The 72089-nt window shown below is 39.6% G+C and overlaps 2 protein-coding genes across 2 annotated transcripts in view; one reads left to right on the forward strand and one right to left on the reverse strand.

Annotated features, from left to right (window-relative positions):
* LOC121381600 (neuronal acetylcholine receptor subunit alpha-10-like) overlaps nt 1–20456 on the forward strand; it is a 193454-nt gene extending 172998 nt beyond the window's left edge. Inside the window, exons 5-7 of the mRNA XM_041510939.1 lie at nt 1407–1516; nt 13812–14347; nt 16538–20456. Of these exons, the coding sequence (XP_041366873.1) occupies nt 1407–1516; nt 13812–14347; nt 16538–17049 (1158 nt within the window). The 3' untranslated portion in view covers nt 17050–20456. The remainder of the gene's footprint in view (nt 1–1406; nt 1517–13811; nt 14348–16537) is intronic.
* Nucleotides 20457–30636: 10180 nt separating this feature from the next.
* LOC121381610 (alpha-(1,3)-fucosyltransferase 10-like) lies at nt 30637–45630 on the reverse strand. Its single transcript, XM_041510949.1, has 6 exons — nt 45489–45630; nt 42629–42738; nt 38080–38426; nt 35875–36284; nt 33849–34029; nt 30637–33265 (listed from the first exon to the last, which is right to left on the reverse strand). Exons 1-6 carry the CDS (start codon nt 45518–45520, stop codon nt 32753–32755), a joined length of 1593 nt encoding a protein of 530 aa, XP_041366883.1. The 5' UTR covers nt 45521–45630; the 3' UTR covers nt 30637–32752.
* Between the last annotated feature and the right edge of the window lie 26459 nt (nt 45631–72089).

A 72089-nucleotide genomic window follows, 5' to 3' on the forward strand; every position in this document is an offset into this window, starting at 1 on the left:
GACCCAGTGGTTTTCTGTTTTAAAAAAAGCTATTTTCCGTTTCATGTTTTTGCTAATTCCTTTTCATTTCCGTTTCAGAATACAATACGTAGGCCTAGTTAACAATTTAAATAAAACAAGTTGTGACAAATTAACATAACAGGCAGACAACGCTGTTTATTTATTTTTTTAAATCATAATTCTTGACAAAATATCAATTTTTAAAGTTTTAAATGATGAAAAAAATAAAAGTTGTTAAATCAAAGTAGGCCTTCATATTAGTAGCGAAAATTATAACAACTACATAAAGCATAATTGTCAACAATTAAGTGCACTGTTTTATTCAACGGGGCTTAGTGTTAACAAAACGTAAACATTTATTTTTATCACCGCTTTGACAGTCTAACGTCGTCTGCAATGTGAAGTATGCGCATGACACAGCGGAAATAAAGTAACATTGCAACGATCAGCCAGCCGTTTTTTGCTAAACGTTTGCAAACATATATTGACTGGTTCCCGAAGTGGTCATTCGGCGTAAAAATCAGTCTTCCATGACGAGCGTTAGCTGAACTTACTCCTAAAACAAAAAAACCTGTCCCGTCTGCGCAGGCGCAACGGACTAAGCAGTAACCCAGTCCCAAGTTCAGCCAGCAAACATTTTGCTAACGTTCGCGAAGTATTTGGTTCCCAAATTGGCCATTTGGTTTACCTTGAAGGGTATAATCCAGTCTAGTGGATGTTTTTCCGCTCGGTCTGGCTGAAAGTAGCCCCGGTAAATACGACACTACGCGTTTGCCAATAGTACTGCACACGGGCACGTAACGTGGAGTGGGCCTGTATGTTCAGTAACATCTGATTGCATTGAGATAGCCAATGTATGTACTATTTCATTGTCAGCAAACTTCCCAGATTTGCAGTAACAACAAGGTTATGTTGCTACTGCTGTTGATGATGATGACGAAGATGAAGAGTTTAAGGGGCGGGATTTAGCTCAGTCGATTGAGTTGTCGCTTGAGGTGCTTGCGTCGCAGGATCGAACTACCTCGGTGGATGCATTCAACTGATTGGGGTTTTTTCTCGTTCCAACCATAACTGGTCAAAGGCCGTGGTACGTGCTTTCCTGTTTGTGGGGAAATGCATGTAAAAGATCCTTGGTACATTAGGAAAATGTAGCGGGTTTCCTCTGATGACTAGGTGTCAGAATTACCAAATGTTTGACATCCAATAGCCGATGATTAATTAATCAATGTGCTCTAGTGGTGTCATTACACAAAACAAACTTTAATATCTAGGCTGGAACTGGACGAATCCATAAAAATACACACCCACACAACTTGTTGAAAAAAACCATATAGTTTATGATATGAATGGTGTGATGACTTTCAACATGATTACAACTAGCAATGTATTTTCTCTTCTTTTTTCAGGAATGGGAGGATGAACGGTTGATTTGGGATCCAAAAGACTTCAATGGTTTAGAAATACTTCGAATTCCTTGCGAGAAAATATGGCTGCCGGATATAGTTTTATACAACAGGCAAGTGTAATAGTAAATATCAATACAGCTGGGGAGTGTCAGTCCTATAGATGAATCATTTCACAGTTATTCGGGGCAGCAGTGACGTCTCTGCTAAATTATAATAAAATACACTTTGGACTACCTTGCACAGAGATACGATTTTGAAATTGTTAATGGTTTTGACGTTCAGGGTCCCGTTTTACGAAGCTATCTTGGCGCTAAGATCACCTTAAGTGCATTACTACGCTATGCACTTAAGGTTAAAGTTAAAGTTAGTTTTGTTTAACGACATCACTAGAGCACATTGATTTTATTCATCGGCTATTGGATGTCAAAGCACTTAAGGTGAACTTAGAGTTAAGATCGCTCTGTAAAACCAGATGACATTCGTTTCACACCTCTGCTGACTTCCGGAGATAGATATTTTTTATCGGTAGGACGCCAGACTGAAGTGAGAAATCTGAATGAAGAAGCTGTATTTCTGCGCAAGCCAGAGCAGAACAGAAGAGAATAGAACTGTATTCACTCAGAACACCAAACGGTGTTACATTGAGGTGTTTACAAGCATATATATACAATATAAGCCAGTGAACAATGTGTTTTTGACATTTGTGGTTGCATGCATTTGTGTATCATTGTCAAAACAGTGATGATATTAGCTGTTCGCGAAAGGTCAGTATATCCTGCCCTACCGACGGCACCCATGATGGATACAATCTGCAGCGGTGAATTCCGGGGTTGTTTTTCTTTCCAATATCGATTTTTAAAAATGTATTCGCTTTTCATCACTAAGGTCAACGTAAGATGTCGAGTCATATAAAATGGTTAGCGATGCATCCCATCAGAAAATAGCCTCTAAAAGTCTACCACAAACCTTTTGAAAACCTTCAGGAGTCGATGGATGTCGTAACGTTTCTGAAACAAGTTCTGTAACAGGACAATATTGCGTTGTTTGAAATCGGGTTAATAAGGACCAACCAGCCTCGGTGGCGTGGTGGTTAAGCCATCAGACATAAGCTTGGTAGGTACAGGGTTCGCAATCCGGTACCGGCTTCCACCGAGAACGAGTTTCAACGACTCAATGGGTAGGTGTATGGTCACTACACCCTCTTCTCTCTCACTAACCAACTAACAACCTGTTCTGGACAGACAGCCCAGATAGCTGAGGTGTGTGCCCAGGACAGCGTGCTTGAACCTTAATTGGACATAAACATGAAAATAAGTTGAAATGAAATAAATAAGGACCACGCCCTAAAATAGATTTGAATCTGCGATATATAAACACCGAGGGGGGGTGGGGGCAGTGGTAAAGCGCTCACTTGATGCGCAGTCGATCTGGGATCGATCCCTGTCGATGGGTCAATTGGGCTAGTTCTCGTTCCAGCCAGTGCACCACGACGGGTATATCAAAGGTCGTGGGTATGTACTACCCTGTCTGTGGGATGGTGCATATAAAAGATCCCTTGCTACTAATCGAAAAGAGTAGCCCATGAAGTGGCGACAGCAGGTTTCCTCTCTCAATATCTGTGTGGTCCTTAGTCATATGTCTGACGCCATATAACCGTAAATAAAATGTGTTGAGTGCGTCGTTAAATAAAACATTTCTTTCTTGGTTTCAGAAGGAATATTAGTCAATATAAAATATAAAGGCAAATTTGACTTGTGGGATGCTGTCCAGAGTCATCCGTTTTATCATACAGTTTAGACCAGGGACCAATTTACAAGTGTTCGGCATCTATTTCATGAAGAAAATTACATCATTACGGAAAACGGAGCATTTAAAGGGACATACTCTAGCTTTTAAACACTACGGCATATTTTTACTATCATAGTCGGGTTTGGTTTTTTTTTTTAACTGAAATCATACTTTACTTAGATTTTATGGTTTAGTGGATCAATTTCATTATATTATAAGTGGTTTTGGTCATCCTGGTATTTCTAATATCACAAAATACATTTCTCATATTTTTAAAAAATGCACTCGCGTCTGAGAAGTAAAAGTTATGAAGTCCAGTTTTAGTCTATTTTTAGAGGGTATTTCACCATTTCAAAGTCACACTCATGTTTCACTCAGTTGTAACTTTATCTAAATGCGTTACAGGTTTGTAGATTAACTAAACTTAGTGTTAATTTTCACGGGTTGAAACTAGCGTCTGTTCCTTTAAGGACGAAATGAAATGAAATATGTGTTCTTCTAACTATATTTGTTGTACGGTAGTAAGAAACAATAATAAGAATTGTGGTTTAGTCGTAGATTTACGTTTACGTGCAAAACTAAGCTTATGACGTAACTAGGCTTACGACGTAACTAGGCTTATGACGTCACTAGGCTTATGACGTAACTAGGCTTACGATGTTTAGTGAAGTTGGGCCCAGTACTGATTTGAATGTCCTTGTAGAAATGGAGATACCAACCTTATACCGTACCTTCAGTTGCTTCTTTTGATTCCAACTGTGGTGGGTAAATCAATGGAATATGATCTGTGACCCTGTTGTTGAGCGATATACCGTCTGCGGCTAATGAAAGGCATACTGTCACAGATTTAAGGACCTTTTTTCTCTAAAAATGGATAATAAATAAAAAAAATTACATTAATTGTTGGAAACCAAATCTAACTATCGCATTACCTTAACTGAACCATGATGGAGTGAAATCCATGTCATCCCTCTCAGCAATTTTAGTTTTTGAATTATGAACCATTGCCATAATTCAATTATTTTTACAAAATGTCATTAATAAATGGAGAATAGCGGTTGTGAAGATGGTTGAATAAAGTACATTTAGGGACAAATCAAATTATTTTTGTTCAGGTAATACTTTGTAAGACCATTAAATTGGTCAGTGGTCTGTGACAATATGCCTTTAAAAATAATATCTTTTAGATCGAATCACAAGTACCCTAAGTTTAACCCGTAAGCACCGCTAAGAAACATGGTGGTACCAGAGATCTATAGTCCTTCCCACAGGGATCGCCTTTTGTCATATTATGGAATTTACAAGTTATATATTTCTAAACCGACTGTTTTCTAAATTGCACACACAAAAAAAAGTAGTTATTTGATATTTCTAAAACACTTTTACATTTCTTCTTACGTTAAAACAAACTAAACTTATTAAAAAACAAAACGAAAGAAACAACAACAAAAAACACCAAAAACACCACACATTTTTGTAGGAGGATGGGACGGACTATAGAGGGACATTCAGATAGTTGTAGAGAGCGGTTATAACTGTCCGAATGTCCGTCCAGGGCCGCGTTCCACGAAGCGACCTTAGCCCTAAGATTACCTTAAGCACATAGCTACCCTATGCACTTAAGTTGATCTTAGGGCAAAGATCGCTTCGTGGAAAGGGGCCCAGGTATTTATTGAGAGAGAACTACAGCCATCTGTTCCGTTGCCGATATTTAATGTTACTGCAAATGTCGTAATGTTTGTGCTTGACTCCAAGGGAAGGGGTAGGGGACATCTTTCAATGTACCTCTTCACCCATCAACATGGAAACGCTACTTACGAATCTCAACACCTACCACAGTAATCCTGGTGGGAAAACCGTTATGCTAACGAGGCCAATGGCGGTCTTTTCTCTGCATGTATTTATGATATACATTTATTATTTTTTGCCCTTTTGCCCGTGACCTGGAATATTCTGCGTTCACCGCAGACAGGTAGAGGTGACTGGGATAACGAGAAGAGCCATGCTACCTGCAGTCAGTACCCGGACTTCTCGGTTAGACTGGCTAATTGAATTGGCGCCACGCAGGCAGGCGGAGCGTCGAATCGGTTGTTTCACGCTACAGTTCATAACAACTCCGCAACCTGCTCTCTGCGGTATTGGATATTCTTGGCAAGAACGGAGAGCACCAGCTAATATCTGACTGCATTAGCAATCGTTTTGAGAATGATCCTAATTAAGTGCAAATGTACTACATCTTAGTCTTATCGGCCGCCTGATAAACTGCAGTTTGCTCACACTGACTTCGCCAGACAGGAACGTTCCACATGCTTATGTCAATAATGTTTTGCACGCGTGTTGAAACAAACTTTCTCTGTGCTTCTATCAATAATGTTTTCTAAAAAAAAAAAAAAAAAACCTCTCGGTCTTTAACGTGTACCAGACCAGTTTGTTCCGATTAATTTGACATTGGTGTGTGTGTGTGTGTGTGTGTGTGTGTGTGTGTGTGTGTGTGTGTGTGTGTGTGTGTGTGTGTATTATGTATGCATGTATATATATATATATATATATATATATATATATATATATATATATATATATATATATGTATGTATGTATGTATGTGTGTGTGTGTGTGTATGTATGTATGTGTGTGTGTATATATATGTATGTATGTGTGTGTGTGTGTGTGTGTGTATATATATATGTATGTATATATATATGCAGTGTTGCGCTTAACCTTTTTTTTGAGTTGCCATCCGGTCTATTTTCACTTGCCCGAATAATATTTCCAAAAAACAAAAACAATAGTGCTAAAGATTATAAGAGAAAAAAAAAAATATCGGTCGCCAGGCGGGCAACCTTACTGTGGGTTTTCAGTTGCCCATCGTCTTTTTCAGTCGCCAGGAGCGATCGGGCGACCGTTCAGTTCGAACCCTGTATATGTATATGTGTGTGTATATATATATATATATATATATATATATATATATATATATATATATATATACAGTCAAACCTGTATATAATGGCCACCCAAGGGACCTGACAAAAGTGGCCGTTATAGAGAGGTGACCCTTATATACATGTTCAAAATTATAACCCATATATTAAAGAATATCACAACTGTCATGAAAAAAAGATGTCGCATTTTTAAACCATTCCCACACTAGCTTGTTTATGTCATCATTGCCTGTTGCTTTCTTCTGCCTTTTTCTTTCGGCTGAAACATTAACCAGTAACTGCGTGTCTCGGAAGTTACACTTCCAAGCTAACTCTCGATGAAGCTGGACGCTGTCACCTGTGCTCTCGACTTGCCGTCCCCCCCCCCCCCCCCCCCCCCCCCCCAATCTGGGGGGCTTGATTGCAAGCTTTGGATCGCTGCCGGCGGTCCGGGCAGGAGCCGTTGCGAAGAGGATGGCCGTCGCTCAGCCGAGCGACCAGCCTGTTAAGGCAAGGCCTCCGCCTTCACAGGCACCGTCCCCCTCCGACTCGGAAGCCGTCTGGGAAGTTCAGATCGGGAAAATCAGGTCCGGCCTCCTGAAGTTCGTGCAGTGGGACACCTCGGATCCGGCATTACTGATGGGCGGACTAGTGGAACCAGAGCTGAAACAACTGCCTGATGGAAGCGCTTACGAGCTACACACCATCAAGTCTACAGCCGGCAAGACGGGGTTGGTACTAACTCAGCGCCGAGAAGGAGTCTACCAACAAGCGGTCCTAGTTAGAGAGATGGATAGCCATACCATCCACAGGATCGTCAAGACCCTTTTCGGCAACGACTACCGGAGTGTTATAACCATCCTCGCCGACCAGAGATGGAAGCACTTCATCCCCGCCTTTGCCGGTTCTCCGCTCATCAGTTCGCCGTAGGCCAACCTCCACACCCTAACGGCCTTAACGAGGTCACTCACGTGGACATATAGATTGGACTTTAAACATTACCTTCGTTCAAAATTTTATGTCAAAATTACTTTTTTTTAAATATTATTAAATAGTCCGATCCTCTCTTCTTTCTCTTATTTATTTTTGGACTGTCCTTCTAAAATGCTCCAAATTATATAAATATTCGGCCGAGCAGTCAATTCTTTTCTTTTTTTGGCTTGTAATTCTTTTCTTATTTTTTTAAAATTATTCTATTAACCTTTTTACTAATTGCTATTTTAAAAATTCTGCCCATTTTCAATACTACTCATCTCCCCCCCCCCCCCCCCCCCCCAACATCCCGAGTCAGGCCACCGATCTTATCGGAGGTCGGACTCGGGATGGACGTGTTCGAAACCCTAGTGGTATATGGGCACGTTAAACTAGTTATCATCGTCATCATCATCGGAAGTTACTGAGTGTCCGTTTGTTTTTCAGTTACGATCAGAGAATTACAATGGAACTTTACTTTGACAGGAAATAAACCCAAAGCTTTTACATGACATGGCCATATAAACACATTTAATTTATAATTTTTAAGATGATTGAAAAAGTAAAGACAATCAGGGTCAAAACATAAACCAAAAAACGTCTTTACGACGATCACCTTATGACCGTTATAGCAAGTTCAACCTGTGATTTGGGGTGGAAAATAGTGACCGATGGCCGTTATGGACAGGTGACCGTTATGTACAGGTCAAATAAAGAAGGAAATGCATTGGGGGATTTATAGTGGCCGTTATAGGCAGGTGACCGCTATGTACAGGTGACCGTTAGACCAGGTTCGACTGTATATATGTGTGTGTGTGTGTGTGTGTGTGTGTGCTTAACATGGAAGTATGTATATTATATTATACTGTATTGATCGAATTTTATTAAACAAATTGTTTACAATTCAGCATCATGTATTATTATTTAACCTATTATTAACAGAAATATACAGTGAAACCTCTCAAAACAGAAAGGTTTTTTAACCGTTCTGTGATGCACACTTCGTTTAATACTAAAATGTAGCCTTCTAAATCGAGAAATGGTCTAAAGCCCAAAACACACCGGATCTGGGTATGGTGGGTCTGAGTCTGGCGAGTATGGTACCAATCAAAAATAAAGCGCACTAAATTGAATGTAACAACACACACCGCGTCTGTCCTGGCGCGAACTACACATTTGGCAGCAGACGACATAAAACATGTTCTGAGTTTTCACAGAGCCAGACTGACAGTTACACAATACTCGAACCTCACTCTCTCATTTTTCTAATAAACCTCAGAAAAGGTATATATTAATTAATGTGGATTTTTTATACTTATTGTTGATGTTTATAGAAGTATATTTATCGCGTGAACGCGTTAATATATATATATATATATATATATATATATATATATATATATATATATATATATATATATATATATATATATATATATATCGATAACATGTTACAGTTACAGACCCAGATGTCAAAATACACCAGACACTTTGCCACACTCGCCAGACCCAGACCCAGCTTTAGTGTGTTTTGGGCCTTAATAAGCAGTTTCGTTCCGTAATATTTTAACATACTCATATACCACAGAGGGTTCGAGCATGTCCGCCAGGGGCCCAACCCGGGGCAGATAATAAGCGGTAATGGTTTATCACGAAAAGAATGTCCTTGAAAGTCTATTCCTCGGTGGCGCCCCCTGACCACGTATCCAAACACTGTTATTATCGTCTGCTTTGTTTTTCTGTTTTTCTTCATTTAACTCCAGTTGTCACGAATGAAACCACCTTGCACATTTAGATGGTGTCATTAACTCACTGACCCAGGTTATTAGTGTAATTATGAATTCGACCCAGCTATAACGTTTTAATCATTAAATTGTACATCACTTAAACGTTTTTCTTAGATTACATTTTATTTTTAAATACGTGTACATGTGTTTGTTGTAGTCCTGTTGTATATAGTAACATTAATTGCATTATAAGCGAAGTAAACAAATGTACAGATCTTGAGAACAGAAAAAGGATTTTTATCTGAAGTACATTTCCTGTAGCAATTGTTAAACCGCTCTTCAACTGTTCATTAAAGGGACATTCCTGGGTTTGCAGCAATTTTTAAGATGTTATCGACTAACAGAGAGTATTGTAATTACATATCAAATATATTTTTCTGCATAAAAAAATAGTGGCTGTATATTAAACGTGTTTTTGATCGTTCTAATATTTGTACTAGGTTAAATTTCATCTTATTTCCTAAACTATTGTTTTTTCGTACGTACGAAATTATTTGAAGACAAAATCCAGATTGGGCTTCTTACAAATATTAAGACGATCAGAAACACATGGAATATACAGACACTGATATTCTAAACAAGAAACTATATTTAATATGCAAGTTTAATCGTAGAAATATTTTATTAGTCGGAAACATCTTACAATGCAGCAAACTCATGAATGTCCCTTTAATACTGTATTTTACATACTCTTTTAAACAATATAGTATATCTCAAATCATTTGGTTAAACATGAGCTTTCAATCCAATATGTATCATTAATGACTTTCTTTACTTCGAGACAACTTCCATATTTAAAATCGTACCTCCGTACCATGCAGATTCAAGACCCGATTTACGTGATGCGACCTACATAAAAATCATTAGGAAAATGTTCATCTCTTCCCATCGTCTGTATCTATCTAATTAAAGTGTTAATTAGAGCGGCTACCACATTGTCATGCTGAGAGACGTGATCGGGTTTCGTATCGGCTTGACAATCGTGTTAGGCATGTTTCCGCAAATAGTTTGTGGGATAATAAACTTGCAGTACCATGATTCCTGGCGTGGTTCTAATGGATCTGGTTACTGAAACAAAGAAAGACGATTCCAACAGCTCCTGCTGGTTTCTCGAGATAACGAAATTATAGACTAAGAGATGAATAATAAAATAGCGTGTTTGCATTAGTCATGGATTTTGAGAGAGAGAGAGAAAAATTTATAATAAGTGCAAATGAAATCTGGGTAGCTGTTAATGCAATCGTCTTTTTTTTTTTTTTTTTTTTTTTCTCTTTTCTTTTTAAGTATTAAAGAGACAGACCCTACTTTTTAAACACTACGACATATTTTTCACTTTTAAAGCTGTTTATGATCACTGAAATCAAACATTACTTATAGTGTAACTGTTTGTTGTTTAGACTATCCATTTCGAAGTGTTTCTGGTCATCCTGGTGTTTCTAATACCACAAACTGTATTTTTCATAGTTTTAAAAACGCACGTGCATCTGAAAAGTAATGGTTATGGAGTCGCGTTTTCGTTTATTATTAAGGGTATTTCAACGTCACAGACTCTTCTTTCACTCTGTTTTATCCAGATTTGTTACAGGTTTGCAAATTAACCAAACTTACTGTCCATTTTTTACGGGTTAAACTAGGGTCTAGGTGAAAAATATGCCTTAGTGTTTAAAAACTAGGGTATGTGCCTTTAACGCGCCTTTTGTTATAAATATTAGTGGTATTATTTTTAGGGGTCGATATGAAACGAGCGGTTGTATTCTGAAATTTTGTCATACCTTTAATTTATTTTGAGAAAATCCAACCACTACAATTTCTTTTGGAGAAACTGGATTCGCCCTACTCCGCAACATACGGGGCGGGAGGTAGCCCAGTGGTAAAGCGCTCGCTTGATACCCGGTCGGTTTAGAATCGATCCCAGTCGGTAGCATATAAAACATCCCTTGCTGCTAATCGAAAAGAGTAGCCCATGAAGTGGCGACAATGGGTTTCCTCTCTGTATATATCTGCGTGCTCCTTAACCATATGTCTGACGTCATATAACAGTAAATTAAATGTGCTAAGTGCGTCGTTAAATAAAACATTTCCTTCCGTAACATACGGTCCTGTCTAAACATAACGGGTAATAATTGATCTGAAAACCAGTCGAGCATTTAATGTCTGGATTCCGGACGTTGTTTGAAAATTAGTTAAAGTGTGTAGTATTAAAGCGGATCGGTCGTTTATTTGTGTAATTTATTTACATTTCTATACATAGAAAACAAAAATGCTTCTCATAACGGTTCATTTGTTTAATGGTCGATACTTTTAAATTAGCATAGTCTATTTGACTTCCCTTTAAGAAATGCGTTATGGATTTAAGGTAATCGCTTCCACTGAATAACAGTTAAATTGCAGTGGGCGTAATGATGGTGACTATATTAGAATCAAAGATATTTCATTCCTTAACAGCTTATCTGGCCCCGTGCTTACAAACCTTCAAGTCTAGACTTTAATAAAGTCCAGACTTTAACGTCATGGCAACGCCATTCAAATAGCATTACGTTAAAGTTTGGACTTTATTAAAGTCTAGACTTTAAGTTTTATAAGCACGGGCCCAGTAGTGAAGGATTTACCACAGAATAAATGGAATGTATTTTTTTTATTTCCAAGTGTAGCCTCGCTGGATCATTCCACAATATCATTGGGTCATTTGGGTATTTTAAGTTTGCATTTACTATTTGAGACTAGCCTTATGGATAGCGTCAGTTTATCCAATTTACGATGTTTTCGATTTAATTCAAACACAGCTTTTGTGGGCGAGACATATCCCAGTGGTACAGTGCTCGCTCGATGCGCGGTCGGTGTGGGATCGATCCCCGTCGGTGGGCCCATCGGGCTATTTCTCGTTCCATCAAGTGCACCACGACTGGTACATCAAAGGCCGTGGTATGTACTACCCTGTCTGTGGGATGGTGCATATAAAAGATCCCTTGCTGCTAATTGAAAAGAGTAGCCCATGAAGTGGTGACAGCGGGTTTCCTCTCTCGATATCTGTGTGGTCCTTAATCATATGTCTGACGCCATATAACCGTAAATGCAATGTGTTGAGTGCGTCGTTAAATAAATTTAAAAACAATTTCTTTGGATAACTGTGTGGTCCTTAACCATATGTCTGACGCCGTATAACCGTAAATACAATGTGTTGAGTGCGTCATTAAATAAAACCTTTTTTTTATTGAATATCTGTGTGATCCTTAACCATATGTCTGACGCCATATAACCGTAAATACAATGTGTTGATGCGTCGTTAAATAAAACTTCTTCTTTTTTTTCATTGGCAAGCTAATGCATTGTTGAAGCAGATAGAAGGAAATTTATCGATTTTAATTTCAAACCAGACTGATCTTGAGAGTGGCGGACATCCTAAGAACGGATAAGGAATTACTAGCCTCGGTGGTGGTGTCATGGTTAAGCCATCGGACATAAGGCTGGTAGGTACAGGGTTCGCAGCCCGGTACCGGCTCCCAGCCACTGCGAGTTTTAACGACTCAGTGTAAGACCACCACACGCTCTTCTCTCTCACTAACAACTAACCCACTGTCCTAGACAGATAGCTGAGGTGTGTGCCTAGGAAAGCGTGCTTGAACATTAATTGGATATAAGCACAAACATAAGTTAAATGAATGAATGAATGAATGATAAAGAATGACGTATTGTCATGGGGCATTCGTTAACAGACCAAGCCCCATAAATTGTTTAATGTCGACCATGTCACAACATCCTTTGGGCTGCATTGGGCAGAGATACAATTCTTAATACGTCCATGGTTTTGTCGTTCCGATTTGCTATTGACATTAATATCAATCTGATGTCAGAGTTATGTTTGTCGGAGCTATTACACTTAAAGATTCTCATGTCAGAGTAGAAGTCTTGAAAGATGTTTTTGGTCAGCGAGAATTTACAGTCTGAGGTATGACATTCTCACCATTCGCAGACAAGTGTTCGCGAAATTTTAGTTTGAGGAAAACTATTTGTTTTCAAACTGTAATTATCTCGTGTGCGTACCACTGGTTTACATCATATAACACGAATTTCCTCTATTCTGGGATAAACAATGTATATATAACCCAGCACAATATATCAAACTAGCAATATTTGTGGTTATTTGCGTTTTCCTTCGCGTGTTTTGTATAACGTTGAACGATAAAACCGTATCCCCATATCAAAGTCGTATATATATCTGCACAAGGCAGAGTTGTAAGGACGTTAGGCAAAGTTGTGATGGCTTCCATGATTCACTATCAAGTGCTTGTCCTTAGGAGGACCGCCACTACCCTGGGAGATTCGTAATTCTTCATTTGTGAACGGCCTCCTACACCAAAACAGGTAAGGAAATGGAAGGAAATGTTTTATTTAACGACGCACTCAACACATTTTATTTACAATTATAAGTTTCCTTATATGATATGTATGTTGTCACCAAAATCAACGTTATCGGTTGATTGTTTAGGTTGTTACCGTCATATCTTGGTTGTTTTTATTGTTTACGTCATCGCCAGATGGAGTTGCTTGTTGACGTCATCGCCTGATTGTGTTGGGTTGTTGACGTCACCGCCTGATTGTTTTGTGTTGTTGATGTCATCGCTTGATTGTTTTGATTGTTGACAACATTGCCTAATTACCTGATTGTTTTCGGTTGTTGACGTCATCTCCTGATTGTTTTGGTTGTTACTGTCATTGTCCGATTACCTGGTTGTTTTCGGTTGTTGACGTCATTGCCCGATTGTGTTGGTTGTTGACGTTATCGCCTGATTGTTTTGGTTGTTGACGTCATATCCTGATTATTTTGGATTGTTGACGCCATCGCTTTTATTGTGTTTCTTATTGACGTCACCGCCTGTAATGTTTTGCTTACTGACGTCATCGCTTGATTGTGTTTCTTGTTCTTTGCCTATTTCAGCGCCGATGACTTCACCAAGGGGTACATGAACAGCAAGGCCATGGTCAACAACAACGGCAACGTCTTCTGGCCGCCGCCCGCCAAGTTCAGGAGCTCGTGTAAGATCGACATCACGTACTTCCCCTTCGACGACCAGATCTGCGAACTCAAGTTCGGCTCGTGGACGTACGACGGCTTCCAGGTGGACGTCACCAACAGGTCGCACCAGGTCGACCTCCAGAACTACGTCTTCAGCGGCGAGTGGGAGCTACTCGACGTCCTCGTCAAGAGAACGGAAGTCTACTACGCGTGCTGCAAGGAGCCCTACCCGGACGTCCGGTTTACGATCATCATCCGGCGGAAGACGCTGTACTATCTGTTCAACATCATATTCCCATGTCTGTGGCTCACCATTCTCAGTCTCCTCGGGTTCTGGTTGCCGCCCGATTCCGGGGAGAAAATTACTCTTGGGATTACAGTGCTTTTAGCGTTTTCTGTGTTCATGCTGTTGATAGCGGAAAACATGCCGGCCACCTCAGAGTTTGTACCGTTGATCGGTAAGTAAGTTACTCCCCTTAGCATAAGAATTGTTTCCCCTTTTTTTCAATAGGTCTCACTATACAGTTCACTTCCGGGTGAGAGTTCATTCATCAATTCGTGAAAAGGGCAATCCCATGGGGGAAATACCAAGACACTTGAATATATTTAAGAGAGGACGGGGCCCCTGGCAGCTCCCCTTAAAAAAGCCTCTGTATTTCAGTTACAATAATAGCTAATCAATGAATCAATGAATCGATGAATGTTTAACAACATGTTACAAAACTAAAGATAGGCTATTAGGTGTCAAACAAAGGTAAGGTTTCACAGTTCACTTCCGCGTGAGAGTTCATTCATAATGGTCCACTATAGGTCCTAATTGTGACATATGTTGTGGTTTACATATTTACTTTTAGGAATTGGAGGAGGAAATAAAACAATTTGTGTATTTATTGGTAAGCCTTCTGGCTGAATTTTGCCTATGTTATTTTGTGATATTGTCCATTGACCTTCTGGGACATGGGTGTATTGCGGAAGAGACAGCCGGCGTGAATCTGTTCAGCCCGGTACTACAGCCAGATGTGGTTGTATAGCAAAAAACAAAACAAATTTCTCAATTTTGGAGTGAAAATAAATGCTTAGATAATGTATGTTCGCAATGGTGTATGTTGGCAATTTCCATTTGAAGTTGGGCAATTTAACATAGATTTCAATGGCAGATGACATCTGTATAGATTCAATAGATTAAAATGATTAAATAGCACTGATTAATATGTTAATATCCCAAATGGCTCCATATAATTTAAAGCAATTAAATTACTCCCGTCAATGTTTTTCACGACGAGGGCCTTTATGATAGTAGTAACAAACATGTTTTATTGCATCAAAATATATTCACGCATTTGCCGTAGGAGACACAAATGCCTTTTAGTATTCTAGAACTGAGCACTTCTCTACCGCTTCCTTGGAGTGTATCGCCCACCTACCACCTACCTCCTCTCTCTCTCTCTCTCTCTCTCGCTCTCTCCTCTCTCTCTCTCTCTCTCTCTCTCCTCTCTCTCTCTCTCTCTCTCTCTCTCTCTCTCTCTCTCTCGCTTGTTATGGACTCATATCAAATAATATGGTACTTTATTTTTGTATTAATCCCGTGATAATAAACCGATTCATTTCTGAAAATATTCACATCTATTCAAATCATAATTTATTACTACTTAAAAGAAAGTGTTCGTTGTCAATATTAATTTTACCGGCCTCGGTGGCGTCGTGGCAGGCCATCGGTCTACAGGCTGGTAGGTACTGGGTTCGGATCCCAGTCGAGGCATGGGATTTTTAATCCAGAGACCGACTCCAAACCCTGAGTGAGTGCTCCGCAAGGCTCAATGGGTAGGTGTAAACCACTTGCACCGACCAGTGATCCATAACTGGTTCAACAAAGGCCATGGTTTGTGCTATCCTGCCTGTGGGAAGCGCAAATAAAAGATCCCTTGCTGCTAATTGGAAGAGTAGCCCATGTAGTGGCGACAGCGGGTTTCCTCTCAAAATCTGTGTGGTCCTTAACCATATGTCTGACGCCATATAACCGTAAATAAAATGTGTTGAGTGCGTCGTTAAATAAAACATTTCTTTTTTTTTTTTTTCAATATTAATTTTTGACATGAGTGCGTGCACGTTTCATAAGTCTCAAAATTGTCTATTTAATTTTATGTAAGTAAACCTTTATTAGTCATATTGTTCATATGTACCGTTGACAAAATATGCCAGTGGTGGATCCAGATAATCCATTTAGCAGAAGGGGGGAGGGGGGGGCAGTGGCATGTGGCCAAAGGCCACAAACGTTCTCGAAGTGATTTCTCGGATTCTCCTACGTAAAAAATGAAAAAAAAAATCAAATAAAAATATATATGTCGCAAAATTTAGGGGTGGGGGCTTAGATCCGCCACTGTATACAGTATGTATCCCCCCTCCCCCACCTTGAGAAGCAGGTGACACCTGCCCCAAGTCATACTAAAATTATGTTTCAATGGCCATCACTGGCAATAATAAATAGCAATATCGTAGTTCTTTATGTTTATTATTATTATTATTGCTCTGTTTACCTTTACTGTTATTTCCGTCTGTCCTTTTCGGTGAATGATAGCTGTTTCGGTACTTACCAACACAATCGATGGACCTCGCTTGTTAATAAATCCAAATGTGTATTTTTATTGCAGGCATCTACCTGACGGTTACCATGGCAATGACGTCACTCTCCATCATCCTGACGGTGTTTGTGTTGCAGCTGCACCACGTAGGGCCCCACCAGAAGCCGGTGCCGAGGTGGCTGCGGGCCCTCATATTCGACGTGTTCGCCAGACTAGTGTGTATGGGCCGTGCGTCCACGTTTATGAACCGCACGTATGGCAAGTGCGACAACTTGTACTTGTCGACTTTCATGGAAAACGTGGAAGGAGGTAACTGTAACGGCTCCGTTCCGCACAGCGGAGTCACCATCTCCCACGAACGCATTGACCACACAGGGGAGGTAATAACGAAACACATCCGGGGCCTGGTGTCCCGCCAGGACAATGAGGAGAGCCACCAGGATCTCGTTCAGGAGTGGCAGTTCGTAGCTCACGTTGTCGACAGACTACTTTTCTGGATTTTTCTATTTTTCGCCGTTGTGTCTTCGCTGACGATTCTCGTTATAAAACCGTTATTAAAACCCGACCCCATTGTTACCTGACGTGACGGCATCGTGATTGATTCGTCGTGACGTCAGCATGTGGCGTAAAAAAAAAAAATGTTATAATTACCTGTTGCGAGGATGAGTGTTTACTGCAACTACAGCATTGTCAGTCAACAGTTATTCTAAGATGGAAAGTTTCTACTAGAAGAAAGTCGAAGTTTAAAAAAAAAAATGCACTTAGACAGAGGAATAGACGCCATTGAGAATTTCTCTTCGTTAATTTGGATTCATACTTCTTGATAGGATTAATTTATTCCTCTTTAAAAATGACTGGAAATCTTATTCTGAATGTTTCACCATGTAAATAAAATATGTATGAGATTATCCATCTTCAAATGAGACATGCTTCCAGACACCCTAATTAGGTCTCTGCCTTCCATTGTCAGTTACCATTCGTCATGTTTATTGTATAACTCTCTTCCCCCATATGCCCAAGTATTTTCAACGGGCTTAAATTTTTTTTTTTTTTTTTTTTTTTTTTTTTTTTTTTTCATAGACTCATTAAGAGTATAACAAATAGGAAAGGTAAATTTTAAAGGTACAATGTGATTTTTTTTTATTATTATTTTTAGTTTTAGTTTTCTTCGCGTGAAGAATATTTTCAATCTAACAAAATTGGATCTTACTGGTAACGCCGACTAATCGTCGTCAGTACTAACGAAAGCCAGTGTTACCAAATGACCGGATGATCTTTCATTTGGCCAATCAAAACACCACGGTGATAATAGTGTTGGCATATAGCTAAACAAAAAACAGAAATACTTTTTCCGATGACAGATCATCTGAGCCCTGGTTTACGAAGTGTTCTTTGCGTTAAAATCACTTTAAATCACTAAGTATTATTATCGAACTTTGTAAAATGGGGCTCAGGACACGTGTCACCATGTATATTTTTTTTCATATCTGAATATTCGTTAGTAAAATATTTTAATTTGTTTAGCAGATTTCTTTTCACGCCTTGAAGGGATTAATTTGTTGGCTCCTTATATTACGCAAATAGAATTATATAGTTTTTTTGTTCATCAGTGTATGCTCCATTTAACCGAAAAATAGAAAACGTAGCTTTGGTGAGAAATAAATTTCGTTCTTCCACATAAATCTGCACTTAGGTCTGAAAGACTTTCACCATGTTATTATGTTAGAAGAACATTAAGTTGCTAGCTGATGAAGATGCCAAACATTTTTTTAATTCTGTGTTATGCATTTTATTTGTTGTATTCTTTGTAGTTTGTTTGTTATATTCCTTGTTAAATCTTTTTCTGTTTCCTTTTCTTCTCTCTTCTGTTTCCAAGGTCAAAAGTTATCATTTGGCTAGAACGAAATACAATAACGGCTATAAAAAAATTAAAAATAATAGACTGCAGTGAAACTAATGTAAGGAGCACTTTTTGCAGTGCTAGAGCGGGATTTAGCTTAGTCGGTTGAGTGCTCGCTTGAGGTGCTTCCGTCGCAGGATCGAACCACTTCAGGGGATTCATTCAACTAAATGGGCTTTTTCTCGTTCCAAGCAGTGCACACAACTGGTCAAAGGCCGTGGTATGTGCTTACCTGACTGTGGGAAAGGACATATAAAAGATCCCTTTTTGTATTAGGAAAAAATGTAGTGGGTTTCTTTTGATGACTACGTGTTAGAATTACAAATGTTTGACATACATCCGATAGCCGATGATTAATTATTCATCGTGTTCTAGTGATGTCGTTAAACAAAGCAAACTTTGTGCATTGATAAAGTCTGGGATGCGATGGGACGTAGGATCAATCGTCCTCGGTAAACTCGGTGTTTTTCCCCGTCCCAATGCGTTCACCACGTCTGGTGGATTAAAGTGCGTATAAACGGTTCATTGCTGAATTTTGGCACAAATGCTTACTCTCTCTCTCTCTCTCTTTCACTCTCTCTCTCTCTCTCTCTCTCTCTCTCTCTCTCTCTCTCTCTCTCTCTCTCTCTCTCTCTCTCTCTCTCTCTCTCTCTCACTGTTTTTCTTATTTCACTCATTCAATCTACAGTTTCCTTGGTTTGTCTTTTCATTATTTTTGAGTATCTACTGTGATAGTGATAGCGATATTATACTCTATCTATATATTTATTGAACGTGTGACAGATATTGGCATTGAATGAAGTTATTTCATTAATATGAACGCACATTGTAAATTCGAATTAGATCTAAACTGTTCAGCTTTAGATCTGACTAATTTGGGCACAACAGAGAGAGAGAGAGAGAGAGAGAGAGAGAGAGAGAGAGAGAGAGAGAGAGAGAGAGAGAGAGAGAGAGAGAGAGAGAGAGAGAGAGAGAGACAGAGAGAAATTACATTATTGTTTTTACTTTTAATAATTATGTTTGGTAGCCGTGACCTGTTTTCAAACAGCTGTATTTTTAATTATTTACTTTTTTTAAAGGTACTTGGCCATCTCACAACATATTTCTGTCTTTTAAAAAAAGTGATTTTGCTTGAAATAGCCATTTATGTTTACATATAGTCATTTGACATCGGTTTCTGAGTGTATAATCATCGGCAAGTTGATTCGACACAATACACTCAACATGTTCAAATCTAGAGGTGAGGATATGCCTACGTTGATGATCTTTCAGGATAAGGTGTTCTGAATTGTCATCCTGGCGACTCAGTTTACTTGACTGTTCTCATACCAATCCTGCCGACTTCCAAACGGCCACACCACAATGTTGGAACAACTAAGAACGATGGATGTACAGAAATGGATATTCTAAGCAAGGATGTCTAATTTTAAGCAGCAGTACTTTTGGTTATAGGAATCAACGTATATCATATCAAATGATATGGAACTCTGATTACATTGTTTAATAAATATTATGTATCTAGGGCGTATATGTATGTAATAAAATATTTTGGAGATGCTTTTTTTTTAAATATAATTGCGATTAAAACTTTGTCTCGACAAAATATATGTCAAAAGGTGTTGGGTTTTTTTTTCCGTTAAATAGTTGTTAAAGTAATATTTCCAAAATTTATACAATTATATTTTCTTGTCTTTTTTATCCTTTTCAAAACCTTTTATTCCTACCTGAAAAAAGAAGAAGTAATGTTTGTGTACCACAGGATATTGAAATGTTTAAAATTACACTGATGAATGAAAATGATTTATTTAAACTGTATTGCAAGGAATATGATAATGATGTTATGTGCGATGTAACTATTCACTGATGTACGATGTAATTATCATAATTTATTCACCATGTCATCTGCCTTCATCGCTGATTTTTCTTTCTTGCTTGTGTTTTCATACAGATGTGTTTGAGAAGTGAGCCGGCCTCATGCCGTTTAAGTCATTGTTTCCACTCTTTGTTGCTCTTCATTACTGCAGATGAGGAATATCATTAATATTGTCACAGCTGAATAAATTATATCTATTTAAATTGAAAACAAAAGTCACGTTTGTTTGTCTTTCTTTCTTTGGCATGTACTACTGTTAAAGGCACATTGTCACAGACCACTGACCTATTTAATGGTCTAACAAAGTATTACCTGAACAAAAATAATTTGATTTGTCCTATGTCTTTAATACTTACTTTCAAAGAGCTGCATGATAACAAAATTAGCTGCCAAATAATGCTATACCATTGAAAAGCTTCTCTCTGTCTTTGTATCTTTGTTTCTATATCTGTCGGGCGGGGGTAGCCCAGTTTTAAAGCGCTCGCTCGATACACGGTCTGTCCGGGATCGATCCCCGTCGGTGCACACATTGGGTTATTTCTCGTTCCAGCCAGTGGACCACGAGTGATATATCAAAGGCTGTAGTATGTACTACCTTTTTGTGGTGGTGTATAAAAGATCCCTTGCTGCTAATCGAAAAGAGTAGCCCATGAAGTGGCGACAGCGGGTTTCCTCTCTCAATATCTATGTGGTCCTTAACCATATGTCTGATGCCATATAACAGTAAATAGATCGAGAGATAGAGAGAGACCGACAGATACAGAAAGAAAGGAAGGTTTTATTTAACGACGCACTAAACACATATTATTTACGGTTATATCAGAGATTAAGTCTACAGCGGTCGTATGGTAGAATAACATAAAAATTAAATCTCGAAAACATTGGAGCGATTCATCTATCGAATATATTATGAAGTGTATTTCTTACTGGCAAAGAGACGACCACAAATATGTTGGGTGAATTGATCGTTGTTTTTAGTAAGTATAAAGAATTTGGTTAGTTTTTTAATGGTATAGGGGCGGGACCTAGCCCAGTGGTAAAGCGCTCACCTGATGCGCGATCGGTCTCGGATCGATCCCCGTCGGTGGGCTCATTGGGATATTTCTCGTTTCAGACAGTGCACCACGACTGTGGTATTTGTTATCGTGTCTGTGGAATAGTGCATATTAACGATCCGTTCCTACTAATGGAAAAATTTAGCGGGTTTTCTCTCTAGGACTATATGTCAAAATTAACAATTGTTTGACATCTAATACCTGATGATTAATAATTCAATATTCTCTAGTGGTGTTGTTAAACAAAACAAACAAACAATTGTGTAGGTTTTTTTACTTTAAATTGTGTATCGTGCCCCTTTCAAAATCAAGCAATGTGTTAGAGTAACACTAACAGCGGAAACAAGTAGACTGACTGAAAGTAAAGAGTTATGGCCCTTGAACTTAGTAAATTTGTTGGGTCCGGTAGGGGATATATATTGCTGTAGGTATGATTATACCAAATAAAATTCAATAGGTGACCATGTTAACGTTTGTGTTTAAAAACACTATAAGCAATATATCAACCAAACTATGACCCATAAATATCAGTTCTACAACACCTACCTAAAAGTATTAACTGAAGAAAATGGTACCTTTCATGGCTCATTTTCGGTATAACCAGGGCCCATATTTTCGAAGCTATCTTAGCCTACGAAATAGTAAAATCATCGTAAGCTATGATGTCACTATGGCGTGTGTTGTAGTGACGTCACCACCTACGACAGTTTTGCGATTTCGTAGCGCTAAGATGGCTTCGAAAATATGGGCCCAGATGTTTTTACAACACCACTATTTTCGCACAATTTTTTTCTTACAGGTACCCCATACATGTTGCAAGCACAAGGCTACTCGACACAGTGGTACTAGATGAAATAAAATTGCATACATCTTTAGCCCAGATGAAACTTTTTTTTTTACAACCAACACACTCGCGTTTATAACCAATCACAGGACTTGTGTCAACTTCTCTATCAAAAGTTCGGTGCATCTCGAACTTTGACCCAGTCAGACGTTATTTGGTTTAGTGCTACCTTTAGCAGTACTCTCAGAAGGCTTGTTCAATTATCTACTACATGTCTAACGTGCGGTATTTGCGACATTTGGTATTGATAATGAGAGAAGAAACCCGCTCAAGTCAAATGGTTATTAAATATATCTTCCTTATTTACGTACTTAGTACGAGTGGCAAGATTAAAGTCGGGTCCGTATCTAGTGCTCGCTTGTGGTGCTTGATTCGGAAGGATTAAACCTCATCTGTGAACCCTTTATCTGATTGGGCGTTTTCCCATTCCAACCAATACTCCCATGAATGGTATATCAAAGTCTGTGGTATGTGCCATCCTGTCTGGAAGGAAATGTTTTTATTTAACGACGCACTCAACACATTTTAATTACGGTTATATGGCGTCAGACATATGGCTAAGTACCACACAGATATTGAGATAGGAATCCCGCTGTCGCCACTTCATGGGCTACTCTTTCCGATTAGCAGCGAGGGATCTTTTATATGCACCATCCCACAGACAGGATAGCACATACCACGGCCTTTGATATACCAGTCGTGATGAAATAGCCCAATGGGCCCACCGACGAGGATCGATCCCAGACCGACCGCGCATTGAGCGAGTGCTTGTTCTGTCTGGAGAAAAGTGCATATAAAAGATCCTTTCTTGTTAATGGAATAAGGTTGCGGGTGTACTTTAAAAGCTGCGTACACAAATTACCAAATATTTGACATCTATTAAAAGAAAGAAGTTTGTTGTGTTTAACGACACCACTGGAGCACATTGATTAATTAATCATCGGCTATTGGATTGACATATATTAGCTGATGATTTAAGTCTAGTGGTGTTGTTAGACAACACAGTCTTTTAAAGGGACATTCCCGAGTTTGCTGCATTGTAAGATGTTTCCGACTAATAAAATATTTTTACGATTAAACTTACACATTAAAAATATTTTCTTGTTTACAATATCAGTGTCTGTATATTCAATGTGTTTCTGGTTTTCTTAATATTTGTAAGAAGCCCAAAACTGGATTTTGTCTTCAAATAATTTCGTACCTACGAATCTTTTTTAGGAAATAAAATGAAATGTAACCTAGTGCAAATACTAGAACGATCCAAAACACGTTTACTATACAGCCACTAATATTTTATGCAGAAAAATATACTTACAGTCGTCAAAATGTCTCTTATTAGTCGATAACATCATACAAATTGTAGCAAACTCAGGAAGGTCCCTTTAACTGATTTTCTTAATTGGGTACATACGTACTTTCTTAATTTATTTACCTTCCTATTTCCTTGCTTACCAATTTACCCACCTACTAGCTTGGTCGCTTGTTTGATTACTTATATCACCGGTTTCTTTTGCGCAGTGATTTCAGCTCTCTCTGGTAAACGTGTACTAGTATTGTTGCCTCTAATCAGGGCTAATGCTAGTACCAGAGGAACCGATGCTGATAAAATCAGATCACACGACGCCACACGACCTAGTCCCTATGACTGAAGTCTGGAAGACGCATGCAGTCTCGAGTAATTTATCAATTCTCTGGCTTTAGAGCGATGTTCATTCCACTCCTTCCCAATTGAAGATGCCGTTGCTACAGCGGTCCTACTCTTTCTTGTCAGACGATAAAAGGATTTGTATGTCGTCTGCTCGCCAGACGTATAAATCGAGATGGTGCGCTTCGCTCAATTTGCGGAAATACCACAGATTTGGCGAACATGACCTCTACAAAGGTATACAGTAAAGTGGACAATGTGGTAGAGATCCTTTTTTTTCTTATCCAAGCACACAGATCCCTTTAATTTGATCACTGATGCAATCGTCTTTGTAGCAGGTGTGTGTGACAGGAATACAAATTACGTTGTTTTGAAGTGAGATTCGCAGACCTCAAGACTTGCAATGGTTGGTGGGATTTGAGAGAAAAAAAAGAAGTACATTTTCATTTCAAGTTATTTTCGTGCTTATATCCAATTAAGGTTCAAGTACGCTGTCCTGGGCACACACCTCGGCTATCTAGTACGTGTCAGCCTTATGTTCGATGGCTTAACCACGAGACCACCGAGGTCGGTAAAAGCATAAATATCTTCACTGACCTCGATGGCTTTCAGGGACGGATTATGGAGGGTTTGCACGTTGCACGGACACCCCCCCCCCCCCCCCCCCCCGGCTAAAAAAAACAACCCACCACGTAGATCTAAACTGATGTCCACGTAAAATTTATAATTTCAAATTATAAATTATAAACACTTACAAATTGTTTCGGACCCCCCCCCCTCCCCTTACATAAAGCATAATCCGCCCCTGGCGTAGTACCGGGTTTGGTGGTATAGTGGTTAAGCCATCGGACTAAAGGCTGGAAGTTACTAGGTTCGCATCCCGGTACCGACTCCCGCCCAGAGCAAGTTTTAACAACTCAATGGGTAGGTGTACATGTAAGGTCACTACACTGACTTCTCTCTTCCTGTTTTGGACGAAGGAACCGGCGCAAGTTGACACCTGTGCCCATGACGGGCGTGCGCTACAACAGCTTGCTCTGGATCAGAATGTGCATTTTAAGCCCTATGACCTGACCTGACCTGACCTGACCTGACTTCTCTTACGCTAATAACTAACCACTAACCCACTTTCTTGAACAAACTGCCCAGATAGTCGAGGTTAGCCCGAGTACTCTGACTGTAAGAGAGCTAGGCGGACATTTGAACAGTTCTATGCACTCATTATAGTCAGAGACCAAGCTATGTAATTTTCTTCCAATCGCTGCCCACCAAAGAGAAGTAAAAGATTCCCGCTCTAACAGCACAACAACACCAGGGCTCACGCGACCGGGCGAAGTGAGCCCAAACTTCGCTCCGACTAGCCTGACTTCGCCGTGCCAGTCACCGTAAAGCGAAATCTGTGTCGCTTTTTAAAAATAGTCATCACTTGCAAAGTACACAATCACGGATGAATGGTGAAGAACGTGATGAACACCTATTCCTAGATAATAATTAAGTGTGAAGTGTCTGAGGGTTTGAAGAGAGTCTGGCGCCACAAACTCAAGCGACATGCTCACAGACGGTCTAGCTCAGACAACTGATAGTAGGCCTAAACGTGCTACTGACTGTTGGAACGTGTTGTGAGGCGAATGTGCTGGAAATCGTACAAGGGTGGGGATCTAGACTATGTTGTGTTTTTTACAGAGTTTAGGACATGTTCCACCAGAAAATACATTGAAAAAAAAATATTCGTTTGGAGCAGCAGATATCGACGTGAAGAAAACTGCGGGGAGTAATTAACTAGTTTACGTAGACTGTCATAATGAATAAATTCAACATACAAAACAGATGTCGAAATTATAAAGTAATACAGGCAAACCTGCCGTAGCGGATTTTTAATTTACGTGCACTCATAATAAGCGGTGAACTGTCCTATACACCCAGCGGCCACTTAAACTGGATCCCCAAGTCGCTAAAGTGCCCGTGTTAAGTGGGCACTGTACATAAATTATATATAAAAAAAGTCTTTATTTTAAACAACAGTGACAAGATGCAGCAGATAAGCAATTTTCACACCTTCATGGATACTAGTACCCATTCAGTCTGACAACTACACAGTATATCAGTTAACAAATGGTGACTGTGGAACGCATTTCATTGGCTTTTGGTAATCTACGGACCGTGGTAGATTAATCTTGTTTACAATATCAGTGTCTGTATATTCAATGTGTTTCTGGTTTCCTTAATATTTGTAAGAATCCCAAACTGGATTTTGTCTTCAAATAATTTCGTACCTACGAATCTTTTTTAGGAAATAAAATGAAATGTAACCTAGTGCAAATACTAGAACGATCAAAAACACGTTTAATATACAGCCACTAATATTGTATGCAGAAAAATATATTTGATATGTACTTACAGTCGTCAAAATGTCTCTTATTAGTCGATAACATCATAAAAATTGTATCAAACTCAGGAAGGTCCCTTTAACTGATTTTCTTAATTGGGTACATACGTACTTTCTTAATTTATTTACCTTCCTATTTCCCTGCTTACCAATTTACCCACCTACTAGCTTGGTCGCTTGTTTGATTACTTACTTCACCGGTTTCTTTTGCGCAGTGATTTCAGCTCTCTCTGGTAAATGTGTACTAGTATTGTTGCCTCTAATCAGGGCTAATGCTAGTAGATGGTCTAAAAAAATCCCCAGAGGAACCGATGCTGATAAAATCAGATCACATGACGCCACACGACCTAGTCCCTATGACTGAAGTCTGGAAGACGCATGCAGTCTCGAGTAATTTATCAATTCTCTGGCTTTAGAGCGATGTTCATTCCACTCCTTCCCAATTGAAGATGCCGTTGCTACAGCGGTCCTACTGTTTCTTGTCAGACGATAAAAGGATTTGTATGTCGTCTGCTCGCCAGACGTATAAATCGAGATGGTGCGCTTCGCTCAATTTGCGGAAATACCACAGATCTGGCGAACATGACCTCTACAAAGGTATACAGTAAAGTGGACAATGTGGTAGAGATCCTTTTTTTTCTTATCCAAGCACACAGATCCCTTTAATTTAATCGCTGATGCAATCGTCTTTGTAGCAGGTGTGTGTGACAGGAATACAAATTACGTTGTTTTGAAGTGAGATTCGCAGACCTCAAGACTTGCAATGGTTGGTGGGATTTGAGAGAAAAAAAAGAAGTACATTTTCATTTCAAGTTATTTTCGTGCTTATATCCAATTAAGGTTCAAGTCCGCTGTCCTGGGCACACACCTCGGCTATCTAGTACGTGCCAGCTTTATGTTCGATGGCTTAACCACGAGACCACCGAGGTCGGTAAAAGCATAAATATCTTCACCGACTCGATGGCGTACAGGAACGGATTATGGAGGGTTTCCAAGTTGCACGGACCCCCCCCCCCCCCCCGCTAAAAAAACAACCCACCACGTAGATCTAAATTGATGTCCATGTAAAATTTGTAATTTCAAATTATAAATTATAAACATTTACATATTGTTTCGGAATCATCCCCCTCCCACCCTACCCCCCACCCAACCACCCCGCCCCCTTACCTAAGGCAGAATCCGCCCCTGGCGTAGTACGGGGTTCGGTGGTGTAGTGGTTAAGCCATCGGACTAAAGGCTGGAAGTTACTAGGTTCGCATCCCGGTACCGACTCTCGCCTAGAGCGAGTTTTAATAACTCAATGGTATGTGTACATTAAGGCCACTACACTGACTTCTCTCTTCCTGTTTTGGACGAAGGAACCGGCGAAAGTCGACACCTGCGCTCATGACAGGCGTGCGCTACAACAGCTTGCTCAGAATGTGCATTTTAAGCCCTATGACCTGACCTGATCTGACCTGACTTCTATTACGCTAACAACTAACCACTAACCCACTTTCTTCCACAAACCGCCCAGATAGTTGAGGTTATCCCGGGTACTCTGACTGTAAGAGAGCTAGGCGGACATTTGAACAGTTATGCGCACTCATTACAGTCAGAGACCAAGCTATGTAATTTTCTTGCAAACGCTGCCCACCAAAGAGAAAGAAAGAAATGTTTTATTTAACGACGCACTCAACACATTTTATTTACGGTTATATGGCGTCAGACATATGGTTAAGGACCACACAGATTTGGAGAGGAAACCCGCTGTCGCCACTACATGGGCTACTCTTTCCAATTAGCAGCAAGGGATCTTTTATTTGCGCTTCCCACAGGCAGGATAGCACAAACCATGGCCTTTGTTGAACAAGTTATGGATCACTGGTCGGTGCAAGTGGTTTACACCTACCCATTGAGCATTGCGGAGCACTCACTTAGGGTTTGGAGTTGGTATCTGGATTAAAAATCCCATGCCTCGACTGGGATCCGAACCCAGTACCTACCAGCCTGTAGACCGATGGCCTAACCACGACGCCAACCAAAGAGAAGTCCAAGATTCCCGCTCTAATACCACAACAAAACTATACCACAATAATCACTATGTTTGACGTCAAATATATTTACATCGATCATTTTCGAGTTCCTTGATTAAAAAAAAAAAAAATCACTAAAATTAATCAGTAATACACACACTATAGAAAGAAACCCGACAGCACCCACATTCAGCTAAGTTTCGGCAAACTTCGGACAGCAGAATTCTAAGTTCGCCGACCTATATCACACTGTCGCCCACTCAGCCATTCCGTCTTTCAGAGGCCGTCTCATACGATAATACGACAGGTAGTAGGATTTGTGGATTTGTGGGTTGTAGGGTTGATGGATGAATGAATGAATTATTTAATTAATTGATGGATGCATGGATGCATGGATGAATGAATGAATGAATGAGTGAACCGTCTACATAAGATCTTGATTTTGACATACCGGCCTCCATACCCAATCCCCAATGAAAGTTACTTCTGCTGGTGTACTAAATGGATAACATCAGATAGGAGAGATGGAAGAGGAGAATGACATCAGATGGGAGAGATGGAAGAGGAGGACAGCAGGAAGGATAGAGGAACGGAAGGAAGGAGGACACCAACGGGAATTGCCGGTCTTGTCTCTATGTGTACAATTGATACGAGTCTCCCCTGGGTTGTCATGCCACGAACTGAACAGTTCAGTCCCTTAAAAGGGCCCCTATGGACAACCTAGGGAGATATTTCAACGCCATCGAGGTCCCCTTAACGAGCTACTCTAGGCTTACTAATCTTCCAAAACCATACGTAGCACCCTCCATTTTTTGGCGGTCCGTTCAAAATTGCGCCTAATTTCCTTCTCAAAAATGCGCACCATTTCTCTTTGGCTTGATCCTCCGGGACTCAAAATTCCATAGCGCCATATCACCCTCCGCATGCTACCGCTCCCGGTCGGACTGCTGGTGCTCCCTTGCACCTGCCAGTGCAGGCGATCTGCCTTTCATCCCACCTCTTTCCTGTCCTGGACGGAGGAGCCGGCTGAGGCCGACACCTGTGCCCACGACAGGCGTGCGCTACAACAGCTTGTTCTGAATGTGCACGTTAAACTCTCTGGTCTGACCTGACCTGACATACCATGATGAAATAGAAGACAAAAGGACAGTGGTGTCTATGTAAATTTTAATGAAATTAACGCATGACTAAATTTAACCAAAGTGACATCAAACAAGCCAACATAACTAAACATTGCAAACATTAATAAACATTGCGAACGTCAACAAACATTGTGAACATACATAAAATAAGCATACTTAAACAGGCAGGGCGGAAGCAAGTAGACATTGGGGAGAGGACTGATTGAGATCGAGGGTGCAAAGCAAAATTTCTAGTGGGTTCGGGGGTATGCTCACCCGTTAAATTTTAAAAGGCAATTTCATGCATTCTACTAGTAAAATTCATGTCTGCCTTAAGATTTATTACCAATAATGTTTTGATTCAGAATGTTTGGGGGTAGAGCTCCCACCCCTAGCCACCCTGCTCCGCCGTGCCTGTTAAATTACTTGGATTTGATTGTGACATTCTTCGTAATCAGGGCCTTTAAAAAGAAGGAAGGAAGGAACTGTTTTATTTAACGACACACGCACTCAACACATTTTATTTACGGTTATATGGCGTCGGACATATGGTTAAGGACCACACAGATATTGAGAGAGGAAACCCGCTGTCGCCACTTCATGGACTACTCTTTTCAATTAGCAGCAAGGTATCTTTTATATGCACCATCCCACAGACAGGGTAGTACATACCACGGCCTTTGATATGCCAGTCATGGTGCACTGGCTGCCTTTAAAAAAGAGTACACCGTGGCCTGTTTGCCCACGATTAATGGTGGCAAGTCATTTGCATAAACAATATACGTTTATTCTGGCCACAGACCACAACTATTTTCGCTATATGTTTCTATATGGCATTGGTGGCTATTATAGCACTTTTAGTAATATTAATAGGCCCAAGGACATTTGTATGCATATTTGCCTGGAGCCAATATATCCTGAAAAGGACGACCCCCGCTGTCCCGTTATTTCTCCCAGGATATTGATTTAACGAAACACACCCACTAAACCTGGCCGAAGTACACCCATTTTACACTCAAAATACAACATTTGCATATTCATGAATTACCACAAACAAGTCTTCAATGTTAATAAGTTGCACATGTTTGTAAACTATATGCCGTCCCCTATCAACTTCAGTCTAATAATTGCCATTGCCAAACTGTCTGCCAGAATATAATCATAGTCAAATAGCGGACTACTTGTGCGGATATATTTCCGGATGTCGGTCAACCAAGTGGGACAATAACTGTGATCTGTGGCCTTCTTGGCAACAATGCCGCTGGCGCATTATTCGTACAGATTGTATCCAATGTAATAATTACCGTGAGCAAAGAATTCTATAAGAAATAAATTTTAAAATGGTTTATTGCAATAAACAATGCAACAAAAACAAATGTAATGTAACGTTCGAAACTACTCATCGAAATACACCCACCTCTAAATAAGTACTGTAAATTTTTAAGTAAAGGCCGATGTTTTAAATAGTGGTCAAGTTTTGGGTAACGGTAAACGTGTTTTTTATTATTTATTTTTTTATTTATTTACTCTTTTTTTTTTGGGGGGGGGGAGGGGGATTGTGTTTTTTTTTGGGGGGTTGGGGGTTGGGGAGGTTTAGATACAGAGGCTGGGGTGTGGGATAGCTTTATAAAAACGCTTTGAATTTGTCAGAGTTTGAGCTATGAAACACACGACCCCTAACAACTAAGATATCATTGCATTTATATTTATGTTCGTACTGATATCCAATTAAGGTTCAAGCACGCTGTTCTTGAGGCACACCTCAGCTATCTGGACTGTCTGTCCAGGACAGTGGGTTAGTTGTTAGAGAGAAGTCGGTGTAGTGATCTTACACAGAGTCGTTAAACTCGCTCTGGGTAGGAGCCGGTACCGGGATGCGAACCCAGTACCTCCCAGCCTTAAGATACCAAACTACAATGGTGCTATTATAATATTTGTAACTTAGCACCAAGGATTGTTACACGTGACAAATTAACAGACTGTTACACGTGACAAATTAACAGACTGTTACACGTGACAAATTAACAGACTGTTACACGTGACAAATTAACAGACTGTTACACGTGACAAATTAACAGACTGTTACACGTGACAAATTAACAGACAGCAGCATAGAGGGTAAAAAAAAAAAATTTAATATTCCTAAAGCCTACTCGAAATAAGAGGCAGGGTATTTACTGGAAACAGGAACAATAACAGACATTGGAATACAAGGGGCCGAATTTACGAAGACTGTTTTTCTTAAACGCGGACAAATATGTGTTTACACGAGTAAGGTAAAACCAGGCTTTGTAAGTTTGGTCCAAGTTGTCTGAGAGTCAAAAAACAGAGGCCTATGAATTGAGGTTTTAAACATGTTTGGGCCATCCCTTTCAAAATAATCGTGGTTTTGTGCTGCGGGTTTTTTTTCAGTATTAATGAGCTTTGTTTCAATAGTGCCCAAATATCTATCAAACAATATATTGGCTATATGATTTTAATATAGCTTAACACATGTTCATCAAATTCTGAACATATAGCACTGTATTATGGCTTTAATTAACGTCAAAGACGTCAAACTAACAATCATAGATGTGGTTTGTTAAAATCTGAAAATAGAAACCTTACAACGACTATACGATCGAATTAACAATCATAAAAGTAAGATTAGATTATAGATGTTGTTTGTTAATACAATTTGTTTATTAATAATAATTTTTTAAATAATAATTTTTAAAAACCCAGTCGGATTAACAATGATTACAGATGTTGATTTTGTTTTCTAATCTAAAGATTGATAACCTCACGACTGTAAGGTTATTATCATCTAAAAAAAATTAGTACAAATCTAAAAATAGATCGCCTTATCTTGATCGGGTGTCTTGTACAAATCTAAAAATAGATCGCCTTATCTTGAATGGGCATCTTGTATAAATCTAAAAATAGATCACCTTATCTTGAATGGGCATCGTGTACAAATCTAAAAATAGATCACCTTATCTTGATTGGGTATCTTGTACAAATCTAAAAATAGATCACCTTACCAAACCAAATAATTATGACTGGGTTTCGCTCATTCGAATCAAAAATAGATCACCTTATCGTAACTGGATACTCTCCAAATCTGAAAAGTAGGTCATTTGATTATGCCTAAGTGGTGTTCAATTTCTTTTTCTTTAAACATCACCTTGTCTATAGTCCTTCCCACAGGGAGCGTATCTTTTCGTAGCTATTGAATTTACTACAGTGGGGGACACAAGCCCCTCACCCCCACCAACCACCCTCCGCTTCCTACGCCAGTGTTTTTATTTTTTTTGGTTTTTTAATAATAACATCACCTTATCATGTCTTAGTGATGTTTGTTCAAATAAAAAAAAATGTAATTATTTCTATTATGGATGTAAGGTGGAACTAACGACAGACGTCTCATATATAAAAACCAAAATAAACTATTCTACTCTTTGGTTTACAATTCGTCTTTTGGCTGTCTGTTTGTCTCTAACTCTCGGGCGTAGTTGTGCAGGTCTTGCCGCGTCGCGTTCACTCCCTTCTCTAGAAAATGCACGATGCCCTTGGCGTAGTAGTCGGCGAAATCCCAGTCTCCGCTGTAGAACTTGCTCTCCAGCACGTACTGTCCCTCCGAATCGAAATCCTTCACTTTGGGACAACTGAAATGGTCGAATTTCGTCCTCCAAACTGGCAGCGGTTTCCCTTGCTCGGCCAGCCTGTGCAGCTTGTGGAGTTTTTCGCACAGACGACACTGAATAGCGTCGAACATGCCGTACTGTTTGCCCTGACCCCACTCGCGCCCCTCCAGCTCCTTGAGGAGCACTTTGTTGGTGATGCCGTCTGCCTTGTACTGGAGGTACTGCTCGTACTCGGCGTCGTTGCCGTCCAGATGCCTGATGCGGCTGGCCAGGTCCTTCAGGGACTTGAAGTCGTTGACGACGATAGCAGATTTGTTAGCTGGCAGAAAATCCTGAAAGAGTTTGAAAATTGATGTTTCTTTATTGTTGTATGTCGGGGGTCGGGGGATGTCTCTCCCGTCTTTGTTTTTGGGAGGTGGTGTTTGTCGGGGAGGGAGGGGAGGTGGAGTCGGGAACTGTCTCTCTCCCTTCTATTGTTTTTGGTTGTGAGTCGGGGGGTTGGGGCTCTCCCGCCCTTCTTTGTTTTTGGGAGAAGGGGTTGTGTGTCAGGGGGGTTGGGGGATCTCCTTCTTTGTTTTTAGGAGATGGGGTTGCGTGTCGGGGGGACGGGGGTTCTTTCTCCCTTGTTCGTTTTTTGGGAGAAGGGTTTGTGTGTCGGGGGATCGAGATGGGCACTCTGGGCACTTTGTATGTCTTGGTCTCTCTGTCTCTATCTACTTCTCTGCTGTAGTTTGACCTTCACAATTTCTCTCTCTCTCTCTCTCTCTCTCTCTCTCTCTCTCTCTCTCTCTCTCTCTCTCTCTCTCTCTCTCTCTCTCTCTCTCTCTCTCTCTCTCTGTATTTTGACCTTTTTTTTTTTTTTTCAAAAACTTTTTTTTTTTTAATTACAGCATCAATAACACTGGTTTTACTTACTTTTATTTTTGGTGATCCGAACACGATTGGAATGTTTCCGAGCTGAATGGACCTCCAGAATTTCTCTGTTATGTAATCGTCACAAACAGCATTCTCTATGGCAATGGCAAACTTGTACTGGGCTAGAAGTTTGTAAAATTCGGGTGAGTCCATTGGCGCCATCGATGTAGCAAATGACAAACTGTAAGGAGATTTAAACTTGTATATTAAAGCTACCTTGTCATCACTTAATGCAAACACAAAAAAAGAGAGAAAAAATCGTGATATCGTGTCAAACTTTTGAAAAAAAGAAAAGAAAAAAGAAATGTTTTATTTAATGACACACTCAACACATTTTATTTACGGTTATATGGCGTCAGACATATGGTTAAGGACCACACAGATTTTGAGAGGAAACCCGCTGTCGCCACTTCATGGGCTACTCTTTCCGATTAGCAGCAAGGGATATTTTATTTGCGCTTCCCACAGGCAGGATAGCACAAACCATGGCCTTTGTTGAACCAGTTATGGATCACTGGTCGGTACAAGTGGTTTACACCTACCCATTGAGCCTTGCGGAACACTCACTCAGGGTTTGGAGTCGGTATCTGGGTTAAAAATCCCATGCCTCGACTGGGATCCGAACCCAGTACCTACCAGCCTGTAGACTGATGGCCTACCACGATGCCACCGAGGCCGGTTTGTTCAATGGAGACAATATTGATTTACAACGGATCATCTCTCACACAAATGTAAGAAATAGTAAACAACTCGTTGTAAGATAAATGGTATCTAACGGCCACTCGTGTAGTATTTTCGGCTTTTCTTGTTAGACAACTTGTAGTAAGATAAATGGTATCCAACGACCACTGGGTTTTATTCTCTATATTTATTACCAACTTTCCACTTGTGCTTTGGACCGTGTCTAAAGATACAATTCTAGAATATGCTGTTATCTGATAAACATGGATAAGCACGGTTAATGTTCAGTTAGTGTGGTTAACATTTGGTTAAAATTTCCTCTATATTGCCTTTTAAAAAGAAAGAAAGAAGTGTTTTATTTAACGACGCACTCAACACATTTTATTTACGGTTATATGGCGTCAGACATATGGTTAAGGACAAGTGGTTTACACCTACCCATTGAGCCTTACGGAGCACTCACTCAGGGTTTGGAGTTGGTATCTACATTAAAAATCACATGCCTCGACTGGGATCCGAACCCAGTACCTACCAGCCGGTAGACCGATGGCCTAACCACGACGCCACCGAGGCCGGTTTTTTAAATAAAATGTACGGGTTAGAGACATCCCGCCCTCAGAGCGTTGATATAGCAAAAACGTAATTTACTCATGACCTTGATTACACATAAACGGAAGAAGAAGAAGTCTGTTTTGTTTAGCGACACCACTAGAACATATTGACTTATTAATCATCAGCTATTGGATATGGACATATGGTCGTTCTGACAAAGTTATAGAGAGGAAACCTGCTACATGTTTTCCATTAGTAGCAAGGGATATTTTATATGCACAGTCCCACAGACAGGGTAGCAAATACCACGGCATTTGATATACCAGTCGTGGTGCACTGGCTGGAACGAGAAATAGCCTAATGGGCCCACCGACGAGGATTGATCTTAGATCGACTGCACATCAGGCGTGCGCTTTACCACTGGGCTATGTCACGTCCCACAAAGAGAAGACATCCGATTGGTCGCTAGAATACATTTTCACAACATATTGCGAAAACGTTTCTGCTAACAACTTATAATTAACATCCGAGACCATAATCAGCTGGGAGGCAGAGGTCTGAAACCCGATTCCTCAGTTAGTGGCTAATAATTCTTCCCTTCTATTATTGTGTGTTGTTGTTGTTGTTGTTGTTGTTGTTTTGGAGGTTTGGGGGTTGTTGTTTTGTTTTTGGGGTTCTTTTTTCTCTTCTTTTTTTGGAGGGGGGTGTCAAAACAAGTCAAAATCTTACACATATCTACACGATAAATCAAAAGAAGCAACACCAAAATAATAATAATAATATCGCCACTAACTTCTCCGGTAACTTTTTGTTGTTGACGCATGCGCCGTAAGAGTCGACGTCCACGTGTTTCATCAACATCTCGACGAAGTGCGACCTATCGGAGGGCGTGTTGCAGTCGCTCTGCACGAACACGATTGGTGCCAGGCCCTCTTTCCGCAGGCGGTTCTTCTCGGCCAGCGGAACAACGTACGTGGTGTCGGTGACGTGGTCCGGGTTCTCGAGCCACATGGTGGGGACCGGGTAGTGGGACTGCCTCTTGTAGGTGGAGGAGAAGTTGAACAGCTCAGCGACGTACTTCATCTGGAAAATGTACTGGTTGTTCTTCGGGGACTCCTCGTGGATCACCGCCCATATGTGACCTGGCTTCCGGGTCATTGGGAGGCCTTCTTCCGCAAACCGGGAGCCGTAAAACATAACCCCCTTAAAGGTCAACAAAGAGAGAAAAACTGATGAAGTAACAGAAAATAATTATTTAAAGGCATACTGTCACGGATGTAAAGACCTTATTTCTCTAAACATGGATAATAACTAAAAATTACATTAATTGTTGGAAACCAAATTTAGCTATTGCATCACTGTAACTGAACCATGATGGAGTGAAATCCATGTCAACCTTCTCGGCAATTTTAGTTTTTGAATTATAGACCATTGCCATAATTGAATTATTTTTACAAAATGTCATTAATAAATGGAGTATGGTGGTTATGAAGATAGTTGAATAAAGTACATTTAGGGACAAATCAGATTATTTTTGTTCAGGTAATACTTTGTTAGACCATTAAATAGGTCAGTGGTCTGTGACAATATGCCTTTAACGATACCACTAAAGACCATTTATTGGACAGTGAGTTGTTACAAAATGTACCTAACGAGTGTGATGGGTTTTTTTAAATAACGAGTCCATGGCATACGTATTCGAAAATTAACGAGCTCTGTAGGACCTAGTGCACGGGGCCCGTTAAGTCATATCATTTTATTTCAACATATTTCCGTGCTTATATCCAATTAAGGTTCAAGCACGCTGTCCTGGGCACACTCCTCAGCTATCTGGACTGGCTGTCCAGGACGTGCGGTTAGTTGTTAGTTGGTTAGTGGTTAGTGAGAAAGAAGAGGGTGTAGTGGCCTTACACCTACCCATTGAGCCTTAGGAACTCGCTCTGGGTTGGAGCCGGTACCGGGCTGCGAACCCTGTACCTACCAGCCTGTAGTCCGATAGCTTAACCATGACGCCATGGAGGCCGGTGTTAAGTCAATACTTTTCTTAACGTGCACGGCGAGTTGTTTCCCTCTGCTTAGCAAATTTAAAATGGCGGGGATATCTTTTAAGAAAGTGGTTGAAGATTAATTTTATTAATAATGATGCAAGTACTTCAAACGGGATTTTGTGAGTACGGTAGGTTATACATTTCGGATGAAAAAATGGTTGAAACAAGATGCCACAAGTTTTGAATACAGGCTCTATATATAGGGTATGTAACAAGATCAGGACGTAGTAAGAACTACACTTACTACGTCCCTCAAGTCTATAACGACACGACTAAAGACCATTTATTTGACAATGAGTTGTTACAAAATATTTTTTATATATATCTAACGAGTTCAGTGCGTTTTTAAATAATGAGTCAATGTCGCACGTAGTCAAAAATTAATGAGTTCTGCAGAACCGTATCTGAAAAGGGGGGAATGGGGTTAGTTGCGCATTCATGATTTTTTTTAATGCCCTTTCAAGTTCCAAAGTGTCCTTTTTGTGTACCAGGAAAAGACACTATTATTTTGCCTTGATTTCCTTTTTAGTTCTGTACTGTCACCACACTGGTAAGTACCTTATGGCCATGATAACATTGGCATGGCTCTTGCAACTATGATGAAGTTGAAACGTTAGTTTTGTTTAACGATATAATCAGTGAAGCAAATTGATTAATTCATCACCGGCCATTGGATGTCAAACAGTTGGTAACGCTGACATAGTCTTAGAGGAAATGAGCTACATTTTTTCATTAGTAGCAAGGGATCTTTAATATGCACTTTTCCAGACAAAAAAAAAGCACATATCACGGCCTTTGACCAATTGTGGTGAACTGGTTTGGAACGAGAAAAACCCCAATCAGCTGAATGGATCCTCCGAGGTAGTTCGATCCTGCGACGCAAGCACCTCAGGCAAGCACTCAACCGACTGAGTTAACTCCCGCCCCAGAGTACAATACTAACTACCTACCATAAGCTCCTTCTCCGTCAGTCTGGACCTGTCGACGGACACGAAGCACGACACGTCGCCACACTCCAGCTTGTGGTCTGTGGTGCCGTGCACGGGATCCCACCACAGTAACAGTGGAAGATCCGCATCTCTATCCGCATCCGCACGTGTATCCGCATCTGCGCGTGTATCCGCATCCGCACGTGTATCCGCATCTACACGTGTATCTGCATCTACACGTGTATCCGCATCTACACGTGTATCCGCATCCGCACGTGTATCTGCATCGGCACGCATCTCCGCATCCGCATCCGCGCGCATATCCGCTTCCACTTCCACATCCTTGACGTCAGCAGGAAGTGTCGTTTCTAGAAATAAAATAATGAGGGTTTTTTATTGTTTCAAATAAACTTCACCATGCCTTGACATTACAGATGTTAGTGAAAGTATGTTGCTGAAAGACCCTTTGTGAAAAGCATAACAAATACGAAAGTCATTCACTTTAAAACGTTTTACAGAGTTAAAACCAATGTCAGAAACACTGAAGTCTCAAATAACCGTAACATGATGGGGCAGGGTGTGTTCAGATGAAAGACTCCCCTGGTGAACTTTCGTACCAAATATGAAAGCCATAGTCCTATATCAAATGATATGTAAGTATTAAATTGACAGACCCTAATTTTTAAATCGTTTTTGAAAATTGAAATTAGATATTACTTAGATGGTATTGTTTACACTATCCTTTTCCATAGATCATCGTGTTTCTAATACTATCATAGTGGAAGATTTACGACTATATTAAAATGTACTTTAAATATTTGTTGCGTTCATATACGATTCAATTAATTGTTAGGGTGTCATCTGTCGATTATGCAATAACTTAGACTTTATTTACTTAGAGGCAAGCAATCAGCCAATTAGTTTGAAACTAAATCACTGCAATCAAGACACGATGGATGTTTAATTGATGCCCCCAGCTAAGACCCGGTCTGCCAACAGTTAACCATTAATTATTACGTCAGAAGTTAACTATTATAATTTATCATATGACACAATTCACAATGAGGTCTTACTCTGGGTATGTGCCTAGGGAAATATTACTGACGGGAAATAAATTTCCAAGCAACATTAAAACGTAACCATTTTAGCTGAGTCTTATAAAAGAAAAAACAGAAATAGACAGATGAATATAGAAGAGATCCAGAGATAGAGAGAGGAGGTGACACCTAGGGAGAGACCCTTGGTGTCTCAGTCGTAATGCCAACTCTATCGTTCACCTAAGAGCTTAGAAATATATATTTTATCTGTATCACCATGTTGTTAACTTTGTTCATCATGTTTAATGATGGAAAGTAAAATACAGAACCTACATCACCAACCATGATAATTATGTTCCTTCATTTACATTCCGGTAAAACAAAACTAAGAACAGCTACACTGTGTTAATACCATAAAGTGCATTTTTCATATTTTTAAAAACGTACTAACGTCTGAGAAGTAACGGTTATAGAGACAATTTCTAGTCTATTTTATATGGGTATTCTCCCCCCTCCCCTCCTTTCAATGTCACGGACTCTTGTTTCTCTCCATTGTTACAGGTTTATAGATTAACCAAACTTAGTGTCCATTTTTACGTGTTGAAATTAGGCTCTGCGACTTTAAAAACAATTAAACCAAAATGCACATTAACTTTTAAATAACCTTGACCTTCACATAATGGTCACCGAGGTGGGGCTGGGAGCGTGTGTCCGTACTTAGTGAACATCCATACCAAATATGAAATCTAGCCATTAAATAAATCAGTCCGATTCAAACAGAAAACTTTGACCAAACTCTAAATGAACTTGACCTTGCCCTACTGTCCCGTTAATGCCGATGGGGGTGTGCATTTGAAAATCAGTCACTTGGTGAACAGTCATGCAAAATATGAAAGTCATTCATTAAACACTTCAAGCGTTAAAGGCAATATAGAGGAAATTTTAACCAAATGTTAACCACACTAACTGAACATTAACCGTGCTTATCCATGTTTAAAACTAAATAGAATTGTGAAAATGTATCAGATAACAGCATATTCTAGAATTGTATCTTTAGACACGGTCCAAAGCACAAGTGGAAAGTTGGTAATAAATATAGAGAATAATACACGAGTGGTCGTTGGATACCATTTATCTTACTACAAGTTGTCTAACAAGAAAAGCCGAAAATACTACATGAGTGGCCGTTAGATACCATTTATCTTACAACGAGTTGTTTACTATTTCTTACACATTTGTGTGAGAGATGATCCGTTGTAAATCAATATTGTCTCCATTGAACAAACCGGCCTCGGTGGCGTCGTGGTAGGCCATCGGTCTACAGGCCGGTAGGTACTGGGTTCGGATCCCAGTCGAGGCATGGGTTTTTTAACCCAGATACCGACTCCAAACCCTGAGTGAGTGCACCGCAAGGCTTAAAGGGTAGGTGTAAACCACTTGCACCGACCAGTGATCCATAACTGGTTCAACAAAGGCCATGGTTTGTGCTATCCTGCATGTGGGAAGTGCAAATAAAAGATCCCTTGCTGCTAATCGGAAGAGTAGCCCATTTAGTGGCGACAGCGGGTTTCCTCTCAAAATCTGTGTGGTCCTTAACCATATGTCTGACGCCATATAACCGTAAATAAAATGTGTTGAGTGCGTCGTTAAATAAAAAACATTTCTTTCTTTCCACTGAACAACATATACAATGTGTATGTTGGAGGTCACTATTGAAACTTATGTTAGCTGCTCCATGGTGATGGTCCAATCCCGACCTACCATACACCCAATAATATAAAGACGACTGAAATTGATTTCCCTATGACGTGTAATTTAACCTGAAATTGATTTCCCTATGACGTGTAATTTAACCTGAAATTGATTGCCCTGTGACGTGTAAGTTAATTATGTTTTAGCTGGAAAAGATGTTTAAATTTTATTTTAATAGTGGTTTTTCAGGATATGTAAGAAATAGAATATAACATTTGTGACACTTAGATACCATTTATTTTACAAATTGTTGTTTGAAAACATTTTTTACACACCCGTTAGGTAACAATATCATTCGTTACTTTTAATAACACAAAATGTTAACACATACACGTGCTATAACATTTTAAAAAAAAACATACGACTGGCTGCTCCTAGGTGCTATACCAATGCCATACCATCCAATGAAAAGAAAACACGCTCGAATCGATGACTCCTTGACGTACAAGATAACCTGAAATTGACTTGTCTGTGACGCACAAGTTAACTATAAAGGGTCTGCTACACGATGCGATAGAATCGGACCGAGTCACTCGTACGAGTCAATCGCACGAGTCAATCGGACCGATTGAATCGGACGTGTTGCCACACCGTTTCACGGTACTTGTCAGTCGTATGAAACGTGACGTCATTGAAAAAAACATCCTTGCTGTAACCATGGTAAAGAATGTCGTGTATTGATAAGAAGGCGGCTGTCGTAACGTTTCTGTATTTACATAAATGACTGGACACCCCCCACAAATAGTTGTGCCCCTGATACAAGTCTATGAGCTGTTGGTTGAACTATACCAATTAAAATCCCATAGGCGACCATGTTAACGTTTGTGTTTAAAAACACTATATTATGCAATATATCAACCAAACTATGACCTATAAATATCAGTACTACAAACCCTACCTCAAAGTATTAACTGCAGAAAATGGTACCTTTCATGGCTCATTTTCGGTATAACCAGATGTTTTTACAACACCAGTAGTTTCGCACAAAATGTGAGTACTTTTTTTTTTACATGTACCCCATACATGTTCCAAGCACAAGGCTACTTGACTCAGTGGTACTAGATCAATTAAAATTGTATACATTTTTTGCACAGATGAAACTTCTTTTTTTTTTACAACCAACACACTCACATTTATAACCAATCGCAGGACTTGTGGTGTTAACTTCTCTATTAAAAGTCGGTGCACCTCGAACTTTGACACAGCCGGAAATGAATTGGTTTAGTGCTACCTGTTGGGTCTGTGCAGGCGACAGCGAACAGATTTTTCCGCCATTACACTCAGAACGTGGGGGCTATCTGTGCCGTGATATGACTGGTCAACGTCCCCAAACGTCCGATTTAATCGTATGAAAATAGAACAGGTTGTAAACTTCGACTCGTACGAGTGACTCGGGCCGATTCAATCGTATGACATGCTACACGTTACGATTTGCTTGTTGGCGTTGCAAGCCGAGTCATTCGTACTAGTCACTCGTATTAGTCACTCGTATCGTGTAGCGAAATAAAAGGGCCGTAAATAGAGTTTCGTTAGAAAAGGCATTTAAATTTATTTTTAAGCTTCTCTTTTTTTTTTCAGGATATGTAAGAAATAGAATACAACATTCGTGTCCGTTAGATAAACGTCGACGAAGTGAGACAGTTGGAGGGCCTAGTATCCGGGTTGCCAGACGGAAATCGTCACTGTTATGACTCGCATCGTCATGCGTTACGTGCCAGCCAAAACCCAACAACTATCAATTGGAATATAAATGAAAATATAAAAATAACGTGATCAAATACCTTCATCTTTCCTAACTGCGTCTTTCTCGACTACCGGCACGTCGGTAGTGGTAGAGTCATTCCACACCCATCCCGCCAACAGTATGACGGCGGCGAAAGCCAGGAAGGCACTGAAATCAACGAAACACTCGGACATAAGGCTAGTGGGTACAGGGTTCGCAGCCCGGTACCCGCTCCCACCCAGAGCGAGTATAAGACTATTACACCCTCCTCCTCTCTCTCTCTTCTCTCTCTCTCTTCTCTCTCTCTCTCTCTCTCTCTCTCTCTCTCTCTCTCTCTCTCTCTCTCTCTCACCACTAACAGCTAACTAACCCATGGCCTGGAAGGACAGCCCAGATAGCTCTCCTCGTCCTCTCTCTTCCTCGCTCTCTCTCGATCTCCCCCTCCTTCTCTCTCTCTCTCTCTGGTCTCTCTCTCTCTCTCGCTCTCCTCCCTCTCTCTCTCTCTCCTCCTCTCTCCCTCCTCTCTCTCTCTCTCTGGATCTCCTCTCATCTCTTCCCTCTCTCTCTCTCCTCTCATCTCTCTCTCTCTCTCTCTCTCTCTCGCTGTGTGTGTGTGTGTGTGTGCGCGCGCGCGCGCCTTTGACAACGTGCTTGAACTTTAAATTGGATACTGGGGTGGTCTGGATCTGTGTTACTTTTTATATTTTTTATTTTTAACACGAGTGTTTAAAGCGGTGTACTAATAGGGCCTACATTCATATTTTGTATGTAGCCTACATTTGTATACCATAAATTAGAACTCGGGGGGGGGGGGGGACATTTCGTACTTTTATGGTCAAGGGGAGAAAACTCCAGTTAGTATTATTCAGATTGAATGAACGACTATTTTATATCCAGAAACCCCAGCTATTATACACAGTATCGAGTGTTATTCAGACACAATAAGACACGCATTTTCTGGCCCGGAGCAGACTTCTGGCTATCCAGAGCTCGGCCCCGGGACAGACATGCTTGAAGCTCTAGTGGCAAATGAGCAAGTTAATAATCTACCCGAACCCGAAGACACGCATGATGCAAGACAGAGGTGTGTTTTAGAAGCTGTGGGCTTTAGTAGGATTGTTTCCTTCATAGTAAAGCCAGATACAAGCGCGGCTGCAGGCTTTTTCTAGGGAGGTGCAACGTTTAATATAGTATTGAATGTATGGTTGCAACAATTAAATGGGCACCTACAATATTCAAAAGTACACTAGTGTGTAATAGACAGAGAGACAGACGGACATACAGACAGATATATACACGCACACGCATAGAGAGAGAGAGAGAGAGAGAGAGAGAGAGAGAGAGAGAGAGAGAGAGAGAGAGAGAGAGAGAGAGAGAGAGAGAGAGAGGGGAGGTTTACACAAACGGTACCCTGCCCCATAATATGTGTCTGTGATGTTACAGGTTTGGGCTCTCGATGAAAATGCGATCGACTTTTGTCAGGAAGTAAGAAACGTAAATAAAATTAATAATTGCTTAGTAGGAACTTTAATGAGTAATATGTGAAATGACAATAGTAGCCATTGTTTGTGACTGTGTGTGTGTGTGTGTGTGTGTGTGTGTGTGTGTGTGTGTGTGTGTGTGTGTGTGTATGCGTGGTGCCAGATGGTAAAACATAAAACTGCACCATCTCGACCCCCATAAGTTTTAATTAACTTCCAACATAGTATGGCATTCTCACCTACTCATTGTGTCTCGATACATGTTAATGTTTCTTTGATCTCCGAAAGGCAGGGGGCGGTACGTAGACCAGTTGCATTTAAAGCGCTCACTTGGTGCGCGGTCGGTCTAGCATCGATCCCCGTCGGTGGGTACATTGGGTTACTTCTCGCGACTGGTATATCAAAGGTTGTGGCATATGCTAATAGTTATCCTGTCTGTAGGATGGTGCGTATAAGAGCCCTTGGCAGTTGCTACTAATGGACATATTTACCGGGTTTCCTCTCTAAGACTATATGTCAAAATTACCAAATGTTTGACATCCAATAGCGGGACCGGCCTCGGTGGCGTCGTGGTTAAGCCATCGGTCTACAGGCTGGTAGGTACTGGGTTCGGATCCCAGTCGAGGCATGGAATTTTTAATCCAGATACCAACTCCGAACCCTGAGTGAGTGCTCCGCAAGGCTCAATGGGTAGGTGTAAACCACTTGCACCGATAAGTGATCCATAACTGGCTCAACAAAGGCCATGGTTTGTGCTATCTTGCCTGTGGGAAGCGCAAATAAAAGACCCCTTGCTGCTAATCAGAAAGAGTAGCCCGTGTAGTGGCAACAGCGGGTTTCCTCTCAAACTCTGTGTGGTCCTTAACCATATGTCTGACGCCATATAACCGTAAATAAAATGTGTTGAGTGCGTCGTTAAATTAAAAAAAAATCCTTTTTTTTTCCAGTAGCGGATGCTTAATAAATTAGTGTGCTCTAGTGTTGTCGTAAAACAAAACAAACTTCAACTAAAAGACGGTCGCTTGGGTCACTCGTCAAATTAAATAAATAATGTATCAACTGTAGTAAACTATTTGGCATGCCCCCTCCTCCAAAATTTCCTTACTTTCCTCCTCCACGTTTTATATTTGCCTGTCGCCCATAGCCCATAACACGCCTCTTAAACAACATTTCCCCCACCCCGATGTAGGTGCTCCTCCCCCACCCCGATATCTCCACCCCCACCCCATCCCAATATAAACTCCTGGCTACACCAGTGTCCCAACCACTCCCCAGAACCTTGTCGCTACGCCACTGGCCAGCACCGTATGAAGAGAAAAAATTAGGTGTTATAAGCTGCCAACGTAGTTGTGAGGGGCGGGTCAGTCACGTCACTGAGGTGGTCGACGCACTGATCTAATAAGCGTGATTACGTAACGAAGTAAATGTCAATCTTACCCAACATAACGATACATCTGGCTTGACAACATGGCGCATGTTTCGTCGCCGCTCGAATAGACAGTACAGACCGTAACGTTTACCGGTTGAGTTTAGGAAACGTGGAAAATAAAACTGCACATGCTCGTTGTCGTTTAGTCGACTTTTTTTAATAGTCGGTGAATGAAGAAACGGATCGTCAGTTCGGGGTCAGGAAAAACCGGTTTTCAGAGAAGTTATTTTAGTCAGCAGGTTATTGTTGTGACGACATGCTGGTGCTGGGAACCGGGTAAGCGTGTAATTCGCATAATTTATTACCCGGGTGAATAGCCACGTGGTCGATTTTACTATCTGTTTTATAAAAAAAACCTCCGTCCTACCCCCCCCCCCCCCCTCAAGTCCCCTCCGTTAAGAACTTACCCTGTGCTAGACCCCGCCTCCGTTAGCGCACAACAATAACACGTGACATGATAATCGGATTACATTAGCTTTAAATCAAAACAAGAAAGAATGAAATGTTTTATTTAACGACGCACTCAACACATTTTACGGTTATATGGCGTCAGACATATGTTTAAGGACCACACAGATATTGAGAGAGGAAACCCGCTGTCGCCACTTCATGGGGTACTCTTTTTGATTAGCAGCAAGGGATCTTTTATATGCACCATCCCACAGACAGGGTAGTACATACCACATACCAGTCGTGATGCACTGGCTGGAACGAGACATAGCCCAATGGGCCCACCGACGGGGTAAATCAAAACAGGGCTCATTCATAAAGTATGTACGCACAAAATATGTGGTTTTTTACCCCTTTCCCCCAAATACACTGTACCTTTTTGTAATATTTTACACACACACACACACACACACACACACACACACACACACATACAAACGTGAGCCCGTGTCCAGTTGAAAAGCGAATATATATATATATATATATATATATATATATATATATATATACAGTTAGACCTCGTTACAACGATCATGTTCGTCCCTGGGTCACTTTGTCGTTATATCGAAATTGCCGGTGTATCGAATTGCCAAAATAACGTAACAAAAAATACTAATTAATATTAATTGATGATTGATCAGCATTTAAATAATTAATGCATTGCAATTATTATTAAAAGCAACAAATACACGTACATACATTAAATATGTTTTTAAAAAAACATCATTAAATATATTAAACAAGATGCATTCGCCGTCAGTCTATTCAAGACATTTACGATTCGCACCTGTTTCGTCAATCTAATTAAAATTAGCTCCACTATTACATGTGGATCTAAAAACAGTCAGTTGGAGCTCATGTCCACCAATCAAAACCTTACTTGCAGAATCATGCCAGTGATTTAAAAATAATTTGAAAACATTCCGAATTATCCTGAGGGTATACGACATGTTTCGTGTGAATTACGAATGCCTTAAAACATGTTTTATTTTATAAAATAAATAATTTGTAATGTAAAACTGAAGACTGATTTAGTTTTTTTTAAATTTTATAAATAAATAAATAATTTTTAATGTAAAATTGAAGACTGATAACCCACCCCGTACGTATTGGTATGGTTCGCTGTACTGCGGCCACTAAATATAGACTCGCCCGATATTTTTAGAATTTGTATGCTCCCAAATAACGTTATAAAAGGCGAAGTGTGATTGGTCAATATTTAAATTATTATTTACAGGCGAAATGTTACCTGAACATTGGGGACTACGCAGTGTTGTTAGTTTTAAATCACTGGCAGGATTCTGCAAGTAAGGTTTTGATTGGTGGACATGAGCTCCAACTGGCTGTCTTTAGATCCACATGTAATAGTGGAGCTAATTTTAATTAGATTGCTGTTTCGTTTACAAAATATCAGGTCAGGTCAGGTCATAGGGTGTTACGTGCACATTCAGAACAAGCTGTTGTAGCGCACGCCTGTCATGGGCACATGACAGGAGCAAAATATCATGAAAATAGAAGATTTTATTGTCCGACGTTAATCCTTTAATTGGTTAACTAAATGCGACTTGAAGGATTCTTAGCGGCTGTGTGTGTGTACTGCCAACGTGCTACGGTATCTGTGATTATGTAATGTCGTTGTAAAGAGGTGTTTTCAGACGTCGGATGCACGTTTGTTCCTAATTTTCTCTGTCGGTGTCGGAAGGTGTGAATTCCGGTGTAATGAACAGAATAACACTGATGTACGTTTGTTCCCGACAATTTGTGGTCGGATGGTGTAAATGTCGCAGTAACGACGGTCGTTATACCGAGGTCTGACTGTTGGTGGCAAAATATGCTCTCTCTCTCTCTCTCTCTCTCTCTCTCTCTCTCTCTCTCTCTCTCTCTCTCTCTCTCTCTCTCTCTCTCTCTCTCTCTCTCTCTCTCTCTCTCTCTCTCTCTCTCTCTCTCTCTCTCTGTTTCTCCCCTCCCCTCTCTCTCTCCCCTCTCTCTCTCCCCTCGCTCTCTCTCTCTCTCTCTCTCTCATTTTCTAATGTACTTTTTCATAAAAATGGTATTAAACTGAAAGGAGTATAGTATTTTACTTATTACCTACCTATAATTATTGCTTAGAATTCATCAAAAAGGAACAGAAGTAAACATTCAGAGCAGCTGATGTTCGAGTGTCAGAATAGGCCACACCCACAAGGTTAATGACCCAGATTTGGATTTCATAAATAGTTTATTCGACTACTTCGTATTACTGAGAGTATTCAGCCAATCAGAACACGGCTCCCACTCGGTGTTACTTCAAGTTTATGAAGTGTCTGCTATTTGGTCCGCGCTCACTAAATGGCTTTTTTCCTAATTCCGCCCACCTCAAACTTACCACCCCCCCCCCCCCCCCCCCCTGCTCCGGAGTCAGTCACTGGCGAAGTCAGAGGCTAATTCCGTAGTGGGCGTGCCTGAACCTCTGTGGATAGGGGCACGTAAATATAGTTGCCCGTTGCCCGTCGCTGAGAGTAAAATCAACCCTCAGTTCAGCCAATCGTTTTTCTTTAACTTTTGCGAACTATTTTGACTGGATTCCGAAATGTTTGTTTTTTAACATGAAGTGCATAAACCACTCTGGTGGACGTTTTTCTGCTCGGTCTGGCTGAACTGCTTTCAGTTAAAAATGTACAACATCGTACGTCACATCGTGTTGACCTCATTATCCCTTAATATGCTATGGGCCAATCGCGTTAGCGTTTATATCCCAGCTTTGTTCAATCTGATTAAAATTAGCTCTACATAGTCTACCCTGGTAGATCCAACAGCATTGCGTGGACTCCCATGTCCAGGTGACATTTCATCTATAAATAACAATTCAAATATCAACCAATTAAACTTCGCCGTTTATAGCGTTATTCGGGAGCATACAAATTCTAAAAATATCGGGCGGGACTATTTATGTAATAGGCGAACTTGTTGGTCTATTTCAACATTAAAAAACAGGGGGGGGGGGGGGGAGTGCAGTAATAAACTCTGGATTGTATACTAGTATAAACAGATTTTATGGCTATACCATCACGGTTTTGTTTGTTTTTTTCATCTTGAAACGAATTTTATATAAAATTTTATATTGAAATTAGTTTCCGGCATACTTCGTAATTCACCCGAATCATTTCGTATACCCTCGGCATAATTCCGAATGTTTTCAAATTCTTTTAAATCACTGGCATGATTTTGCAAGTAAGGTTTTGATTGGTCGAATGAAAGGTCAACTGGACATGAGCTCCAACGGGCTGCTGTTTGATCCACATGTAATAGTGGAGCTAATTTTAATTAGATTGAGCTTTGTTACGGAAAACGGTATCTCACAACGTGACGTACGATTTTGTTATTAAACTCCGTTATCTTTCACAGGTATGTAACAAAATGCAGTACATATACATTTTCTTAAACCAAGACGTCATATGCCAATCTAATTAAAATTAGCTCCACTATTACATGTGGATCTAACAGCAGCCAGTTGGAGCTCATGTCCACCAATCAAAACCTTACTTGTATACGACATGTTTCGTGTGAATTACGAATGCCTTAAAACATGTTTTATTTTATAAAATAAATAATTTGTAATGTAAAACTGAAGACTGATTTAGTTTTTAGTTTTTTTAATAAATAAATAATTTGTAATGTAAAACTGAAGACTAATAACCCGTACGTCTTGGCATGGTTCGCTGTACTGCGGCCACTAAAATAGACTTGCCCGATATTTTTAGAATTTGTATGCTCCCAAATAACGTTATAAAAGGCGAAGTGTGATTGGTCAATATTTAAATTATTATTTACAGACGAAATGTGACTTGGACATTGGAAACTACGCAGTGTTGTTAGCAATCTGAATAAAATTAGTTCTAGTGGTCTAAATAAGGCATTCGTAATTCACATGAAACATGTCGTATACCCTCAGGATAACAGTATATCAAATGTTGTGATATGTGCTGTCCTGCAGGGGCGTAGCGTGATCTGGACTGGGGTGGTTCGAATATGAACCAAATGGACCCTTTTTCTATTTTGGTTTTGCACCACCAAAAACTCCACATGTATAAACCTGTATGTTTTAGTTCTGTAAGCGGACCATTTGCTTAGGGGGGGGGGGGGGGGGGGGGTCGTCCGGACATATCATATTATGATAGCTCGCATAACGTTTTGTGGTTATTTTATGAAACCCAACTCTATATATTCTAGTGAAGTCTTCGAAATGAAGCGTAGGCTCAAATATTTGATGACGTCACTTCGTATAGGCTACCCTTACACCGATAATGACCACGCTTCAGTCATTTTTTTCCCCATTTAAAAAAAAAATGATTGCTATATTTAAATTGCGTATCTGTATTATTTAATTAGCATTTAATATTTGAATATGTTCCATACTCCATACCAAAAAACTGAATAGTGCTTAGATTTATTCGAAGTAATTTGAATATTCGCGGCAAGGTATACACATTATTCCGACAACATTAGCTTACGATAACATGACCAGTGATTATACTAAGCGGTGAACTGTTAATCTACTTAAACGACCAGTCTCAGTGGATACAAATTATGTCAATGAAAGGCCATGTCAGAACTGAATAAAAAATAAAATAATAACAACAAAGATTATTGAAATGTTACTGATGCAAAATGTTCATATTCACATACCTTTGCATGACTAGTTTGTCGTGGTATCCCTATTTCCGAAGTTTTACCACGTCATCATTGATGATGTTAGTACTACATTTTGTTCACTTCTAAAATCAGTCTACCGGGTATGTGCTTTTGTTTTGTTTTCTTGTTTTGTTTGTTTTGAACTTTTTTTCTTGTTGGGTTGGGTTGGGTTTTTTTGTTGTTGTTGTTGTTGTTGTGTTTTGTTGTTTGTTTTGGGGGGGTTGTTAGGTGGGGGGGTTTCGGGTGTGTGGGTGGGTTTTTTTGTTGGGGGTGGGGTTTTTTGGGGGGGGTTGGGTGTGTGTGTTGTTGGGTTGCTGTTTTTGGATGTTGGGTTTGCTCTCTCAATATATGTGTGTTTGACGCCATATAGCCGTAAATAAAATGTGTTGAGTGCGTCGTTAAAGAAAACATTTCCCTCTTTCCTTGTTTTCTACCTCAATAATTCTGGTAGCGGTGTAGCTGTGTCATTGGTGTGTTTAGGCGATATTCCTAGTATCTCTGACCTCCATTGGAAATATCCGGAGTGTTGAGAAATGAAACACTCAAAAGACTGCCTGGAACAAATTAAATAGTTCACATTCACTACTCTTCCTTATCAGAAGGTCCAGTACTTCGTAGATGTACATTTTGTAATTTATCACATCAAGAGCACCACGACTGGTCAAAGGCCGTGGTATGTACTTTCCTGTCTGTGGTAAAGTGCATATAAAAGATATCTTGCTACTAATGTAGCGGGTTTTCTCTCTAAGACTATATGTCTGAATTACCAAATGTTTGACATCCAATAGCCGATGATTAATAAATCAGTGTGCTCTACTGGTGTCGTTAAACAAAACAAACTTTAACTTTTATCATTCAAACCACTAAAATCTTTACTTGTACAATCTTTTTTTATTATTATTTATTGTTATTTTTTAATACTAAGCAGATTCGACAGAGGAATGGCGAAAATGTTCACTAGCTGTCACTGTAGAATATTTAACATTCAAACAATTCAAGCACGACCGCCGTGGACACAACACATTATAGGGAATTCATGCTAAAAAAAAACTGGATCAGAGTCGTAGCTAGTAAAACCAGCTGAGGTGACCTTTGAAAATGAGGCCATATGCGGATGGAGTGGGTCTTGGTGGAATAGTGGGTGTTTGTACGATTAAAAAAAACTCTGAACTTTTGTATATCGAATAAACTGAACTTTTGTATATCGAATAAACTGAACTTTTGTATATCGAATAAACTGAACTTTTGTTTATCGAATGAATGAATGAATGAATGTTTAACGACACCCCAGCACGACAAATACATCGGCTATTGGGTGTCAAACTATGGTAAATGTAAACCCAATGTGATGATCAACATCAATATAAAAATTCATCAGTTAAATAAAAACACAGTGTAAAGGATTGTGTAAAAATACAAATATCACAGATATATATAATTAAAATTTTGAATAAAATTCAGTATCACGTAAACATTTTAAAATAAGTTCTGGATGGAATCGAAAGGATTCCATCACAGTTCGTTGTCCAAATATATCTTTTCGAATTTCTTTCAAATGGGTACACTCCACCAAAATGTGTCGCACAGTCAGAAGACACTGACAGTGCTCACACTGAGGTGGAGGATCTTTCTTTAAGATAGATGAATGGGTCAAGTAAGTATGACCGATGCGGGCACGACACAAGACTATTTCATCTTTCCTGCACTGTCTATAGGACTGCCACTCTCCCAAGACTGGCTTGATAGCATGAAGCTTGTTCGCAACCTCACCGTCCCAATCACGTTGCCAAGTCGAAAAGATAAATTGGTTGATATTAAATTTAAAATCATTATAAGGTACACCAACCCTGGCATGAGGAAAATCCAAAGCAGACTTGGCAGCAAAATCTGCCTATTCATTACCCCTGATGCCAACATGGCTGGGCACCCAACACAATATAATATGTTTATTGGCAATAGATAAAAAGACACACTTTCGTATCACCATCCCAATTAAAGGATGGTCCAGCTTCATATTGCACAAAGCTTGGAGACACGAAATAATAAACTTGGATGCTATGGAATCTTTGATTTCTTCTAAGGCTTTAATGACTGCCCAAACTTCAGCACTAAAGATTGATGCCGAGTCAGGCAGTCTCATGGAAAGTATTGTGTCTGATGGAAAGACTGTAGGGCAAGCCACAGAATTTCCATCCCGTGATCCGTCTGTATACACAGGAATGTAATCACGGTACCTGTCTTGAATTTCCATGAACAATTGTTTATAAACTACAGCATCTGTACGATCTTTCTTCAGATGCACCAGATCAAACACAATTTTAGGTGGTGTAATACACCAGGGAATAAATTGTTTTAAAATCCATTTGGGTTTGTTTTGCATGCTAGGCTGCACATCATGGGCCATAACTGTCAAAAATTACTATATTCCATTTCTGACAGAGTTATCGCCCTTGAATAGATTCACATGAAAGTCAAACTTGATCTGGCCATAACTTTGTCAACAATGGGATAAATCCCCCGGAAAACTCAAAATAGATCTATAACTGTACGTGATAAAAGTATTTAAAAAAATGCATCTCTATATATTGAGGCACTGTGAACAAGAAGGCCAGAAAACTGTATGTGGGACAGGACAGACACGCGGACAGAAAGACGGTATAGGGGGTAATAAACAAAATACCCAAACAGACAGATAGGTCTACCTTTGCTCGCTGGTTTATGAAAAAAGAAAAAAGAAAAGTAAAATGGAGAATGGAGTCTTCAAGTTACAAGTATTCACACGCCTAAAAGACCGAGAAAAATCCTGAGAGAGAGACAGAGACACACAGAGAGAGAGGGGGGAGAGAGGGGGGGGGATGGAGAGATAGGGTATTGGAGAGGGAGGGATGGAGAGTAGGGGGAGAGAGGGTGGAGAGGGAGGGAGAGAGAGAGAAAGAGAGAGAGAGAGAGTGTGTGTGTGTGTGTGTGTGCGTGTGTGTGTGTGTGTGTGTGTGTTCAAAAACGATTTAATAGGCTATATTTAATATAGTTATTAGCTTGCACCATTTGCTGGAATCTTTAATTATGAAAAATATATTGTCTCTTAATTGTTCTTCTTCACACACGCACGCACACGCACACACACACACACACACACACACACACACACACACACACACACACACACACACACACACACAGGGGCGACATAGGAAATTGTGGAGGTGGAGTTTGGGAACAAAAATTAGGGCCAGGACATATACTGTGTGGAATAGTGGTCTATTAACGTAGGGCAGTACCGTTTGGGTCTATTTCTCCGTGAAAAGGAAGATTGTCTTGAAGGTGAGTGGTTTGTGGAGCGCGTTTAAATTATTTTTTGTTTTGGGTGGGGCTGGTTGTTGTTTGTGGGATCTTGTTTGTTTAAAAATCAAATTTGTTTCGATTTGTCACTTAGGTAAGGGAAATAAGTATGATTAATATGGTGATTTCCCTTATTATTGTGTGTGTGTGTGTGTGTGTGTGTGTGTGTGTGTGTGTGTGTGTTCGTGTGCGTGTGCGTGTGTTCGTGTGCGTGTGCGTGTGTGATGTTGTTACACCAGGGTTGCGTTCAACCAGACCGAGCAGAAAAACGTCCGTTAGACTGCTTTATGCGCTTCACATTAAACCAAATGGCCACGTCGGTTTGCGAACGTTAGCAAAACGTTTGCTGGTTGAACTTGGGTCAGTTGACAATTGATAGCCTCGGTCTCTCTTTTAATAATTTACAGTTGATTGCTCAGATTTTAAATGCAAAATGTCAGAAATATATACGGAATCCCATCAATAAATATTAATTTCATGTAGGCCTACGTATAAATTGTTTGAAGTGTATACTTTGAACTTCTGTAGGTGCCTTTCCTTCCTCTTTTTTTTTTCTTCTTTCTTTTTTATTTCTTCTTTCTTTTTTATTTTTTTTTTTATATTATTAATTTTTTTTTTATTATTATTATTAGCGCTACAGCACTGGTGAGGGGGGAGGGGGCTGTTGGCCATAACCCCCTCCCCTTTCCAGTCCCGTACGCTTATCACCCTTTTACTTCCATTTCGCTTGATATAACTTTTGAGTAGAAAAACTTGTGTAAACTGGTTGCTCTATCTTGTATGTTGTAAACAGTTACCGTGCCAGATTCATCAACTCAGGTCTCACTACACAGATCACTTCCGGGTGACAGTTCATTGATCAACTCAGGTCTCACTACACAGATCACTTCCGGGTGACAGTTCATTGATCAACTCAGGTCTCACTACACAGATCACTTCCGGGTGACAGTTCATTGATCAACTCAGGTCTCACTACACAGATCACTTCCGGGTGAGAGTTCATTGATCACGGTCCACTATAGTTCCTAATTGGGACACATGTTATGGGTCACATATTCACTTCTAGGAAATGGTGAAGAATTAAAACAATATGTATGTTTAATGGTAAGCCTTCTGGCTGTATTTTGCCCATGTCATTTTGTAATATTGTGCATCGACCTTTTGGGACATGGGTATATAGCGCAAGTGACAGCCGGAGTGAATCGGTTAATGAACCACCTATTCGGACCGGTACTACAGCCAGATGCGGTCATATAGCAAAAAACTGAGACGGAAATGTTCTCAATTTTGGAGTGAAAATAAATGCTTATATAATGTATGTTTGCAATGGTGTATGTTGTTAGTGCCAACGAGAACCCGTTCTATGGGCAATTTTCGCTTGAAGTTGGGCAGTTTAACATGGGTTTCAATGGCAGATGACATCTGTGTAGTGAGACCTCACATTCCAATGGCATTGCCGTTAAGTTACGTAAATTGCCGGAAACGTTATCCCAAACAAACCTTTGACGTGACGTCAACAATGCGTTTACTTTTTTTAAATATGATTATTGATGTCAAAGCGATACGACGTACATTCTTCGGAACAGTTTTATTTCAGAAATGTACAAACAGAATCGCTGTTTGACATTGAAAAGCATATTAAGTTTAAATGTGTATAAATATAAAATTCTGATGCAATATTTTCTACAACTGTTGAGTGGATATTTCAACAGAGGTAAGTACTTGATAGTTTGTTGTTTGTGTGTGTGTGTGTGTGTGTGTGTGTGCAATGGTGTAGCCAGCATGAGGCAGACCAGGCGCTTGTCTCGTCTGGAATTTCCCAGATTTATTTTATTTTTCCTATGACACTGATATTTATTTTACAGGTCTTAGTTTTTCTCAGCGTTTTTTCCACTCTGGCTACGCCCCAGGTGTGTGTGCATGGGCGGATCCAAGGGGGGGGACCAGGGGGACGCGTCCCCCAAAAAAATTGTTCAAGTGCCCTCAAAATGTCCAAGTGCCCTTTTTGTTTGTAGAATTTTTTTTTTTTTAAGTAAACAATAATTATATTGTAGATAAATGAAATCAAGATTTTCGTGTACATGCGCAAGCTTGCAGATATGTGTCTGTGTTATTGAGTCTCAATGGGGCCCCATTGAGGTTCTAACGCGAGTGACGCCAATTTACTTCATTATTGCTAGTATATTATGACATAGAACTGTAGGAATTCATATTAATTGTAAATATCAAAACTTGTAGTAAGGTACCCTTTTGACGAGTCAATGTGCCCTTCTTTTTTGGTCCCCCCCTAAAAATATTTCCTGGATCCGCCCCAGGTGTGTGTGTGTGTTTGTTTGTTTGTTTGCTTTCTTGCTTGCTTATTTCCTTGTTTGCTTGCTTGTTTGTTTGTTTGCTTGTTTGACATATTGCTTTGCAGGACCGTTGAAGTCATAGGCATGTGGGTAACCACACTGTGAGTCATGTTATGGGGTATCAGGCAAATATAGGCTAAATATAAAAGGTGATGGGGGATAAACGTCTCTGACACAATACTTATTATTGTACTGTTTATTGCTGTGCTATAATCAGAGGTCTAATAGATGTCAAAATGTTACAAAACGAACGGTAGATGTTTACTTTGGTGAACTAGGGGAAAAGGTGTCATTTGGTTGGGGGTATGTATTGCCAGTGAGTGTAGGAATCATGCTCCTGACATATTTGGGGAAATTTTAAAACATAAGATATTATAACACACTTACCAAAGGAATTTATGGAGGAAGAAGCACCCATCCAACCCTCCACCGAAGTAATTCCCGTTAGGCCACTATATACGGTGGGTTGACAAAACTGGGGATGACCATGGCTCTCCCCCCCCCCCCCCCCCCCCCCCCCAAGACACACACTCCCCGGCTACACCAATGTATATTTATAAGACTATAGGAAATGTTCTCAAGGTTAATTTGGTTTAGTTCAATTCAATCTATTGAATCAACTTAACCATAAGAACTTCCCTTAAGGAACTACAAGTGTCGATATAATGGGAAGGTGTTGAGGTTCGCACTATCCCCCACTTCAAGAAATCTGAAGTGTCCCGAAAAATCCAATGTTTAGCAGATGGATGTAATGAATTTTTGTACAATAAAGTAGTGCGGGACATGCTTTGGTCAGCTTGGTTCTGTGAATGGTTTAACCATATATAGATAATATGAAGAGTTTAGGCGCAAAACGCGATAATCCATTTTTTTATTTTTTTTTAATTGACGTATATCGCGTTTTGCGGCAAATCAGCGGGCCTACGATTAGCCCTTACTGACATACAATAATGGCTTTAACTAAAAAAGAAAGAAAATGGTTTATATCGTGTTTTGCACCTGAACTCTTCATATGTTAGAGTACTTTTGAATACTGTAGGCACTTTTTTTTTATAAGGAAGAAAGAAAATGGTTTATTTAATGACGCACTCACAACATTTTATTTACTTTTATATGGTTAAGGACCACTGTAAACCTGCTTCATGGGCTACTCTTTTCGATTAGCAGCAAGGGATCTATTATATGCACCATCCCATAGACAGGATAGCACATACCACGGCCTTTGATATACCAGTCATGGTGCACTGGCTGGAGCGAGAAATAGCCCAATGGGTCCACTGACGGGGATCGATCCCAAACTGACCGCGCATCAAGCAAGCGTTTTACCACTGGGCTATATCCCGCCCCTTTTTTTTTCCACAAGAATTGCACCCCTCTCTAGAAAAATCTTGCACCTGCCTCTGCCTGCTATGATAGTATTTAAACAAAATTGCAAATACTACGACCTGTCAAAGCCTTGTTGTGACCCCTACTCTATTTCACACTATCTGCCTGCCACTATCTTCTGGTTTTAGTGGCTAACATTGGATGAAAGTGATGTGAAAGAAGATGATGGTACCAGTCAAAATGTCCGTGAGCATTTGGTCTCTTGAACACGCCACTGCTGGTATGACTCTTAGCCATTTGTTGCAGGTCAGGTCAGGTCAGGTCAGGTCAGGTCATAGGGCTTAATGTGCACATTCAGATCAAGCTGTTGTAGCACACGCCTGTCATGGGCACAGGTGTCGACTTACACTGACTCCTCCATCCAGGACAGTAAAAGATTTGGGGTGGGTGGGAGGAGGGACTGCCCATGCTGGCAAGTGCAAGAGAGTACCAGCAGCCCGAACCAGGGTCGGTAGTGGAAGGGGAAACTTGTGATGCTGTTAAATTTGGAATATCCCATAGGATTAGGCCCAAATTATAAAAAATTGTGCATTTTTCATTCGGGAATTTGGCACATAATTTGGAACATTTCATCAAAAATAAATGGAGCTATTTGAGTAATTTTTTACTTAGTTTGCCAAATTGTAGCTCTTATTGGAACTTTGTTGCATTGTATCAAAGAAGAGTGAAAACAGCTGCGGATGTGATTGGTAATAATATGTGACATTGATTATTTGTGCAAATGCTATTATCCATTGTCAATAAATAAATATGCTTTTATTTGATATACAGTTTTTATACAGTATACACCAGAGGCTGAAATTAGCAGGGTACCTCCAGAACTGGAATTGTGATTTTTAGCAAAAATGAGGGTTGCTAATAAAAACATTAATTAAATCTTTTAAATGGTATGTGACACCCAAACACACACACACACACACACACACACACCATTTTATTGGTATACATGTACTTCCTGGGTGTTGATATGCTGCTTATATCAGTTCTGTTAGTACACATTAACATTATCAGCAATAGAAATTTGATTTGGTATAGTGGAACCCGTTTACAAACAGTTTTGAATACATGGACGGAAACAAGGATTTGAGATCACTCCTACATGTACTGAAGCAAATATTTTAAATGAGAGTTAGTTCCCTTGGTCTATATATATATATATATTTTTGAAGTTGTGTTGAAAGCAGTTTTGCTTTGTAATGAATGAATGTTTGTTTAACGACACCCCAGCACAAAAATACATATCGGGTATTGGGTGTCACATTTTGCTTTGTAAATGCTAATTATCTGTTAAAGAAGGGGGTTGGGGTGGGGGCTTTAGTTCAGTGTTTACTTGGTGCTGGGGTCATAGGTTACAGTTAAAACAACCGGCATTTCAAAGGCTGTGGTATGTGTTGTGTATTTCCTCAAAACACCCAATAAGTGAATTTCTAAAATTTAGTTTCATGTATAATACCTTGAACTAGGATCGATCCCCGTCGGTGGGCCAATTGGGCTATTTCTCGATCCATCCAATGCAGTCCAGTCATTATCTGATCAGTTAATTTGATGTTGATGTCACATTCAGATTGACAGTTGTAGTTATACTGTTGGATTTCTCTAGCCAGTGCACCACAACTGGTATATCAAAGGCCATGGTATGTGCTATCCTGTCTATGGGATGGTGCATATAAAAGATCCCTTGCTAATAATGAAAAAAATGTAACAGGTTTCCTCTCTATGACAGTGTCAAAATTATCATATGTTTGACATCCAATAGCTGATGATTAATAAATCAGTGTTCTCTAGTGGTATCGTTAATAAACCAAAAAAAACCTTGAAAATATTGCATTGCAAAATGATCTTTTTAATTATTATAAAAAAATTAATATTCATATTTGCAGTTATAATTGTTACATGTAAATAATTTGATTGTACAGCTGTACATAATCATATACATTATAAGTAATTATTTGGTTAGATCCAAACAATTTGGTAAGTTGCTTAAATGGTGTTTATATATTCAAGGTATTCACATGTAAATGTAGTCAGTCAATTAGCTGGTTTAACGTGCTTACATCCAGTTGAGGTTAAAACACGCTTGTTATGGGTACAAACTCTGATATTGCCAGGATAGTTAAAACAAAATAACATTTGTAATTTTCTTGCTATATACAAAAATCATACATTGTAAAAATTGCATAAATTTAAAAAGTTTTGTATTTACCAACATTTGTCATGATGAATTTGAGAGAGATTAGCATTTCAGGACATCTAATTTTCAAACATTTTCTGGTGTGCTTACCTCCACCCCCACCCCCACTTCCATAGAAATCTCAGCAAACCCCTCACCCTACCCTTCATAGTTCACTTCCATTCACCATCCATATATGAAATGCTGAAACAAAATCAAGGTCCAATGCAGAATTTAAGTGTTTATACTCAATGAGATTTAAACTTTTATACATAAGCATACCTGACAGGGGGCGTGGGGGGGGGGGGGGGGGGGTCTGTCAACTGTCATGCTGATGCTGGAGCAAAACCTCAAATTTGGGCAAAAATGATACATATATTCGAGCAATATGTCCTAACCTGACACCTTTTTTTATCATGTGAAGAGTTAAGGTGCAAAACGCGACATAAACCATTTTTTTTCTTTTTTCAGTTAAAGCCATTATCGTATGTCAGTAAGGGCTAATCGTAGGCCCGCTGATTTGCCGCAAAATGCAATTGATCCTTATGAATTGTATTGGGTAAATCCCGGGTGTTTTTTTCAAAACGCGATATATGCCAATTAAAAAAATAACTTTTACTGAAAATGAAAAAATGGATATATATCGCATTTTGCGCCTCAACTCTTCATGTGTTTCCATCATTATACCCTCAGAATTAGTTGTAATGCATGTAAAAATGCGTAGTGATTCATTTGCAAAGGGAGCAAGATCTGTAAGTGGGTTCAGTGGCATGCTCCCAGAATATTTGTGAAACAAGTTTTAAAAGTTTGTTTTGTTTAACGACATCACTAGAGCACATTGATTAATTAATCATCGGCTATTGGGTGTTAAACATTTGGTAATTTTGACACGTAGCCATTAGAGGAAACCCACTACGTTTTTCCTAATGCACCAAGGGATCTTTTATATGCAGTTCCTCACAGACGGCAAAGCAAATACCACGGCTTTGTCCAGTTGTGGTACACTGGTTGGAACGAGAGAAAAAAAAACCCAATCAGTTGAATGGATCCACCGAGGTGGTTCGATCCTGTGACGCAAGCAAGTCAAGCGAGCACTCAACCGACTGAGCTAAATCTCACCCCGTCTAATTAATAGAGAATTATAGCTTTAGGTCATATCATGTAACAATCACGTTCCATAACTTTTAATAGAATTCTTCCTTTAGGGCACAAGTCTCTTGTTTATTAATGTTCCGTTCCATAAGTTTTTAACATGCTCTCATATACCACAGAGGTTTCAAGCATGTCTGCCTTGAAGTTCGATCTCTCAGAGGCCAGGGACCCAACCCGGGGAAGACTTTATTAATGTAAAGAATTTGTAAAATAATAAAAAAAAAAAATTTAATTATTATTAAAAAATAAATAAAAATTGGACCCTTCTGGTATAAATTCTTTCATTTATTAAAGCAGAGATTTTTTTCGATGGAAAAGCTAAAATAAAAATAATTTAAAAATAATTTAAAAAGGAAAAAAAAACGTGTTATTTTCTGATGAATGTAAAGAATAATAGTGTGAGAAGAGCCCACTGGGAGACTGTTGAAATCTGTCCGATGCCTGGCAATGTGGAGCTAATTAGGCGAGTGGTGGACATTCATAGACCGGTGACAGTACAATCAACAATGTGCACTGTCCTGGGGCAACCTTCATCACCAGTCTAATCAAGTCCATCTCTTCATTACTCTGTGCTGGTGGCCATCTTGGGTTTTTTTTAAAGCTTCTTGTCATGTAGTCAGTGTTTGTATTACGGAGGACATAAATGTTTTCATGTCAGTTAAATGTCTGTTTCTTTGTTTTGTTTAATGACACCACTAGAACACATTGATTTATTAATCATCGTCTGTTAAGTAACACATATCACGGTCTTTGATGGGGGAGTAAAGGGGCAGTAAAATGTAAATTAAGTAAATTTAGTTTAAAATTATTTTGAAGCATTTAAAACAAAAATTAGGAAAGCAAAATAAAAGGACTCCAGCTAAGACAAAAAAGTTGAAGATTGTTCTGTTTAATGACACCACTAGAACACATTGAATAATCATTGGTTATTGGAAGACAAACATTTAGTAACTGTGACGTGTTGTCGTTATGTAGGCTACATTTGTCAAGGGAATTTTTATATGCATTTTCCATGACCTTTTGATGTACTGGTCAATCATGATGAATTGGTTGGGATGGGAAAAACATTTAAAAGTTTGTTTTGTTTTAATGGCATCACTAGAGCACATTGATTTATTAATCATCAGCTATTCTGTAATTTTGACATATAGTCTTAGAGAGGAAACCCGCCACATTTTTCCATCAATAGAAAGGGACATTTTATATGCATCATCCCACAGACAGAACAGCACATACCATGGGGCCTTGGATATACCAGTTGTGGTGCACTGGCTGGAATAGTCGATGATTAATAAATCAATGCACTCTGGTGGTGTCGTTAAACAAAACAAAACTTTATTAACATCCATGAATTTTCATAATTTGTTTAAGATATAAAACATTTTGCTAGTCAAAAAATAGCTGTACAGCAAACCAGTGGATAATGATACTAGTAATACTTTCTGATTCAATAATATTACAATCTACAGTCAAATACATGTAATTAAACTTGGCATAATGAGGGAGGGTTGAAAAAGAAAGAAAGAAATGTTTTATTTAACAACGCACTCAACACATTTTATTTACGGTTATATGGCGTCAGACATATGGTTAAGGACCACACAGATTTTGAGAGGAAACCCGCTGTCGCCACTACATGGGCTACTCTTTCCGATTAGCAGCAAGGGATCTTTTATTTGCGCTTCCCACAGGCAGGATAGCACAAACCATGGCCTTTGTTGAACCAGTTATGGATCACTGGTCGGTGCAAGTGGTTTACACCTACCCATGGAGCCTTGCGGAGCACTCACTCAGGATTTGGAGACAGTATCTGGATTAAAAATCCCATGCCTCGACTGGGATCCAAACCCAGTACCTACCAGCCTGTAGACCGATGGCCTAACCACTATGCCACCGAGGCCGGTTGGGATGAAAAAAACCCAGTCTATTGAGTGCTTGCTTGAGGTGCTTGCGTCACAGGATCGAACCACTTCGGCTGATTGGGGTTTTCTCGTTCCACCTAGTCAAAGGCCATGGTATTTGTTTTCCTGTCAAGAAATATTCATGTACATGTATGCCTGACTTGGTTATGGTACATCAAAATCTGTCATTTTTCAATGTGCTTATATTCAATAAAGATTCAAGTATGCCCGTTCTCAACACATTTGATAAATTAAATCTCCTATTTTAAATGTGACTATATTCATAAGTGTACAAGATGGAGGGTCGGTGGGGGGGGGTCAACTTCCCTCTCTCTCCCAGTGCTGGAGGAAATCTTCGCATTTGTGTAAAAATGATGGAGAAGTTAGGACAAAATGAGTTGCGCTGAAACCCTTTCACCATCTATTCCCATTATTCTACTCACAATATTAGTTGTAATCCATGTACAAATTGTTTACTGATTTGCTTGGAACCTTGTATAGCTGTTTGGTGGTGAATAAACATTGTTATCTAGATTTCGGCATTTCAGTTTAATTGAGGCAAAAGTCAGCCTGTCCTCACTACAAAAATGAAAAAGTTAAAGTTTGTTTTGTTTAATGACACCACTAGAGCACATTGATTAATTAATCATCGGCTATTGAATGTCAAACATTTGGTCATTCTGACACAGTCATCAGAGGAAATCTGCTACATTTTTCCTAATACAGCCAGGGATCTTTTATATGCACTTTCCCACAGACAGGAAAGCCTTTGATTGGTTATGGTGCATTGATTGGAATGAGAAAAAATCCAATCAGTTAAAGGGTTTCACCGAGGTGGTTCAATCCTGGGACTCAAGCACCTCAAGCGAACACTCAACCGACTGAGTTAAATCCCGCCCTACAAAAATGAAAGCCCATATGCCCATGGTTATGTTCTATTTAATACAGATACAAATACAGTGAAACCCCTCTAAACTGGACACCCTCGGTTACCAAGTAAAATGTCTGGTTTTAAGAGGTATTCATTTAGAGAGGTTAAAGTTCTGTACTGATTTTTAAAAAATGACCTTGAAACATGTCCTATTTTTAGGGAACTCCGGTTTATAGAGGGTCCAGTTTTGAAAGGTTTCGCTGTATATTCCAGTTCCAGATATGTTTCTCTGAAAGCTGCACAAGACAGAACACTTTGTTGCCTGTACAGGTGTCTTTTAATGACTTTCTCACGAACACACGGCCATTTTGCTGTGAACAAATAAAATCTCATTTACTTTACGACAGGTTGATCAGCTGAAGAGTCAGTGCTGCCCTCTAGATGTGATTCTTCATCTGACCAAAGAGAACAAGAGTGCTTGTGAAGGACTCTTCCTACGACAATAGATTTTTTTTCTAATCTTTACTCGCCAGGGGGCCATTTTGAAGATCCATGCTGTGCTCAAGCTGATGGTCTCATGACTCAGGTTTTGTTTTGTTTCTGTTTGTAATTGCATATTTCTTTTACAGTGTGAGGAAAAAAAAGTATTGTGTAAATAGGTTATGCTGCATCAGCTAGTTAAAGGTTAGAGTTGGTGCATTATTAATCAGAGCAAATTTATTCAGAAATGTTCAGTTGACTCCCATGACAAACTGAGTGGAAATTTAATGCCATTTAGGGTTTTTTTGGTGTGACTTGCATGTGACTTCATTAAGTCTTTTAATCATACTCTGGCAGAAGAAATGAAAGGAATGGGTTTTTTAATAGGATTCCAGATCATTTTTGGTAATGGTATGATAATGTAGCAGGGTTGGGTTTTTTTTTTTGGGGGGGGGGATGTTTGGCCAATGTAGCAGGTTTCATTTGAAGACTGTGCAACAGAATTACCAAATGTTTGACATCCAAGCACCAAGTGTTAATTAATCAATGTGCTCTAGTGGTGACTTTTGGGGTGGGTTTTTTTTATAATGGACAACACAGCACATATCAGACTTTGCTATGCCTGTTGTGAAGCACTGGTTAGTTAAGAAATTATTATTGTCAGATACCTGCTTCAATTTCAGCCAGCTTAGCTAACATTCAAGAACTACATGTATTTTATTGGTTCCTGATGTGGCCATTTGGTTTACTTTAAAGCACATAAACCAGTCTAGCAGACATTTTTCTGCTTGGTCTGGCTGAACTCAGCCATGGTCAACTTTGGTCGAGATTAATAGAGAAGAAACCCTCTGCTGACCCACCTGTATAGTTACTTGTATTGATTACCAGGAAAGGGTCTCATGTATGCATTTTCTTATGGATACCCATTGGGCTATTTCTCGTTCCAGCCAGTGCTCCACAACTGGTGTAACAAAGGCCGTGGTATGTGCTATCCTGTCTGTGGGACGGTGCATATAAAAGATCCCTTGCTGCTAATCGAAAGGAGTAGCACATGAAGTGGCGACAACAGATTTCCTCTCTCAATATCTGTGTGGTCCTTAACCATATGTCTGATGCCATATTAAATGTAAATAAAATGTGTTGAGTGCATCATTAAATAAAATATTTCCTTCCTTATGGACATAACAGCACATATTGTAGTCTATTCTTTGATAAATCATTCATGGAGTTTGGGTTGAAATGGGTCCTGAGTGAACTTCATCCAAAAATTACATGTACCACTTAATTAAGTTGTTTGAACCACATAAATAGTGTCTTGCGTTTTTCTTCTTTTTCTTTTCTTTTTTTTCATTGTTTTTAATTTAGGAATCTTTAACAAAATCTGGATTCGGAAATGAACCCAATACATCTTTAGTGATCTTCAGCACACAGTAATATTTATACTGCCTTTTCTTCTGTGTTTCAAAATCATTAATTTTTGAACATGCAAAACAGAGATGCATAACACTTCGGGGGGGGGGGGGATTTATGAGGGGGCTTCCTGATTCTTGATTGGCTGTTGGCTTTTGATGATTAAATTTAAAATGGATTATGTGGGGAAGTATGCTATCTGAGATGGTTCATTAGAATATCTTTAATTGCGGGTTCATATCGGCATCTGGTGATGTGCAGCATATAATTTCAGGCTTGCACATGTGCATGAAAATTACGATGACTCCCTCTCTCTCTCTAATTCTCTCAAACCAAAGGGCGAGTAATTTATTATTGTCATCTTTAATCGGCCATTCGTCTTTGAAATCTGTAATCTTTTTCCCTTTTTTTAGTTAAATCTTCTCATGAAAAACTACTGACATAATTTACATCAGGCCATAAAATTGTTAAATTCCAAGTAATGTATTGTTGGGGTTTTTTTATTAATCTTTGAAATTTGTAATGTTTAATTTTTTGTTAAAGGTTCTTGCTCTAACAAGATCGTATGGAATATTTGATTAAATGTTTCTTCTTCTTCTTCTTCTTTTTTTGTTTTTTTTTGCTTCAATTTCTTTTCGTTGTGTGAAACATGTGACTTTCTATTAAAAAATTTGGCAAGGTATAAAAACAAATTTCTGTATTGCTTTTTAAAAATATTTTACACCTGTATTATATTGTAAATGTAAACCTTAAAAGATTTTATTCTGTCTTTAAATTAATAATAATAAAAATAATATTGTTTCTGCCTTTGTCTTAGCTAAATTGGGAACTGTTTTATTTAACGACATACTCAACACATTTTATTTACGGTTATATGGCGTCGGGCATATGGTTAAGGATCACACAGATATTGAGGGAGGAAACCCGCTGTCGACACTTCATGGGCTATTTTCGATTAGCAGCAAGGGATCTTTTATATGCACCATCCAGTTGACAGGATAGCACATTCCACGGCCTTTGATGTACCAGAAATAGCCCAATGGGCCCACTGACGGGGATCGATCCCAAACCAAGCGCTCATCGGGCAAGTGCTTTACTACTAGGCTACGTCTCGCCCTTAGCTAAATTGGGATTACCAGTACTAATCATAGAAATGTTTTATTTAATGACGTACTCAACACATTTTATTTACGGTTATATCAACATTTCATTTCATTTCAACTTATTTCCGTTTTTATATCCAATTAAGGTTCAAGTATGCTATCCTGAGCACACACCTCAGCTATCTGGGCTGTCTGTCCAGGACAGTGGGTTAGTTGTTAATTGTTAGATGTTATAGTGAGAGAGAAAAGAGTGTAATGGCCTTACACCTACCCATTGAGTCTTTAAAACTCGCTCTGGGTGGGAACTGGTACGGTCCTGCAAACCCTGTACCTACCAGCCTGTAGTCCGATGGCTTAACCACTGTTTGTAACAGTTTATGACTTTACTTTAAATAATCCCTGTAATCGGTGAAAACGAACAATGATTGCAGGATAAAAACTTGGAATTTTTTTCAAGTCGATCAGTACAACATTTCCTTTTGAATTCCTTGTTAGCTGAATACTTGCTAATTGGGAAAAAATATCTTTGTCATATAACTTCATGGGCGGGATGTAGCCCAGTGGTAAAGCACTCGCTTGTTGTGAGGTCAGTTTGGGATCGATCCCCGTCGGTGGGCCCATTGGGTTATTTGTTGTTCCAACCAGTGCACCATGACTGGTATATCAAAGGCTGTGGTATGTACTACCCTATCTGTGGGATGGTGCATATAAAAGATCCCTTGCTGCTAATCGAAAAGAGTAGCCCATGAAGTGGCGACAGCAGGTTTCCTCTCTCAATATATGTGTGTTCCTTAACCATATGTCTGACACCATATAACTGTAAATAAAATGTGTTGAGTGCGTCATTAAATAAAATATTTCCTTCCATGTCATATAACTTAAAAACACATTTTCTGAGGTGCAATCAATATTATATTGAATTTGAAGTTTGAGTCATTCATGATAAAATAAAAATGAAATGCTTTGGGGCTAAGAAAGATTTTGTTAATGAATTGAAATCACTTTTAAATTGCATTTTCAAATTTGCGATGTGAAACCGTGACTTCATAATTGAATGCTATCATCCATAATAAAATCACTTAGGGGTGAACCAGTTCATCAATTGAATAAAAATGTGACTTCAATGAATAATGCTCCTAAACCTGAATTAAAATGATAAAATACAAACGCATTGGTTGGTCAAGAAAGAAATGTCTAACCATAACCTCAGTATGTTGTTATAGTTACCGCCAGGTGCTAACTATACCGTATACAGTCAAGACTGGTCAAATGGCCACCTGCATATAATGGCCACCTGTACATACTACCCTGTCTGTGGGATGGTGCATATAAAAGATCCTTTGCTGCTGATCGAAAAATCGAGTAGCCCATGAAGTGGTGACAGCGGGTTTCCTCTCTCAATATCAGTGTGGTCCTTAACCATATGTCTGTAAATAAAATGTGCTGAGTGCGTTGTTAAATAAAACATTTCCTTAATGAATAATGCTCCTAAACCTAAACTAAAATGATAAAATACAAGGCCTTTGTTAGTCAAGAATGAAATGTCTGACCATACCCCAGTATTTTGTTAGTTACCGTCAGGTGCTAGGTATACACAGTCAAGACTGGTCAAATGGCCACCTGCATATAGTGGTGACCTGTCCATAATGGCCATCATAAATCACACCCAATGTATTTCCTTCTGTATATAACAGTCACCTGTTCAATGCAGCCAATGGCCACTTTGTTTTTCTACAATGAATGGTTGGACCTGCTATAAGTGTGTGTATGTGTGTGAGTGCGCACATGCATGTGTGTGTGTGTGTGTGCATGCTTGCGTTTGAAACAAAGAGAACAAGTGAATTGATCTTAACTTTGTTCTCTGTATACAGTTTCCACCATACTTTCATTTTATTTGTCCTTCCTTTTACCAATATTACCAATGAGAGAGAGAGGGAGACCGAGAGAGAGACAGAGGAGACAGACAGACAGAGAGAGAGTGAGAGAGAGACAGAGAGAGACAGAGAGAGAGAAAAGAGAGAGACAAAGAGATTTGATTTCATCTCAACTTTGAACTCTGTATTTAATTTCCATGAAACCTTTATTTTCCATTTCCTCTCCAGGACTCACATTACCATTGTCAAAAACAAATCATTGTCACTTAATTTTAAACAAGCCCTGTACATCATGTCCAGTGAAATGTCTATGTTATTTCCAGACACGGAATGCAATTAGACACCATTCTGGTTTTCGTCTCGTCCATTACGGTTTTCACATTCTGCGTCCTGAAAAGTCTACAACTTAATTCTGTGTCTATAATTTGCTGATACATTTCAATACTATTCACTTGACCGTGTGTCTGATTAGAGTTACCAGCCCTTTACTTGGACACTGCGAGAATGGATTATGTTGTCCAGGCACAATTGTGTGTGATTAATTGTAATTGTACATATTCCTCGAGGGATCCTTGTAGTAATCTGAGTTTATAACAAGTAAGCCAGACAAATTATCCTACAAGATTGGGAATATACTGGTCTAATTGTAACTGGTGAAATATTGGAGGTGATATTATTATAACATTGTTATACTGCTAGTGGTGAAATTTGGGTGATTTTCACATTTTAAAGCTGCAATATCTTAGTTTTTTCCTCATGTTTATAACATCATTTCTGAACTGAACGCATTTTGTTTTGTTTAAAGACACCACTAGAGTCTTGTGTTTTTTTAGAAAGAGTATAACTAGTATGGCATCCAGGTGTCCTCGTTCCCCATCTTTACCCAATAAACCGTTTGTGTTGAATGACACCACTAGAGCACATTGATTTATTAATCAGATGTTGGATATTAAACATTTGGTAATTGTGACATAGTCTAAGAGAGGAAACCCACAACATTTTTCCATTTGTAGCAAGGGATCTTTTATATGCACCACTCGAGGAGAGTACATATCGTGGTGCACTGGCTGGAACAAGAAATAGGCCGACAGGCCCACCAACGTGGATTGATCCTAGACCATCTGTACATCAGGTAAGCCCTTTACAAATGTCCCACCCTCTGATTAACTGATTGGGGCTTTTCCCCATTCCAACCAGTGCACCACAACTGGTCAATGAATGAATGAATGAATGAATGTTTAACGACACCCCAGCACGAAAAATACATCGGCTATTGGGTGTCAAACTATGGTAATGCAAATAAATAAAGTGATGATCAACATCAATATAAAAATTCAAGGTTTAAACAAAAACAGTGTAAAGAACTGTGCAAAAACACAAATATCACAGAATTTTACGGATACTGAATTTTACTCAAAACTTCAATTTTGTGCTGTATTGGCCATTCTCAAAGAGAATGTTACACCCCTGCACCACGGTGAGGTTACAGCACACGCAGGGGCACAACTGGTCAAAGACCGTGGTATGTGCTTTCCTGTCTGTTGGAAAGTGCATATAAAAGACCCCTTGCTGCATTAAGCAAACATTGTGACACTCATAGTCTTCAGAAAAAACCATGCTATATTTTTTCCAACAGCAGCAAGGGAATCTTTTTCATTACTCATATGGTTAAAAATATCTTGGTACATATCAAAGTGATAAGTCTCACTAGAACGCCAAGTGGGATGTAACACTTCGACGTCACATGATGACGTTAACGACTGGCGCACTACAACCTTACAGGAATGTCAACAAAATGAGTTGAATGATATAAATTAACATCAATTATGGATAATAAATAGGATATTAAACTCGCTACCATTTCCTATCATGTTTATGTCCCTTGTGAAATAATTTCCATTGTCACTCACTAAAGCTCGTGACAATTGAAAATTATTTCACTTGGGATATAAACATGTTATGAAATGGAAGCTCGTTTAATATCTTATAAATATGTACTGTATCGCAGACAGGACAACACATACCACAGCCTTTGATATATCATTCATGGGACACTGGTTGGAATAGAAGGAAAAAAACAGAATGATAATGGGTCAACAAAGGGGATTGGACCTTCGACCAAAGCATCTTAGGTGAGTGTTCTACTGACTAAACTAGATCTCGCCACTTCTAAGTGATTGCACCTCGAACAAACACTGTACCCACTTCTCAACAACTTGGAAGGAAGGAAATGTTTTATTCAACGATGCTCTCAACACATTGTATTTACAGTTATATGGCATCAGACATAGTTATGGTTAAGGATCACACAGATATTGAGAGAGGAAACCCACTGTCACCACTTCATTGGGCTACTCTTTTTAATTAGCAGCAAGAGATCTTTTATATGCATTAGCCCACAGACAAGATAGCACATACCACGGCCTTTGATATACCAGTCGTGGTACACTGGCTGGAACGAGAAATAGCCCAATGAGCCCACCGACGGGGATCGATCCTAGACTGACTGCGCAGCAAGCGAGTGCTGTACCCACTGAGCTACTTCCCGCTTCCTTAGAGAACTGGGCCCTGTTTTACAAAGTGATCTTAGTGCTAAGATCACCTTAAGTGCAAAGATATCTTTAGTACTTAAGGGGGCCAGGATTTAACTCAGTCAGTTGAGTGTTGGCTTGAGGTGCTTGTATCGCAGGATCGAATCACCTCAGTGGATCCATTCAATTCATTGGGTTTCTCTCATTCCAACCAGTGCACCACAACTGGTTAAAGACCGTGGTATGTGCTTTCCTGTCTGTGGGAAAGTGCATATAAAAGATCCCTTGCTGCATTAAGAAAAATGTATCGGATTTCCTCTAATGACTACGAGTCATATTTGCCATATGTTTGACATCCATTAGTCAATGATTAATTAATCAATGTGCTCTAGTGGTGTTGTTAAACAAAAACAAACTTCTTATGTACTTACGGTGATCTACGGTGATCTTAGGACTAAGATTGCTTTGAAACACGGGGTCCTGGCTACATATTTTCAAATCTATCTTAGAGCTACGTTATCGTAAAACCGTCATAAGCTACGATGTCATAACAATGGATGCAATAGTTTACAATGGTTTTACGATGTCGTGGCACTAAGATATATTTGAAAATCTGGGGCCTGGCTGATAAAATTAAAATATTCATTTACATTATAACTAATTTTCTTTGGTGTTAAACTTGAAAAGTAAGTATTTACATGCCCCTGGGCATTGCACTCACACCTGTAGGTGATTGTGCTAACACCTGACAGGTAAACGACAACAATAGGAGACGATGTATCATTGCCCGTTCCCCACATGGTCACTGCAGCCTGACCGGCTTGTAGATTTCACGGGTCGATGACAGCGACAGTGTCGTGACGCTTCTATTTCTGGTTAAAACGTCGTCGGCTAATTGTGTTCCGATCTCATTGTGGAGA

Source organism: Gigantopelta aegis, chromosome 2 (genome assembly GCF_016097555.1).
Source record: "Gigantopelta aegis isolate Gae_Host chromosome 2, Gae_host_genome, whole genome shotgun sequence".
Lineage (NCBI taxonomy): Eukaryota > Metazoa > Mollusca > Gastropoda > Neomphalida > Peltospiridae > Gigantopelta > Gigantopelta aegis.

Bases quoted from the DNA above. Each gene is read 5' to 3' on its own strand.
- LOC121381610 (XM_041510949.1), bottom strand. From the start codon at position 45,520: ATGTTGTCAAGCCAGATGTATCGTTATGTTGG. The intron at 34,030-35,874 runs GTTAGTGGCGAT...ATCTCCTTACAG, and splicing joins AACAAAAAGTTACCGGAGAA to TTTGTCATTTGCTACATCGA. The intron at 33,266-33,848 runs GTAAGTAAAACC...AAACTCTTTCAG, and splicing joins TCGGATCACCAAAAATAAAA to GATTTTCTGCCAGCTAACAA.